The sequence below is a fragment of the Bidens hawaiensis genome, unplaced genomic scaffold, assembly GCF_021521415.1.
Source record: "Bidens hawaiensis isolate Kalapana, Puna unplaced genomic scaffold, B.hawaiensis_p1.1 tig00009621_1, whole genome shotgun sequence".
Lineage (NCBI taxonomy): Eukaryota > Viridiplantae > Streptophyta > Magnoliopsida > Asterales > Asteraceae > Bidens > Bidens hawaiensis.
In genome coordinates this window covers 8,407-80,495 of record NW_027491721.1, presented here as the reverse complement: position 1 = coordinate 80,495, position 72,089 = coordinate 8,407, and the positions used below count along the sequence as shown (strand labels likewise).

Genomic DNA, 72,089 nt, shown 5'->3' with positions numbered 1-72,089 from the left:
GAAACGAGTTTCTAAGATTTGTCCATTTTATATGAAAAATTAAGTAAAAGATTTATTTTTTAAAAGCACAGGAAGATTTTAATACCATTGGTTATATCAATTTAAATTGTTAAAACTGACAATTGTTAAAGTTAAGTTAGTAACAAAGTTGCAATTAATGGAAAGAAGAATTATAACTAACAAGTTTGATCAAAAGGTCTTTTAACTTAATGGTATCAAGGTGTCAAATTAATATGCTTATTTTCAACTCCCTTATTTGACAAAAAAAAATGTAGATTTAAAAAGCCATTGTAAAAAAAGTTAAACTTTAACTTTACAACTAAAGTAGTTTGTAATCACTTTTTAACCTCAAATAACTTTTATGCACTCTTTATTACTCTTTTTTAAGTCATGATCCCAGAATATGTTGCTCAAAGAAACAACACAAGACTTGTGTGATGAGGTCCATAACTTCATAGCAAAGGGATTCCAGTTGTTAATTAAGCTTTAAAAAAAATCTTGGAGATTAATATGAACTTCATCCAAGGCATGGTAGCTGCTTAGAGTCTATATGCTTGTTGTGTTCGCAGCCAGTCCCAAAGGTCTTTCTGCTGCATGAATTTATTCGTTTCGGCCCAAGCATCACATTGGATAAACCGTTCAACCTGTGGGACATATTAGCCGATTTTATATTTACCTGTTACTGTTATAGTTTCCTAATATGAGATATCAAATCTTAGTAGTTGTTGCAATACTTGCCTATCTTTTCCATATTTATATCGCATGTCTTTAACACAGATTGAGGATGAATTAATCAATCAATAACACCATGAAATCTTTCACATTTAGTACTCAATGGGTTTTAAACTCATCTCTCTTGCAATTGCAAAAATCATGATCCTAGAAAGACCAATTTTGCTAAATTCCTATAAAGCCTATACACGTGGCAATTATAACTTTCAATGTGCCCATAACTTTCAATGTATATCTTGTAATGATCCCTAAACAACATTGCATCCTGTTCCTGTCACATGTTATGTAAATTAATGATTGACGCATAAGTTGTACACTTGTAGTATGCATTTTCTCTTTGAAGCTTAAGAAACATCACCACTCGCGACCCGCTAGTGCACATATCCAACTAGCAGGAGTACACTATTTATTGTTTATTTGGGATAATGGAATATATAAAATTCTTGTTTAGATTATACATTTCAAGTAAATGAAAGTTCAAAAGAAATAATATATATTGATTCAAGTAAATGCAAATGAATGCACCCTCAATCTTCAATCAAGAATTTTCCATCATCAGCATTTCTCTAGTTTGGTGGCTAAAGATCATTTTTTATATATCGCCTCATTAATGTAACACTGAGCACAACTTCTACTCAATAATTCATCTCACTAAGGTCTTACTTATCACTAATACAAATGACTCTTTCATAGTTTTGGATCATGTAAATTAAATTTAGATGTAACTTATTGTATGTTGGCTTGCAAGTAGTTAACATGTTGATGTTAGAATAATAAAAGATCCTTTGAATTGCCTTCATGGTAGCAATTTTCAGTCACTTTATCACTATATCATATCATAGTGTGATAATCAGATTACGGGTGTTTGCTATTTAGTTTGAAACCGATTAAATTGAATCAAAACCAATTTTCAGTTTAGTTTTAAACCAATTTGGTTCAAACCAAATAACCTAAATAAACCGAATAACATATAAAGGTATTTAGTTTTGTAATTAGCAAATTCAGTTATAGTTTTAGTTTTAGTCTAATCTTATTTAACCCAACTCAATTCAATAAATTATAGAGTTAACTTTCAAAAAAATATTTAATACAAAATAAAAATTATTCGGTTTATTCCGTCATAACCAAAAACCAAACTGACTTCAAGTTAAATTTAAACCTTACTGAAGTCGGTTCAGTTCAAATTTCGAGTACAGTCGAACAACATCACAAACCGAATACTTCACACCGAGTAACCCAAAAACCGAACTGATAGACACTCTAAATCAGACAAGTTATATTTTACTTCCACCCTAATGTATGTTAAAAAATTGATCTGCAAATAACTAAAACTAAAATATGTTATTATATTTTGATATGTTAAATATTATTATTCTTACATATAAATAATAGTCCCACATTATGACCTGTCCATGTCTTCCAAAACCACACCTCACCTTCTTGTTGGAGATCATCTTTGTGGTTCTCCATCTTTGCTTCCTTTCTTCAACAACAATATATTCTTCAAACATAAACCCAAACCAAACAATTCGCACTCATTTTATTAATTAAACACTCTTCTTTTTCTTTTCCAAATATCCCATCTTTTTTTCAAAGAAAATGAACAACAATTCAGAACATGCAACCCCAATAAACAAAACTGCTTTTTGGTTGAATTCACTGTAAAAAGAAGGTAATGAATGATCTTATCTTTATATTATCGGGTTTCATTGTAATGCTTTACTTTTTTTATTTTTTGCAGGAAAAAGGAGTTATTTATTTTTTTATTTTGTGGTTTGGGTTTGAATTTTAATTCTTTATTTTTTTATATATAAATGGGAACCAAAATCAAAGGAGTTATTAAAGGGTTCAAATTCATCTCCCACATATTTGGTAATTTGTCTTCTTTATGTTTTTTTTCTTGTAATGTCAAAATATAAGGGTGTTGACTTGTTGTTCATCTACATTGTGAAATTTGATGTGTGTTTTATATTATATAGTTATCAAGGAAAGAGAGATGGAGATTGGGTACCCAACTGATGTTAAACATGTTGCTCATATTGGTTGGGATGGATCATCAGGCAATGCTCCATCTTGGGTAATTTTTTCATTTTACTTGTCTATTTTTATCATTATTATTTTTATTTTTTAAATTTTCATACCCATTTTTTTAAATATATTTTTGTAAAATATTTTAGATGACTGAATTCAAGACAACCCCAGATTTTGCTGCAACTTCTATTGGTAACTCTGGTTCTGCTCTGTCCACATGGTCTTCTCAAGGTATTTGACTGGAAACTTATTTTTTAAATTATTTTGGGTGCTGCTAAACATACGTTTAGCCTGACCCCTTATTTATTATGGTTTGATCTTATTGTTTGGTTGATACAACATTGCTAATAGCCTAATATGGATATAAATATAATAAGCTAGAAATTAGAAATAAATTTAGTGGATGTAATTATGGAATTATTCTGTTAAGAATAACATCAAATTATGTTATGTTGATTATAGCTATTAAGTTTCAGTATAATAATCTAGATCAATGATATTCTTATGAAAACTGAAGATACCATATTGGTACTTTGTGATTGATTTCAGTTTCAAAGAACAAACGTACCCGCTAATATCCCTACGATATCCCATCTTATAAATATTTTTTACAAAAAACCGAAAGTACTAATAATAGTAATCAATGTTGATGAAATTTTACGGGTTTGGAGAAGTTTCTTGAAGTGAAAATAGATTTTGTCCATGATAGTTTAAACTTCTTGTACCATTACAAACATGACTTGTACTACTAAAAAAGGTGACTTGTACCATTTGGGAAATTGGGGATGACCCAAGATTCTTAGCTTCATTGAGATTTGGCTTTATATGTCACAAGACCTTTTTGCTTTTAGAACACATGAACACACACATGATATATCCAAAAATGTTCTTGAAAGCAATAATATTTTTGTCTGATCCCAAAGTCATGTTCTTTTTTTTTAATGTCTATAATAGATTAATTGACAATTAAGAGACACCATTTCAACATAATCTAGTCTATAAAGACATTACAAACTGCTTTATGAGTTGTTTGCATTTTTAGATTGGAGTTATATCATGCAAAAAAGAATATACTTTCTTATTTTACACGAAAAGGTCCCTCGGCCTAATTTTATTATATTAAAGCCCTTAAACTTTCTAGAAATACATGTACCTCTGAAAAATTTCAACATAGTAAGTTGTCATCCCGTAAACAATTCAAAAATTGACATGTGAAGTTCAAAGTGTGTCAAGATGCTAATGTGGATTATTCTTATTTTTTTAATATAAGATACTATAACTTTTAATTTATTGTTGCCAAAAGTTGATGTTTTAGTGCCCCATGTCAGCATGACTTCTAAATGTATAAAAAACCTGCTATTAGCTTTCACGTATGTAATGACTGTGCTAGTGACTGACAATTATCATTAAATTCACAACATTGTGTACTTCAAAATACTTTAGGGACATTAGTATCTTAAATAGGGTTGAGGAATTTTCGTGTAAAATGAGCAAATATGTTGATTTATTTTCGTATATTAGTTGTTTATTTACAAGCATTGTATGGATCTAGAATAATACTTATATTAGTTATGTGTTTGTTTTGTCTGTAGATTTTGGAGAAGCAATGGGAAGACGGCCAACGGGTGACACACTTAATGATCTACCACCAGTAGACCTTCCTAGTATACCGAAAAAACAAAGACGTAGAAAGTCAAAGTCAACATGTTCCCCAAAGTCAACCTCGTCATCAAAGTCATCATCTCGAGCTACAAAGGTGAAAGCTAACACAGAGACTATGTAAAGTGACCCTACAAACATAAAACATTTGATGACCAACATTGTTGAAACATAACGAACATATATATGGCGTGAGAAGAAAGTTAAAAATGGCATGAAAGAAGTGAAGCATAAGGGTGTATCTTTCATGACCTTTATTAGGTGGGAGAACATTTGACGACCTACTTTTCTTGCAATTTATTTTCCTCTCTTTTTTTTTTTTACTTATTATTTTTGTATTTTATATATTGAAATTTTGTCTCCTATGGGAATGCACAACAAGGAATCAACATGTACAAAGTTAGATTCTTTGGTTGTGATGTTGGTAAAACTAATCTAGCTTTTGGAAATGATAACATGCTATTTGTTTGTATGTATAAAAACCACCATTTCTTTAGTGGACCAAGCATCCAACTTTGATTGTGACAACAAGATTGCTAAATCTACAAAAGACTTATTTTCTTTAGAAATCAAAGTATGGTTTTTTGAAAAAATAGCCTGGATTTTTTTGTCAACTTTGGCCTCGAGATATTGAGCTGCCCTTGTTATTCAACCATTGTTACTGCTATCCATGGTGACCACCGCGACCCAGTGATGGACTCACACTAAGCCCACACTGGGTTCACGGTAAACCCGTTAATTTTAAAAAATTACGTACAAGTGATATATAAGACTTTTTAATGAATCAATAACAATTATAAATGTGAAGCCAGAGTAACAAAGTAACAAGTTCAATGTTGGTGTAGTGGTGAAAGCTAACCATGAACTTCCCCTTTGTGAAAGGTCACATGTTCGATTTCGTTATTGCCATTTTTTAGTATTTTTTTAATCATTCATCGCTAGCGCTTTAAAATTTAAAAAAAAATATATAAAAACCCTCCCTCCTAGACGCGACTTGCAAACGGCAAAGTCCCAATTGCAATTCATAATTTCACGGCTTCACACTTCAGACCTTCCCAGTGCAGCTCTGGGCCTTCACCATCTCCGGGACGACCTGTCCTGTGGCACTTGCCGGCTGCCGCCCTCGTTCACTGCAGTTTCATACTTTTAGGGCTTCACATGGTCACACTCTCCCTCCTAATACATTTGGGCCAAAAGGTAAACCTGAATTACTTGATGATAGAAATGGTAATATTCCAGGCTATTTTTATGCTTGGTTGAATTTTTGTTGGTATCCGCTTGTTCTCTTAAACTAATGTCACCTGATATCAATAGTTTGATTATTCTAGTCAAAGTAGTCATATTTCTAATCCAAAATTGACATGATATATGTCGAAGGTCAAGAACTATGTTACTACCTCATCTTTTTTAAATCAACATATTATATATTCGTTTTTGCTGTATCTATACAAATAAATTTTGAGTATGGTGTTCTATGTGTTATTGATGATTGCATTTAGGGTTGATTCGAATTAGTCATTAATTTAGTCTAGTTAAAGTTGCAAGCAATTAGGCTTAGTTTAAAGAAGTCAACCAGATATTGCAAGACTATAATCACAATTTTCAGTTAAATAGAACTCTAATGTTTTGTTATGAGAAATCTGACCACTTAAAATATGTGAGCCCCAAGGATAAAAAAATATGGATCCGCTAGTGCCGAGACCCCGTAAGTTGAATAGAAAATCAAAGAGCAAAATAAAAAGTGACTAAATGGAAGAATTAATACAAATCGGTTACTTGTGCACTTGTGCTCTCTGATTACTAACTATCTTTTAAATCGAAACCGAGCATCCTAATTTGAAGAAGGTAGTTGTTGATCTCTGTATTGAATCGTCATGTAACTCAACCTTTTTTTATCAAACCCCTAAGCTGGATTTTTAAAATCGTGACCATTGTTGTGAAGTCATATATATTTATTTAGAATCCTAACACGTGGATATATGATGACTCCGCTTTGTATACAATTATTGACATAAGGTTACATAATTACAGCTAGAAAATTCAAGAGTTGTGAATTGAGGAGTTTGAGCAAGAGGAAGGAATCGAATACAAACCAAACATAGTCAAGCCTAGACCCACCCAAACTCTTTCAACACTTGTTCCTCCACCATGATGAAACCTCACTCTCAAGCCGTAAGAAACACACCAACCCCTTTAGATCAAGATTCAACCAACCTACCTAGACCCAAAAGCATGAAGATAAAGACAATGTTGGGTTTATGTGGAGCTTTGGTAAGCGACCCTAGAAACCGTTCAAATTCCATTATCATTATTCAGTAAAATTACACGCATTTTTGTATCATTATTCAACTATCATTATTTAAGCATGCTTGTGTGGACCTTAATGGGGTGTCCCCTCTTGTCAGTTTCCCAGTTTGTTGCTAGGCAGAGCATGCTAAAGGCATAAGCAGGTAAAATTGCTAAGCACGAGTAGGCGTGTGTTGAGAATCAACACACCTTCATTCATTTTATTTTGATACATTTGGATCCCTTGCCCTCGATGCTGCTACATTTCTAAAAAGAGTTCAGTACGTCGTGCACAGTAACTCAACGATGCCAAAGAACGATAACTTTGTTTTCAGTAAAAAGAGTTCAGTGGGTCGTGCACAATAACTCAACGACGCCAAAGAATGGTAACTTTGTTTTCAGTAGGATCGGTCTTGCCATTCAAAAAGGAGTGGCGACGCAGCTTGTTGCCCGCTTACCTGGCCCTCTATTGTAATTGGATCCTCTTATGAAATGAATATTTTAGATATGAATCCAAAAAAAATAAAAAAATATTAAACATGTAAATATGAACCATAAAACTACATAGCAATTTTGTTCTTATAAACATATATCAAATATCTTATGGTGAGAAATCTATCTATTCTATTAAAATAAAACCATTCTTTCACAAGTCATTCGACTAGAGTAGCCAACTAATACTATTACCATCATTAGAATTTCCAAGAAAGTTACAAACGTAACTTTAAATGAAGTTTTTAGATGATTATGAATTATAAAATTTTAATTATCATTATTTATATCTTATTAATCCATAAGGTATGTTATTACATATATTATTAAATTTAACTTTTTTGTTGTATTTTTTTTACCACCCGTGTATTAAACGGACTATATCTTAGTAAGGACAAATATAAAAACTACCTAACTAGCTAGACGAGTTACCGATGTCTTAAATCAAAATAGAAGAAGGATGAAAAGTAGAAATGTGAAGTTAAGTGTGATTTACGGATTAGATCAAATAGGAAAAAGTTAAATTCTTACCAAATCGTATAATACAAATCTAAAGAATATAACTATCAGTGTGATCTTCTACTCTATCAATATCACTAATTACCATACACGGATCTCTTAATTATTAGAAATAATATACAAGACAATAAATGAGATTTATAAGTTATATTTTTTCCTAATAATCATATTTCCTGTTATATCTCGCAGTCGAAGTGGAGGTTCACGCATGCTAAGATTGGAAGGTTCACACAGTCTAAGATTGGAACAGAAGTCTTCAAATATATGAATACCCCGTTGTACTTTTTCTTGATCAAAATCAAATTAAACTTTATGTGTGTGGTTCTATGACGTTGAATCAGATTCCTAGCAAGTAAATAAAACTACAATGTCACACTAGATTAGTGTAGTGTAGTGTAACACCTAAATCAAATATGGACTATGTCGGGGCGATACATTGATTGCTCAAAGCATCAAAGCACTAGTAGAAGTGACAATATAATTATTTTATATTATTAAAATCAAATAATCACATTACAAAATTAAGATAAAACATATAAAAACAATTTCGCATATTTATAAATTTAAGTATAAAGGTATCACTAAGTGATCTTCAATCTTAAACAATATTAACCTGCAACATGTATAAAATAAATTTGATCAATACGAATATTAGTGAGCAATCATAAGAGTTTATATAATATATATTGTAAAAATACTAATCATGTGTCATTCTGAGAATCTAACATTAATAAAATGATTGTCAGAATCTAACATTAATGAAATGCATAGTGTTATGATACCACTTGTTTTTACTGATGAGGATCAATGAACTCTATATTGATCTATGAAACCAAAAACACACGGAGTTTGTTTCGGTGTGTTTCGGTACTAATCGATGAACGGAAAAGAACGATTAAGAACACAAGATGTAAATAATAACTCGTTGTGGCTCATATTTCAATTTGACAGAGTTTCGTTACAATTTGAATCTTGTAAAAATGTGTTCTAGCTAACTAACAAACATGAACCTATTTATACTACAAGAGACATTCCTTACAGAAGCATCGCATTCGTTACATGCATGCTTTAATCTCAATCCACATTCGCTAATCTACCAACCCTCATTTGTTAACTCCTGCTTCCTTTCATTCGACATCTTTGACTTCTTATGCGTTAGTCATTGACTTCCACATTCGTTAGTCCTTGCATGCATGCTCATTTTTTAGACTTTGATATCTCATTCTTCATTTTTGCACATTCTTTAACTTTTGCAACTTATACAAAGAAAAAATGAATCGTCATGTCACACCCCCATCTCGGGCCTAGGCATGTGACCATCAGTTGGTACTGTTTATGTAAATCAACCAGAGTTACGGGTTTGTGCGGAAAATATTAGCGTGGATTAAAATAATAATAATTGCATATCAACAGACGGGACTATAAAATATCCGTTTAATATTTACAATATTGATGGTCGGGTGTAAATCATGTACTTATTTGTATTATTTTATTTGTTTTAGTTAGTTTAGTATGCGAACAATGGTACTTCATACGTGTTTATATGTTGCAGGTCGTTGAATGATAAATATGCTAAATTGGGACTTGTACGAGCATGGGATGAAGTCTTGGGATGATAGGAGAGTAAACGGAAGCTAATCAAAGTGGAGAATTGAGCCTTAACATGTTATACAAGCGTTGGATTGGAAACAAGACGAAAATATGGAATTTTAGGTCTCAGCATAAGTTACTCTGGTCCTGGCGTAACTTACTCCAGGACCTGACACAAAGGGCGTAAGCAAATTATAAAACAGTGGTGTTTGGCGAAGGAAAACAAGACCCGGCGTAAGTAGGGAGTAACTTACGCCGGGTGTTAATATTTGACGCGAACTTACGAGTTTTTTAGGGTATAAAAAGCAATAATAAACCCTAACTCGGGGAGAACTTCTCTTGGCCGTTTTGGAACATCTAGGGACGATTTTGGGTGCTAAGAAACATCAACAAACATCATTTGATCGATGCCTAACGGATTCCAATCATCAATTGAAGATCTAATGGCTACCATGAGAGGCTAATCCTCCTCGAATCATATCCGGGATGTAAAGTTTGTATTGCTTTCAGTTTTCTCATGTGACTAAGAACGTTTATGTATAATTGTTTATGGTTAATCTATGATTATTGATGTTTGGTATTTCTGTGTGTTCAATCGGTTTAGGTTTACGTTGATTTGAACGATTAGTTACCAGTTGCTAGAATAATTGATCATAGGGTTGTTTAATTAGGTTAAATACTTCAAAGCATATAATTACCCTTAACTGAGTCACACTGGCAGGGACTGTTTGATAACCAGTGCCGTGTGTAAAGCGATTATTGTTGCCTAAGGTTTTGTCTAGTTGATCAGTCTGTAGTTAACCGTTAATGATTAATCTGTTAGGTTGCATGAGATTACTGTTAGTTACATACTTGAAGTCCCAGGTGTGATTTGCTTTTGTTAACTGATTGAAACTTGTTCATTTGCTAATTGCTTAATTCTAAACTAAACTATTTGCTTGTGTGATCATCACTAAATCTTGCTACTTCATAATATCATAATCTTGTTTACACGATTCACATTGACCACATACTCTTGGTGGATACGATACCTTACTTATCCTAGCTACTTAGGTTAATTAGGTTTTTGCATGACTCAAACGACGGTCATCAAAATGGCGCCATTGCCGGGGAGTTAGTGCGCTTAGTGTCTTTCGTGTTAATTGATTTTTGTGTTTAATTTAGTTTGCATTTTTATTTTATTTATCTGTATTTTACGCGGGTTGTGTTAGTTGTGCAGATTACAGGTTTATGCGCACCCGCCATTCGGGCCGACAATCTCCGTTAATTTACGAGCCTGAAATTGAGAGGTTAGCTCTGCAGAACCGAGTACAAAACAGAAATTCAAAGATGGAAGAACAAAACCAGAACCAAAACCAAAACCAGAACCAAAACCAAAACGAAAACCAAAACCAGAACAATAACCAAAACCAAGATCCATTTCCACAAACCAACATGTTTCACCAGGCAACATACCTGATCCACCAAACTTCAATAACCAAAATAACCAAAGTAACTCAGTTCGTGCTTCCCGAACATGAAACCGGAACCTAAACCAGGCTGGACCATTAGCTCCAAAAAATAATCATAATCGCAGATATCAGAGAGATCTTGATGATGTTCAACCGAGTAATCCGACAGAAGATGAAGACGAAGGGGAAAATAATAATAATGGAAACGAAGGTTTGGAGGTTGATAATGAGGTAGACAGATGGGTTAGAGATAATCGGGAAGTTGAGCCCGGGAACGAGGATTTTGAGCAGGAAGATGTGGGTTATGATAATTGGGATGAAGAGGTAGAAGAGCCAATTAATCGAAGACGGGCTGAACCAATTAACAGAAACGGAATGGGTCGTGAAAGGGTAAATCGGGCGGAACGGCCCGAAAGAGTTCGTGGTATTCCGGTTAACCGGGGTGGTATGGGAAACCCGGGGGGGGGGGGGGGGGTCAAAGAGGAATTATATGGCCCCGGTTCATGGTGTTAACAGTCGGTTCAGACCGGCTATCTCAGACGGAGCATCCGCGTTGGTCTCTCAGGAACGAGTGCCGGGACGGCAAACTTTCAAGTCCCGGCCATCTTACATCAACATCGTTCCTCATTTCAATAGGATGGCTTCGGAAGACCCGTATTCACACTTGATCGATTTTTCGGCTATTTGCGGGTCTATTGGTGATGGTACGTTCGATCAGGATGAAGTCCGGTGGCGATTATTCCAGTTTTCCCTAAAAGACAAAGCAAAACTCTGGTTTAATTCGCTGCCGATGCACAGTATCAGAAATTGGGCCGAGATGCAGCAAGTTTTTCTAAACGAGTTCTATTCACAGTCGAAGACTACCAAGGCCCGTTCAAACATTCGCAATTTTTCACAGTTATCTGGTGAGTTATTTCATGAAGCCTTTACCAGGTATAAAGACATGATCAGGAAATGCCCACATCACCAGATCAAACTGTGGGAACTGGTAAAGTGCTTTGTTGATGGGTTGAAATCATGTACTTATTTGTATTATTTTATTTGTTTTAGTTAGTTTATTATGCGAACAATGGTACTTCATACGTGTTTATATGTTGCAGGTCGTTGAATGATAAATATGCTAAATTGGGACTTGAACGAGCATGGGATGAAGTCTTGGGATGATCGGAGAGTAAACAGAAGCTAATCAATGTGGAGAATTGAGCCTCAGCATGTTATACAAGCGTTGGATTGAAAACAAGACGGAAATATGGAATTTTAGGTCTCAGCGTAAGTTACTCTGGTCCTGGCGTAATTTACTCCAGGACCTGACATAAAGGGCGTAAGCAAATTATAAACAGTGGTGCTTGGCGCTGGAAAACAAGACCCGACGTAACTTACGCCGGGTAGGGAGTAACTTATGCTGGGTGTTAATATTTGGCGCGAACTTACGAGTTTTTTAGGGTATAAAAAGCAATAATAAACCCTAACTCGAGGAGAATTTCTCTTGGCTGTTTTGGAACATCTTGGGACGATTTTGGGTGCTAAGAAACATCAACAAATATCATTCGATCGATGCCTAATGGATTCCGATCATCAATTGAAGATCTAATGGCTACCATGAGAGGCTAATCCTCTTCGAATCATATCCGGGATGTAAAGTTTGTATTGCTTTCAGTTTTCTCATGTGACTAAGAACGTTTATATATAATTGTTTATGGTTAATCTATGATTATTGATGTTTGGTATTTCTGTGTGTTCATTCGGTTTAGGTTTACGTTGAACTGAACGATTAGTTACCAGTTGTTATAATAATTGATCATAGGGTTGTTTGATTAAGTTAAATACGACAAAGCATATAACTTCCCTTAACTGAGTCACACTGGCAGGGACTGTTTGATAACCAGTGCCGTGTGTAAAGCGATTATTGTTGCCTAAGGTTTTGTCTAGTTGATCAGTCAGTAGTTACCCGTTAATGATTAATCTGTTAGGTTGCATGAGATTACTGTAGTTACATACTTGAAGTCCCGGGTGTGATTTGCTTTTGTTAACTGATTGAAACTTGTTCATTTGCTAATTGCTTAATTATAAACTAAACTATTTGCTTGTGTGATCAGCACTAAATCTTGCTACTTCATAATATCATAATCTTGTTTACACGATTCACATTGACCACATACTCCTGGTGGATACGATACCTTACTTATCCTAGCTACTTAGGTTAATTAGGTTTTTTCATGACTCAAACGACGGTCATCAAATATGATTACTTGTTTTATACAAACACCCATTTAAGTTTATCATTTAACAAAAATAATCTGAGCCATCAGATCGCCTATCAAAGACTTCGATTCTTCAAACTTGTCTAACCTTCATTACCTGTAAAACAGTTTGAAAATACGTCAGCAACACATGCTGGTGAATAAGCTGACGCATAAAACATTTTATTTACTTAATTACCATTCGAGACGTAACTTAGGTCTCGGCCCATCGTAGCTTAGGAATAATCAAGTTAAAACATAAAATACAATTACAAACTTAAGCTCTACTCGAAACCGCTCATCAAACATCGCAGCGTTCGAGATTACTTAGCTACCATAATTATACACATGATTACCCTCTCTCGGACATAACTTAGGTCCAACCCATCGTGAAAGAGGCATATAACCAGGTGTGGCGCGGTGCGCCCACCGTCTAACCACATATGTAAGGATCCAAACAAACGTATACGACAGCCTGAGGGCCATCAATTACTTTTGTTTATAATGTTTAGAGATGCGTAATCTCATGTAATCAATTTACCTTGACTCGATGATGTGTGCTGCGTGTAGCTTGTAAAATGTAATGGCTTGGATATTTAGCTTTTGCACAAGATCGTGTTTTAAGTTTATAAAAATGATTTCTGCAAAGACTAAACACACACAAAATAGGCAAGTGTACCTATCGTATATGTAGAATAGTATTGGTAAGAACCAAGTACGATCCGTGGACACAAATGTTTCTAATGATAAATCGTTGTTTTACTTTAATCAGAGCTTTTAATCACTTTGGGGTTAATTTTTGAACTTTTTATAAAATATATAATATATAGGTGACTAAGACGAGAAATTCTAAACAAGTAGTTCAATTATATGAAGGTTACCATCTACGATTAAGAATCCACTCCATTTATCCTTGATGATTATAAAGTAGACATATGATAAACTTGCCGTAATAATATATGATAGAATAGCCCCACATTTCTAAGTGAGCATATCCTATGACATAAAAGAAAGTAGCATGCGTATTTTAAAGTCGACCCTTTCCTAATGTCATGCTACCACGAGAATGTAATTTGAGTTGGCAAGCAGTTTAGTAAAGTAGAAAGATTAGGATTGACTTCGATTTCTCAAATACCAATTCTAACAACTTTGGGTGGTTATAGTTTAGTCACACAACCTCCCATTGGTTGATTTAAGTAGGTTATAATTACACATTCAGTTAACATATGATTTCTTTAACTATCATGATAACCTAAGTAATCGTGTTAACAATGTTATTTCAGAATTACCAATACTAGAGAAATAGATCATAACTTATATCTCATCATTTCTAAGTACAATATAAGGATCCAAGTTTCGATAAATTATAAAAGTATTCTATCTTTCAAGAACATGAATCGATCATGAATGATTGTCAATATGATTGCCAGTCACCAATTTGAATTGTTGAATTAAGATGGTGAAACATTTCTCATCGAAAGATAATTGCAAAATAACCATGTACTTTACTAAACTAAATCACATGTTTTATATAATCATCAAGTAAAACAAAGCTTCTTCATATATTTTAGATGATAAATGGAGTTTAGCTTATAATGAGCATGTTTATGAACATTAGAATGGATGATGATAACAAACACATGATTAAACTAGAACAATCTAACCAAATGTAGATGAATCTTCCTTCTTAATGATGATGATGATGGTTGATGATGATGACCTCCAAGCCTTCAAACTCTTCACTAGATCTTCCATATGAGTGTTAGTGTGTGTTTATATAAGTGAAAACCGTATGAACTCTCTTCAAGGCACATCAAATGAGTGCAACATGAGCCTCTATTTATAGGTAGTCTGGAGTGAGAAGCATGGCGCCCCCGTGCTTTTAATGACATGTGCTAAATTCGTTTTGTCTTTTTGTTGAAGGTGACCACGGCCCCGTGCTTTTGTTTTCAGTATTTGTCTTTTCTTGTAGACTTTTGTCTTTTCTGGTGTTCAGAAGCATGTGGGCGTTTTCTTGCTTTTCTTTGTGTTTTCTTCCTTTTTTCTTCGTTTTTTCACTTGTTTCTCGTTTAGTGCTTGGTTTTACCTGAAATTGTATTTTATTATAACAAGTAGCCTTTTGTGCTATGTTATTTGATAGAACTTGCAGTTTTTAGAGATTATTTGATGCTAAAAAGATGTATAATTTTATTTACATCACTCGATAAACAAGTTATAAAAGTTTGGGGTGTATTCACCTTTAGAAAGGATTAGCTTCACTTCACTGATCGGTTCGTCTTTGCTATCACAGACCTATAGCACGAGTATAACCTTTTGTTAATACTAGATCTTTAATCTAGCTTAAGACCTTTGGTCCCTTTTGCTTAATCTTTACCTCGATTATATTTTTTTTCATGAACCTTTAGTTCAAAACATCTTTTCATTATTTTACTAGTTTTAAAACCTTCAGTTTAACTTGTTTTTCTTTTCTAAACACTATGTTTCTTGTTCTCGAAGAAACGTATACTTTATTTCTTTCTTTATTTATTATTTAAAATCTATTTAAATAATAATTCATACTTCAAAACAAAGAATAATATATTATAACTTTCTTTTTATTTCTTTGTTTTATATTTTCTTTACGTTATGCTTTTGCTTTTTTTCGAGGTATTGAGTATACCCTCGACTAGTGTTTATGCCTTTTAATTATATTAATATTTTATTCGGGCATTATCTCTACCTTGGTTGACTTATTATATCCTATACAGTCGAGCAGAACTTCGACGCCTTTACGTTTTCTTGAGAATCTTGATCAACACCTTCCTTCACGCAAAATGAGGTTCACCGGTCTTCAAGGCTCGTCGGCACGCACTTCGAGGCGGGATGTCGGGTCGTCTCAGGATGTTACGCACTTCAATGCAACATCTTCGGGTCGCCTCTTGGTGGCACACACTTTGAGGCAACGTCGGTTTAGGGTAAGGATTACGAGGAGGGTTGGGACACATTTTTCGAGGTAGTGAGAGAGTATTCAAGTGAGAGAAAGTGTATAAACTGATTTTTGTGATGAAGGAATGAGCTGGTGACCCATATTTATAGGCTGAGTTTGGGAGGCCGTCGCGATACACGATGGTCTAAGAGAAGGCCGTCGCGTATCGCGACTAGGCCTGATAGATCATCACGTAGCTTTGCCACGTGTGCCACGTGGCTGACGCAGTGCCACGTGGAGGGACACGTGTCTTGTTGTCAGACCACGTCATCGCGATACGCGATGATGTTGGGTCTAAGGGGATCGCGTATCGCGATCTGTCAAAAAGACAAAATTTTAATTTTGGTCCTTGGACTTTGAAAATTTGGTATTTTTGATCCGAAAATTTCATGACTTTACATCCTCCCCACCTTGGAATAAATCTCGTCCGCGAGATTCGTTTCTTAGAACAAATGGGGGTACTTTTTCTTCATCTCGGATTCGAATTCCCAAGTGTATTCGGGGCCTCTTCGTGAGTCCCACTTTACTTTGACCAATTTCAGAGTTCGTCTCTTAAGTTTCTTAGTTTTTTGAATCTTAGATTTGTAGAGGTCGTTCTATGAATTTAAGGTTTTCAATTATTTCAACATCTTTTAGAGGCATAGACAAAGATTCGCCAGCTAAACATTTTCCTAGATTAACGTGGAATACATCGTGTATCCCTTTCAGTTCATTGGGTTGTCGCAGACGGTAAGCGACAGTACCGATTCGCACGAGTACTTCGAATGGTCCTACGAAACATGGACAAACCTTTCCTTTCTTATTGAAGCGAACGACACCCTTCTAAGGTGAAACTTTCAATAAGACTTTATCGCCTACATTGAACTTTAACGTCTTACGACGGACATCGGCGTAACTCTTTTGTCTATCTCACGTTGTCTAAAGTCGTTCACGGATTTGTAATACATTGTCGGTGGTTTCTTGGACTATCTCGGGTCCAAACAATTGATTATCTCCGGTTTCAGACCAGCATACGGCCGTTCTACATTTTCGGCCGTATAACGCTTCGAACGGTGCAGCTTGAATACTCGTGTGAAAACTATTGTTATATGAAAATTCCATTAGGGGAAGATGGTCGTCCTAACTTCCACCTAAGTCAATCACACATGCGCGGGGCATATCTTCAAGCGTTTCAATTGTTATTTCGCTTTGCCCATCAGTTTGAGGATGATAGGCAGTGCTAAGGTTCAACTTGGTTCCTAACGCTTGTTGAAAACTTTTCCAAAAGTGAGACATGAATCGACTATCTCGATCAGAGATGATAGACAGAGGCACTCCATGCAACGCAATGATGTTGTTTACATAGATTCATGCTAATGTATCCATCGAATACGTATCGTTGATGGGTATAAAGTGAGCAGATTTGGTTAACCTATCGACAATAACCCAAATTATATTATGTTGACGAGTGGTTTTCAGGAGTTTCGTGATGAAGTCCATGGTTATCAATTCCCATTTCCAAACGGGGAGTTCGGGTTGTTGAAGCATCAGCCTTGACTTTCAAACACGTTAAACATTTTGCAACATGCAAAGCGATGCCCTTTTTCATTCCATTCCACCAGTAGTTCGACTTGAGATTTTGGTACATTTTGTCACTACCGGGGTGCATCATGTATTTGGACTTGCAAGTCTCCAACGATTGGTACCCAAATCCTGTTTCAAACTCTAAGTATACCATCGTCACCTTTGACTAGCAAGTCAATGGTGTCATTTTGTTTTTCGTCGGAGATCTTGTTTTCATTAATCGCTTGAAGTTGGACGGATTTGATTTGCTCGACTAGATCCACTTGGAGTTGTAGTCATAGAGCTCGAACTCTTTTAGGTTTCTCATGATCCTTTCGACTCAAGGCGTCGGCGACAATGTTGGCTTTACCTTAGTGATAGAAGATTTCACAGTCGTAGTCGTTTAATGTTTCCATCCAGCGTCTTTGACGCATGTTGAGCTCTTTTTGTTCGAAGATGTGTTTCAAACTTTTGTGATCAGCATACACGATGAATATGACTCCATAGAGATAGTGCCTCCATATCTTTAAGGCAATGATTATAATGCCTAACTCTAGATCGTGAGTTGTGTAATTTTTCTTGTGTACCTTGAGTTGTCGAGAAGCGTAAGCGATTACTTTTTTTCGTTGCATTAGTACGCAACCCAAACCGGAATGGGACGCGTCGCTAAAGACAACAAAATCCTCGGTACCTTCTGGCAAGGCCAGTATAGGTGCATTAGTGAGTTTTTGTTTAAGTATATGGAACGCTTCTTGTTGTTTAGCTCCCCATTTGTACTTGATATTCTTACATGTCAAAGAGGTTAGAGGAACGACAATTCGGGAGAAATTTTAAATGAATCTACGGTAGTAGCCGGCCAAAGCTAAGAAACTTTGGATTTCGGTTGGGGAATTTGGAATCTCCCACTTTGAGATAGCTTCAATCTTTGCAGGGTCCACTTGAATTCCATTCACGTCTATGATGTGACCAATAAATTGTACTTCGTGAAGCCAAAACTCACATTTCGAGAACTTGGCGTACAACTTCTCGTTTTTAATCAATTCAAGCAAGATTCAGAGATGCGTTTCATGATCTTTCTTTGACTTAAAGTAAATAAGTATGTCATCGATGAATACGATAACAAATTTATCCAAGTAAGTTACATATTCGATTCATCATGTCCATGAACGTTACTAGGGCATTAGTGAGACCAAACGGCATGACCGTGAACTCATAATGTCCATACCTTGTTCGGAACGCGGTTTTCGGGATATATTTGGATTGAACTTTTAGTTGGTGATAACCATAACGCAGATCTATTTTTGAGAAATAGCTTGCACCTTGCAATTGCTCAAATAAATCGTCGATTCGAGGTAATGGGTATCGGTTCTTAATGGTTACTTTGTTTAGGGCTCGGTGATCGATACATATTCGCATAGATCCAACTTTCTTCTTGACAAAGAGAATCGGCGCTCCCCACGGTGATGAACTTGGACGAATGAAACCTTTCTCGAGTAGTTCGTCTAATTGCTTCTTCAACTCGTTCATTTCGGTTGGAGCTAGTTGGTACGGAGCTTTGGCGATTGGAGCAGTTCCGGGCATGAGGTCTATTCTAAACTCAACTTCTCGACCGGGAGGAATTCCGGGCAGTTCGTCGGGAAAGACATTAGAGAATTCGGAGACAATAGGCACGTACTTTATCTCCGTTGGTTTGGATTCTTCGGTGTGTAGGCCATGAATGCTAAGCATCCTTGATTTAAAAATTTATTAGCCCTAATTAGGAAGATTACGCTAACTTGGCCAGCGTCCCTTTTAATTCGAATGGTTCATTTATCACGGGCTCGAAGTTCAACGCTTTTGCTATTGCAAATAATACGGGCATGATTGTTGGATAACCAATCCATACCAAGTACTATATCAAAACCAGCAAGAGCCATAGGGAACAATTGAATGGGTAAAACATAACCAGCGAATAAGATTTTTTCGTTTTCTAAAGCTTCAAAGATTTCAACATTAACGACTAGCGGTCTCGACGCTTAATGTTTTATTTAATTTCTTTAGAGGTTCGCATAATAGACTGCAAAAGCTATGATCGATAAAACTTAAATTAGCACCGGAATCGAACCAAACTTTAGCATACGTGTCTTTTACTAAGAACATACCGGTGATGGTTTCAAGCATGTCGGCCGCTTTCTTGGTGTCAAGAACAAAGACTCTTGCGTTTCCCTACTTTTCCTCATTCTTTTGGCCACTTCCACCCACACTTCCAACATCAGGTTTGTTTTTAGGGCACTCGAAACTGAGGTGACCTAATTCCTTGCAGTTATAGCAAGTCATAGTCTTTTTCCAGCAGTCGGTCGTTGCGTGGCCAGGTTTGTGACACAAGACACATACAGTGTTAGACAGAGCAAAGTGGCATCGGTGAATCGCGACGGCCTCTACTCGAATCTTTTTTGTTAATACTAGATATTTAATCTAGCTTAAGACCTTTAGTATCTTTTGTATAATCTTTACATCGATTATATTTTATTTATGAATCTTTAGTTCAAAACATCTTTTCTTTATTTTACAAGTTTTAAAACCTTTAGTTTAACTTGTTTTGCTTTTCTAAACACTATGTTTCTTCTTCTCGAAGAAACGTATACTTTATTTCTTTAGTTATTTATTATTTAAAATCTATTTAAATAATAATTCAAGTTTCAAAACAAAGAATTATATATTATAACTTTTCTTTCTATTTCTTTGTTTTATATTTTCTTTACCTTATACATTTGTCTATTTTCGAGGTATTGAGTATACACTCGACTAGTGTTTAAGCCTTTTAATTATATTAATATTTTATTCGGGCATTATCCTTACCTTGGTTGGCTTATTATACCCTATACACTCGAGCAGCACTTCGACGCCATTACGGTTTTTTTTGAGAATCTTAATCAACACCTTCCTTCACGCAAAACGAGCTTCACCGGTCTTCAAGGCTCGTCGGCACGCACTTCGAGGCGGGAAGTTGGGTCGTCCTGGGATGGCACGTACTTCAATGCAACATCGTCGGGTTGTCTCTTGGTGGCACGAACTTCGAGTCAACATCAGTTTAGGGTGCAAATTACGAGGAGGGTCGGGACACGTTTTTCGAGGTAGTGAGGGAGTATTCTAGTGAGAGAAAGTGTATAAACTGATTTGTGTGATGAAGGAATGGGCTAGTAACCCATATTTATAGGCTGAGTTCGAGAGGCCGTCGCGATACGTGACGGTCCAAGAAAAGGCTGTCGCGTATCGCGACTAGGCCTGATGAATCATCACGTAGCTTTGCCACGTGTGCCACGTGACTGACGCAGCGCCACATTGGGACACGTGGCAGGGCACGTGTCTTGTTGTCAGACAACGTCATCGCGATACGCGATGACGTTGGGTCTAAAGGGATCGCATATCGTAATCTATAACATCACGTAATTTTCGGGCCAAAAATGTCAAGTTTCCAAAGTCAAGGGACCAATTCTGCTAATTTTCAAACTCCAGGAGCATAAATGAAAAATCTGTCTTCTTGACCCATCGCGCTACGCGACAGGTCAAGAGAGACACCCATCGCGTACCGCGATGGGGTGTCTGACAAATTGTGACACGTGTGCCACGTAGTACACGGTGGCAACGGTTGCCGCCACGTGTCACCACGTGGCAACATGTCCGCCACGTGTCACACGTGGCAGGTCTACTGTCTGACTCAGCAGGTCTATATCGCGGTACACGATAGGCCTGCCAAGTGACCCTATCGCGTACCGCGATAGGGTTCGAAAATGGCTATAAATAGGAGGGCTACGGGATTCATTCCTCACACCTCAAAACTCACACATTCACTCTCTCTCTACCTCGAAAAACGTGCCATCAATACACCTCGATAAACGTACCCCGAAACCTCGATATTCGTGCCAAACCTCGATATCTGTGCCATTCCCCGACAACATCCCGAATAAGAAAGAGGTGCTGCCCTGACGTTCCGACAAGTTACGTCGAAGTGCGTGCCAAGAGTGTTGGTGCCTCGAAAAGCATACCAAGTGAGGAAATAGAGTTTGCAAGGAAGAAGTGTTGATTGAGCGACATCGAAGTGCTGCCCAGGTGTCTAGAATATTTCTAAGCCAAGCAAGGTAGGCATGATGCCCGACCAAAATAATAATAAAATATTATAAAGGCTTAGTACCCCGAGTCGATGTTATTCTCGATAAACAAAGAAATATATAACAAAGAAAATAAAGAAAAGAAGTATGAAATATATATATATATATATATATATATATATATATATATATATGAATATATAAGTATATGATTATTCTTTGTTATAAATATATTATTTAAGTATAATATATATGCTTAAATAATAAATAAAAGAAATACGTTTCTTAAAGAAGAAGAAACGTCGGGTTTTAATATAAACTAAAGGTTTATAAATTACTATTAAAACTAAAGGTTTTAAAGTAAAAGAGATAATAAACTAAAGGTTCATCAGTTGAATAAGACTAAAGGTCTTAAGCCGGATCGTGTATCCGACTAACAAAAGTTATACTCGTACTATAGGTGCGAGATAGCAAGAAGAGAGCTCACGGACGGTGTTGGAAACCGATCCCTATCAAAAGATGAATATGCCCCACTTTTACAAACTTGTTTTCAAACAAACAAACGTGTTATGTGAAAATTTTTACATGAGGCTACGTGTCTCTAAAAACATTATAAATAAGAGTATAAGCCAGCCCTCAGGCTATGGTATACGTTTGTCTGGATCCTTACATATGTGGAACGCGGTGGGCACATCGCACCATGCTTGGTCACGACCTCCAGCCACGATGGGCCGGACCTAAGTTACGTCCGAGTGAGACTGACCATGTGTGTATATATGGTACCTAAGTTATGTCGAAACGCTGCGGTGTTTTGCTAAGGTGACCTAGTGCAGAGACTTGAGTTTATGATGAATTGTTTTAACTTGATTATTCCTAAGCCAAGATGGGCCGAGACTTATGTGGTCTCGAGGGTTGATTAAGTAATGAAAATATTTTTAGCGTCAGCATATTCACCAGCATTCGTTGCTGACGTATTTTATTAACATTTTGCAGGTAACCAGGAATAGAGCTTGAAAGACGAAGAAGCTCAAGAATCCGATGGCTCGGATAATTTTGTGTAAATATAAAATATGGTGGTTTTGTAAAATATATAAACAAGTAAATAAGAAATGAGACTTTCGTCTCGTCTTTTGTGTTGTAAATATTTATAATATCGATCCTTTGTTTTTATAAAGTCTTCCGCTAAAACCCTCAACTCTGATTTATTTACAAATATGGTACCAACTATGGATCACACTCCTAGGCCTAAGATGAGGGTGTGACATAATCTGTCAAAAAGACAGAATATTCATTTTGGTCCTTGGACTTTTGGAAACTTTGTATTTTTTATCCAAAAATTTCATGATGTTACACGTCTGTTCAAATTCCAACACGTGCCACATTTCATGTACTAGCCGACCCCCCCTGACAATTGCTAGAGTTCATTAAGCTTTAGTCTTTGTCACTTTTAGTTGGTCTTCACACGTGTCTTCATACAAGTAATGCCAAGCAGACAATGCACTAACACATAGTCTGACTGAAATAACAGTAGACTAATCCCGTTCTAACTGGCACAAAACCAAAATACTAGGGCTTTCGTTTGTGTTTACGTTAGACTTTCCACCATCAACAATTAAAAGTAACAAACAAGTAGCATGTAGGAATTTAGCATATGGAGCGTGACAACATAACACACATCGGCAATAGCATGAATCATTATTGAATTGTAAAATATGAAATAAGTATATGATAAAAATCACTAGTCGCTAGTCAAGCGGTGGGGAAATGACTAGCGATTAACCGAGATTAAACTGATTGGATTTTAATGTATAATTTTCAGTTTTATATATGCACGCACACATTTTTATATCTAATTTTCAATTTTATACATACACAAACACATTTTTGCTGGAAATTGGTTGGAATCTCGCTGTAAATCGTTGATTTTTGGAATCTCGTCAAAAACGCTGATTTTGGTCGGAATCTCACAGGAAACCGCTGATTTTGGCCAGAAGCTCATAAGAAAAAGCCGATTATGTCCGATTAATCCTGATTTTGGCCGGATTTGACCATTGATCGATTAATTGGCTGACTAGCCTAAAATTAATCAGTGAAGTGGGGACTAGCGATTAATCGGTGCCTAGCCGAGATTCTTGCAACAATGATGATAAGTTGATAGAATACATTCCACACCCCCAAAATCATGAAAACGTAGAAATGGGTTATGGTATTCTCACCTTAAAAGCAAAAGCGAGTAAAAACGAACAAATGAATATTTAAACGAGCTAACGAACGCAAATCGGTCCAAAGAGAAACCCTAGGAAATATATCTAATTATAGAATTTGATTGAAAGATTGAGAATAATAAGTAGAGAGCACCATGGGTTCGGTTATTGAATCGGGTTTTAAATAAACAAACTAGTTTAAAAGTTAAACGAACGAAATAATTAATAATTTAATATATATATATATATATATATATATATATAGGGTAAGGTTATAATAAAAACACATTGTTTTGTAGGAATGGTAGGAATAAATATAGGCCATTAGATCAACCAATCTAATGGATGAGATTAGAAAGCTAGTTAAAAGCATGGTGTTTCTTAACTTTATCCTTAGTTATGTGTTCATTAGGGGCATTTTCGTCCATTTAGTATAATTAAAAATGAACCACCAATATTTTTAATTGTCAATCGTAGCTATCATTTTGGCTAAATTCTAGCATTTTTTGAAAAAAAGTTTATCACTTAATTAAAGGATTATAGTCCTTGTATTTATCATTATTAACTTCCTGATAAACTTTATCGGTGTAAATTGGATATAGTTTTCTTCAATAGTTTGTGAGGAGGAATCAAAGTTAGAGACGAAAAGGTTTGAAATTGATACAAATTTTTTATTTGTTAATTGTTTTAAATACTTATTGAAGGTTGTTAACTGAAAGTTGGTTTTTATTGTTTGCAATCAATATGTTTAGGATGGCTGAGGAGTTTGATAAGTCTACAAAACGTGAGATGGCAATACACGCAAAGGTGTGTTTTGGATTCAATGGTGTTTATTTTTTGTGCTTGATTTTTGTATTTAACAAAAGTCCGTAGTGTTTAATGAAAGTTGTTTAAATATAAGTGGAAAATTTTTCCAAAACCTTATATGGTTGACTTAGTTATGTGAATGTTGTGTGTGTTTAATAATGATCTTAGTATCTAACACACTAAGGAGGAGCCCCCGTATTGCGTTGAATACCGGTTTCAGTCAGTACGCGAACACTTTGGATTCCGCGATTGACTTGACTATGGAATCCGAGTGATCTGCAATACCTAAAAGAAGTAGACAAGGTAGACATGAGAATTCCCGGGTTAATAGTTATTCATCATTATGTAATTAACAGCTTAGTCATAATTTAGTTGCTATTGTTCAACAAACTAGGTGAAGGGGTTGAAAAGATGGTAGTTAGTGTCAGAGGAGAAGGTAAGGTTGTTTGTCGTACTTTGAAGACACCAATTAAAAGTGTTTCACCAAATACGAGATTGGCTAATGACGGTTGTTTGTTAATTTTCAATAAGACACCCACACCAACGAAAGAAACGGAAGAATTCTTTAAAGGTAAATTTATAGTTGTATGTAGATATTATTGTATCTGGAATGTTTTTTGAAATATTTTTTTTATGGTTATGTGTATTTGTTCAGCTCTAACGCCGAACAATGATTCAGAAGATGATTTTGTATCATCGCCAAATAAGAGATTGAAAACAACAAAGGCAGCTGTTCAACATGTATTTTTTAGGTATGATGGTACTAAAATACGACCGAGAATTAAAACCTTTAAGTTTTTTAATTTCATTAGACAGCTCAATGACAATAAAAAAAAAGCTTGTTAAAGAGATCGGGTTTGGCACAATACTTGAACTTATGATAGACCAGATACCAACAAGTCTCGGATACTGGTTGGTGAGGAAGTATAACCATAAAACTAGTATCCTAGACATTGGGGTAGCTAAGATACAAATAACACCACAACTGGTACATATGTTGCTCGGAATCCCGATGGGTGATACTAATGTGAATGAGATGAGTAGAGCCCGTATTTCGGATGAAGTAGTTAATGAATGGAACAGTCAGTTTAAGCAGACGGACCAAAAAAATGGTTCTCACTTTCAGACTTGGATGAGGTACGCATTAGCCCAGACATGTCTTCATCGCGATAGAATGCGGGAATCCATGAGCTTCGAAGTTGATAAATATCGGTCAACCATTCATGTTCGGTTAGATGAAAATCCTGCATTATACGGGCCCATTATTGTTCAAATTGATCAGGAGTAATCTAATCTGTCCAAATTATATCACACAACCTTTCTTTGCAATCGGTTTCGTTGCATAGCTTTGATCCAACCTGATATTAACAATAATGGAAAACTATGAATAAAAAAAGAGACTAAAAGTTATTTGGTTTATTGGTAAAAAAACTGTATATACCTTTCATGAAAGCTTATCCATTATGTGCCATATGCACAATCTGTGCCTAGTGTCTGGAAAAACGTCTTCAATCGCCCTCTTCATCGCAGGGTCCTGATCAGTGACAAGAACTTTAGGTGCGTACCCAAATGCATCTTTAAAACACTTCAACAATCAGGTGTATGTTTTCGTCGTTTCGTTGCCAAGTAGAGCAGCACCAAGGGTAACGTTACAGTTATGGTTGTCGATGCCGGTAAAGGGTACAAACACCATCTTGTATCTGAAAATGATATATAGTTGTATTATGCGACTAGTGAAGCTTTGAATTATTGGTAAGTAAAGAAATATGCATATATAATTTACTTGTTGTGTTGGTACGTGGCATCAAAGGATAAAACGACTCCAAATGTGTAGAAATTACTCTTAGCGTATTCATCCGCCCAAAATAAGCCCTTCAAAACACCATCCGGAGTAGTAGTATATTAACACGAAAAATTTGGCAGATACTGTTTTTTCCTCATTAGTCGTTGAAGCACCATTTCTGCATCATACTCACTAATATAGAGATTTTGGTCTCTCTTAAAGTTTTTGCAATCAACCTTTGTTGCGCCCACATGATTGAACCCACCAAAAATAGTCCTCATTATATTGAACGCTCTAACCGGACCAATATTAATGTTAGACAAATCACTCAAAAGTGTTTTCTTGGTAAACGACAGATTTCGAGCTGCACTAATAAAATGCATATCATCCTCAGCAACAAAAGGGTGGTTGTGTGCCTCTATAAAATTATATACTACATATTTACCCTCAACCGTTAACTCTAACATAATTCGTGCTTCACAACCAGTACGTTGTGAAGGTTTCCTCCTTTTTTGTTTGGGCTTTTGTTCTTCATCTAACGTATCAACTTCGTTAACCGCCTTTTGACCTTCTTTTGAGCACACGAAATACTTACCCTGAATGGTACCCCGAGACTTCAACTGAGTTTCTTTCCTTATTGGAAAACCACAAGCTAAAGCATATCTTTTGTAGAATGATTTTGCAGACTCGAGGTTGTCAAAAATCATACCTTCAACAGGTTTGATTGATGCACCCCATTCTGGATAATAAGACTTCTTTCCAGATATTGGAGAAATGTGTTCAATGCCAACTGGTTGGTATGCATTACCATCTATAAAACACATGTACTTGTTTAACATACACAACTTAATGAGATTAGAGAACCTTAATATATAAAAATAAAGAGCCGTAGTTTAACTATGATGGAATTCCCTATCGAACTATTGGAATATTACATAATTATATCACGTAAAAAATATCAAAGCACAAATGCAATTTCCATTGAAATACATTAAAAAAAACACGAAATCATGTTAACAGTTGTTTCCATTTACTCTTTTGATTTTGTTAATTTGTAAAACTAACTAACAATGACATGTTAAATGGAAATACTTTTACAATACCACTTGAACAAATTCAAGTATTTAATGGAAACCCTCTTTTTTTCCCGTAAATTAATACTTTAATTGGGATTACAAAATCAACTAGTATTCCATCGAAACATCTTTTAGTTATATAATCATATAATCAACAACAATCGTAAAAATTAAATAACATACTTACCGTTTTCACCATCCATCATTGAATTCATCTTCTTTAGGTTTTTGAAAGCTTAATCACGTAAACAAAATTGGGAGAGGAGGGTTGACAATTATGTAAGGCCCCGTTACCGGTGCCTCACTTCAACGTTGGATTTACTCATAAACACAGTTCTAAATATCAGAGTTAATTAATAACTTTCGCGGAATAATAATAATAATAGTCAACCATTCCTTACAGATATTCGTAACTTGTCTTTTTAGAACATAATTAAAACATGGTATCAAAACATCATGACAAATCTTTCGATGCCAGCCTCTTTAGTCTTGCCATGTGTCCTACTCAAACCAGTTGTCTCAATCTGTTAACATGCGTGCATACTAAAAGTCAGCTACGCTGAGTGAGTTCTAGTTAATCAAACGACATACAATACATCCACATACTTACATATGTACCCAAAGGTACATGCCTTCATAGTTACTTACATCCTTACATGCATAGTTCCATTCATACATATACGTTTTAAAGAGCAGTCCGCCCTATAACCTTCGCCGATATTATTAGGGTCGGTTCCCTGCATTCTCCGACATTATTAGGGTCGGTCCCCTTCATTCGCCGCCATTATTAGGGTCGGTTCCATACATTCGCCGACATTATTAGGGTCGGTCCCCTGCATTCGCCGACATTATTAGGGTCGGTTCCCTACAGTCGCCGACATTATTAGGGTCGGTTCCCTACATCTAATACATTGTACTATACCTACCTTACATGCTTTCCTTGACAATACGTGCAATCTCCGAAGAGCGTTCACGTACCATTGACATATCATACATACATTATTCATACATCATATATATTCATACATACATCATTCATACCTCATACATATCAGTCATATCTTTAACTGCCACTTGACGGTACATGCAATATCCGAAGATCGTTCACGCAACGTCAAGCAATCATCGTACATAAATCATACAAGGCATACACTTATCATTTAAGGTAAGTGTATTAACTATCACATCGAGTATGCACACAACCCTGAAAACATAATAAGAAAGTGGGGCTAGAAACTCACCTGAAGTCGGTTACGGTCACCGTTAATAGTTATTCCTTTCTTCAGTTAGGCACGGCTAACTGTATAATAATTATATGCATCAATTAACTATCACTACTCATCTCGCGTTCCTAGTCTAGTTATAACCCTCAACGAACGGGGGTCCGGGGGCAGCGCCCCTAGCAGCGGGGTCTAGGGGCGGCAGCCCCTAGCAGGGTCCAAGGGGTAGAGCCCCTGGCTGGGGTCGAGCTAGACAGTTTATTTCCATTAACTGATTTATCACATTTTCCATTAGAATTTCGAATCATTAATTAATTGGCTAACTTGAAAATCCAAGGGCTTCTTTGTAATTAAATCAATCTTTTTCTAAGTCCAGGGACTATTCTTGTCATTATGTTAAACTTCTAATTCGTTATATTATTCTTAACGAATCGTGTTGTCATACGAACTGGTTCTTGTAATGAATTGAACCCTCTAACGAACTAGACTCTTAACGAATCAGTCCATAGCGAACCAGTCCAGGTAACAAATTGATCCATCTAATTCATTATCTCCTTTAGCGAACTAACTATCACGAATCAGAAGCTAGTTCGTTATCTCATGCTTAGCGAATCACCTATAGTTCGTTAACTTCCCGTTAGCGAACTAGGGTTAGGTCAGAGAATGCCAGGAACATTCTCTGACATTCCCCTTTCCTCGTACACATTTTCGGCGCCGCCTTTCCGACGCCGCCGCCGGAAAACCGTGAATTCGCCGGAAAAACGAGTTTTAACTCGTTTTCACCGTTTTTTGTCCCGTTCGATCCAGATCTGGGCTAGGGTGACCCCTAAGCTCATCTTAGGTTCGGTTAATACCCGATTCCACCCGGATCTCGTGACTTAAACGGTTTAACGGTGTCGGCTCGTCGTTTCGTGACTATATTTAGCGGGTTTAGGCTCATACAATATCATACTATCATTACCTCGGGTCGGTGCTCGGTTTCCTTCTTGGTTTCGGTTTAGAGAAAGGAAGAACTAGAGAGAAAGCTTAAGTGTGTGTTTTGGATGATGTATGGAATATGTGAAATGAAAGATTAAGTGTTCATTATGGTTTTTATATTTATGGGTCATGGGCTTAAGCCCATGGTCTTTCCTTCAACCCAAGTCCATAACTCATATTCATTTAACCAATACAAGCCCAACTCATATTCATTTGTCTAAACCGATAACGACTCACTACAAAATTGACGAAATTTATTTTATTATTATAGCCAAAAGCAGGATGTTACAAATTACGTGCTTATCTATATATTATAGAACGAGTCTTCTAATAAACCCATAAAAATAGGAAGAACACCGGTTTTATTATTTTTAATTATAAATTAATAGATTTTTAAAGTTACCTAACTACCCTTTATTGTTATTATAAAACAATGCCATGTGTCACTACTCTATTGGTTCTTACCATTCCTACAAAACAACTTATTTTTATTTAAACTCTTTTATATATATATATATATATATATATATATATATATATATATATTAATCTTCATTTTCCCCTTCAACTTCTGGGTAATCTGTATTTGTTTTCAGTTCCTTATCACGCTTAAATGAAAACCCCTCAATCAAATCTATTAATTTAGTGTTTCAATGTTCAATTTTACCAATCAACAATCTAGGGTCTATGTTTAAGATTTGGGGCTTATTTTTTCGTTTAAATCTTCATAAAATTGTTTAAAAATAAGCTGAAGTAAATATTTATCATTTTCACATTATGAGTTTATTGGAAGCGAATCCGACCTAATTTCGGGTTCGAGTCTGATTAAAACCAAACCACTCGCTTAACTTACTTTTCTTTTCTATATTGTTCGGTTCATTTATTTTGACCGAACCAAATTATATACAGTTATTTGTAATTTTTTATAATAAAAACAAACTATGCATATATATTTGGTTCGGTCAAAGTAAATGAACCGAACAATATAGAAAAGAAAAGTAAGTTAAGCGAGTAAAAAGTTATAAGGAGGTAAAATAAGGAATCCCAAACACCCCTTAAGTTGTTTGTGAGGAAGTTAGGAACTCATAAGATTGAGGTTCGAAATTGACTTTGGTATTTACAAAACAGTTATAAGAGCATTCGCATCCAATCCTCTATCTTTAAATACATATTTACACTAAAATTTACTACATTTTCTCTCTAATTTCAATTAAATAATACTTTTTTACACCTTTATCATTACTATTTCTCTTTCACCAACTCATAACCACTTTCAAAATATATTAAAAAATTATAGAGTGTGAACGGTAACTTTTCAAATATACTATAAAATTATTGTATTTCTCTCTTATCCACTCACAACACCCTACATTATAAAAACTTTCCTCACATTTCTTGATGGATTGAATGTGAGGGCATTCTCAGCCTATTTCATATATTTTTGTGAGGGAGTTTTTAAATTATATGGTATGGTTATTAGTGGTTGTGAGTAGAAGAAATATAATATTGTATGAGAAAGTTAAATTTGGTGTTTCATTATTCACATCGTATAATTTTTAATATTGTTTGAAAGTGGTTGTGAGTGACGGAGAGAGAAAAAAATATGATAAAATATTATTTAATTGAACACAAGAGAGAGAGAGAGAGAGAGAATATACAGTGATTTTTAATGTAATTTATATGATATATATGGATATATGATAGAGAATAGGTTAGGAATGCTCTAAGTCTTCATATACTATGAAGTAAGAATAATAAATTATACATATTTATTTTTTTTTTAAAAAAAATTATGATAACAATATTATCAATTTCAATAACAATAATAATTAAAACCAGTAACGGGAGTTTTACCCGGTTGTTAGACCTTGAGCGTCAAATTATTGGTAACGATTGAAATCCGGTCACAGGAAGACTCCGGAAAAAATGATGTTAAAAAAAAAAATAATTTTATATACAATTTATGTAATTAAGTTCTAATTGTACACTATTAATGATCTAACAATAAGTATAAATAAGAGATATGTGCTGCACTATTTTGTGGCACCTTATTGGTCTTCATGTATTTTTTCTATGTTTAATTTTAATTACCGTAACAAATATAAGGAAAACCGACTAAATGTCAAATTTGTTTGTTTGTTTATTGTTTAAGTTATGGTACTATAACGAACGTAGCGGAAACTGAACGAATCCCAATTATTTTTTTAGTTCCGGTACCATAACGATTGTGAAGAAAATTGACCGAAATTGCATAGACTCACCGCCTCAAAACCTATGATCAATAACAATTGGATTTTACCAATGTTCGAGTTTTACCAACCAACGACATCCCATTGGTCCACCTCAAATTTTTTATAATTTTATTTTTGGCTTTTTAACTGATACCATGTACATAACACACGTGACCAAAACCGACTGAATTCGCGTCGACTTACCACCTAAACACCCGGGCCTGACAAAGCTTGGGTTTACCACCCTCATATTTTACCGACATACCAACTAAGGTGTCGGGTAAAACACTAGTTAATTTAATTGTAAAAACATATACAAGAAAAAGAATGCAAAATAAATAATTTCAATGTTACGGGCATTTATGTTTGTGTGATTATCTTAAATGCACTCTCTACTTTTCTATATATTCACATCGGATTTGTTTTATTATATTTGTCTAATCTTTTCATTTTTATTATAAGATTTATTTTAACTAGTAAAATGTTACAATCTAGAAGGATTGACTCTTAACCTTCTATTCAATACTTAATAATCTTATTAGCTCTTCAAAGTGAGAATGATATGATGTATCTGGAATAATTAATACTTTTATATATCGTTATTAAATTCATTGTTCTTTGGTAACCTTTTTGTCTTAAAAAAGGTGTTTGCTTTTATTGTTTTATGAACTTTTTGTTTTTATTTACTGTATATATTTATTTATTTATTCAGTTATAAATATATTTCTTAAAGCACTTTATATATTATAATTTATGTTTTAGTTTTCAATAAAAAGTTAATTTTTAATATTTTATTTGTTTCAAATAAATGTTTTGTATTGTCTTTTTGTTATTAACTCAGTCTTTAAAAAAATAATTTAGTATTATAAAAATAACTATTTGATAAGTTATATATCTTTTGTTAATGAAAGTTCTCAATGTAAGCTCACATGTAAATTAACACTGTAAATTAACATTGTTTCACATATCTTTAGTTAATTCATAAATTTTGTTCACTAAATGAATTAAGTGTAAAAAGAATGAAGGGAAAAAAAAGAAAAAAGAATATATATTATTTAGCTTTAGATCATCCATATTTCTCAAATTTATAGTTCTTACATACCCAATTATGTACATAAAAAATCATTTAACAAAAATGTTAAGATGCTATTTTTTTAATTAATTTTTAAAAGTTGTTTATCTCACCCAATCGTGCAATCAAGTGTAGTCAATATAACATATCACATGACACATGTGCAAATTATATACATAAACAATCACAAACTTGAATATACGTATATTACGACTACAAATAATACATGTTCTTATGAGAGAGTACGCTTTAACTAGTTTTCATATTCACAAAATATAACAATATGGGATGTAAGTAAAAGGAAAAACTATGAAGGCTATTAAACACCAATGGTAAAACCATAGATAGTGCCCCAGAACAACATCGTTAGAAAAATCCTACTCGCAACAAAGACAAAAACGCAACCATGAACAAAATAAACACCAAACAAGAAAGAATGTTCTTATGAAAGTTATAAGCAATGACTCAATCTTTTAATCTCATATATAGAAGCTCTATTCGCCATTTGCTAATCGCTAAACCGTCAAATCAAAGAATATAATACCATGCATTTTCGGGGTGGGCTTATTGCCCACGATTTTGTCAGGGTATCGTCCCTTTTCTAAAAAAAATTTAAATAAAAATATATAGATAGATCAAGCTAAACATGAAAGGAGTAGCTTGAAAAACCAACTTTTCTGCCGTATATGTAATTACAGATAAACGTTTAATTTTAAAAATTTTTTAGTTTTATTTTAATCTTTCATCAATACACACAGAGATCAAATAAGTTCAAGGTTCTTTAGACAGTTATGGAACCAAAGATAGAATCTCGGTCGAAGGGACGTTGAATATAACCTATTTTTTTTCTTAATGTGTATAGTAAAAAAAACCTAGCTAATGCTTTCCTCCAAAAAAGTATTTAAGTTTTCCTCCTAATGAAACCTCCGTGTTCCAGTTTTACAATAGAATTTTTAAATGAAAATCGTATGATCGACCAAACCTTAACTATGGTCGATTTTGACATTTTGCTGTTTTTTTTTTAAATGTCGTGTAAATATTCATGCTTTCATCTAATAAACCAGGTCGTTGTCCTTAACTAAATTAACATTTACTTTTCAAAACGATAATTTGGAGAGGAGAGGCTAGCTTCACGTCTTTTAAAGAAAATCACCCTTTTTACATAGCAAACTTTTCAACTTACTACTGTGGACCCTCTTGACTCTCTAAAAAGTGATTACATTTTTCCTTTTAATAAAAATGTAGGAGTTTAAATGAAACTGTGTGTTTTCGTTAAAAAAATCAGTTTTACGTCCCTTAAAAATCACGTTTTCTTCTCAATTAACGACAATTTGTAGAGATCCGCTTCATGTTTACATAGCGAACTTTATGTTTGATGGTGGACCCTCTCGAGCCTCTCGACCCTATCGGTTATGTCATTGCTTCAAGTATACAAGTGTAACTTTATTTTCATGTTAAATAAAATAAAAAAAATCAGATTGCAATAAAAGCTTGAATCCTACATTAATGCAATTGCATATCTTCAATACTCTGCATTAACTCCTTTGGCTGTCATATCTTCATTTCTCCAACCTCTTCCTTTCATTCACCCTCCTCTCTCTCTTACTCTCCTATGAGTTGTTCACTAATAAATTAGGCGATCATCACTCTTTTTGCTCTTTTGAAAACAGTTTTTCGTTGGCATTCGTCTGTGAATACCAAATCTTTATCTCTAAGTTTCTACAAAGTAAGAACAAAAATCTAGTAAGTTTCTGTACCATCTTCTTAACTTTCTCATGTAACAGGTTGGATTCAATACACAAACTAATGTGTTAAACTAAAAAATTTAAGGTGGTTTGGTTTCATTTATTTTGAAATACATTTTCTAAAAAATTGGGGATTAAATATGGTGTACCCATTATACCTGGATCCTGTGTTTGCACAGGATCCGAGGAAGGGACGGATCGCTTCATGATCTGTTGTACACAGCCTCGCATAGGCTACTTGAAAATGTTCAAAATACAACATTTGTGTTGTTAGAAATTGTCAATTCGACAAAAGTAATCAGTCACTAAAAAGTTGACTTTTCTTTAAAGAATAAAGGGTCTTTAATTAAAATTGAATATTTTATATTAATAAGTCTATGATCTTCTCTCTCTTCTTTATTTCTGATTAATTAATTTTTGTGTTTTTTAATTTTCATATGAAATAAGATTCACAACAACATTTATTTCATCATAACTTAATTGAATACACATATAATATAGGTTATTTAATTTTTTGTTTCAAGAAATTAATATAATTAATTTCAAGTTAATACCTTTGTATCAGAAGGAGCCTATAAAGGGAGACATGTTTCAACCAAATAATATCTTTGAAAATCTTCATCATCATCATCATCAGCAGCATCTTGTTGACATGAGCAACAGAACACCAGAAAGCAATCTTGATATGCTTAGAGATGACGATCATGATCATAGCAACATCGAAGCTCTAGCTTCGGGCGACGATCAAGATCCTAATATGCATGCCAACAAAAAGAAACGTTACCATCGCCATACTCAACATCAAATCCAAGAATTGGAAGCGTAAGATTTTAATCATTTGCCCTAATCTTTTTTTGTATTGTTTCGTTTTTGTTGGTTCGACTGAGATCAAGCTAGTAAAGCTACAAAAGGGTCTAAATGTACAATCGATTGTAACTTTTCTTCTAAAGTGGGAAGATTTTTTTATATGTGACTTTAAATGAAGTCTTTAAAAGTTTCTCTTAACTGCCGAAAATGGAAGTTAGGGGCGGGTGCGACAGCTTCTGCTTGTCGTCCCCGAGTCTATAAAGTGTCTACAGATTAGTTTTTTTAGGAAAAACTAGAGACGATCTTTATATTTTTCTTGATCGTTATTGTTTATTTTCATGTAGGTTTTTTAAAGAGTGTCCTCATCCAGATGATAAACAAAGAAAGGAACTTGGAAGAAGACTATCTTTAGAACCATTAGTCAAATTCTGGTTCCAGAACAAACGAACCCAAATTAACATTTTTGGTATGAATATTCGGCCGACTTTATCTAAGGATGTGATATATATACACACACACACACACACATGGTAGTAATGTTATACGATCCTAAGCAATTAATGCGGAAAATATCGGATATCGGTCAAGGACCGATATTCGAGATATCGGTTGATATTGTTAATTTTAATATCATGTAAAATTCATACATATAACAATTTAACACTAATAATTCAGTATACTCTCCTCAGTTAACATATTAACCTTTTGCAACTTGCAAAACACTAACAATTAGCAAGTAGAAACTGATTAATTAAGACTTAAAACACTAATAGAACACTAAAAGTTGATATTAAGAGTTAGAACACTAACACTAAACACTAAAAATTGATAATTAAGACTTTAAATATCGATATCGAGAATATCGATGATATATCAGTCCAATATCGGTCAAAATTACCTGTGTCAATATTTTGATTAATATTTTACCAAGGGGCCGATAACTGATATCTCACCTGAGTCATTGTTACTAGTTGGTTGCAAAATAGAGCCAAGAGTTTCATTAATTAAGGTATCAAGTGGTTAGCACATGTGAGTGATAGGAGTCGCACATTATAAATTTTCATTTTATTTCACATGCATACACCGGCAATCAAACATCAATTGGCTACTCAATACTCACATTAATTTGTTTATGTATAACAACACTATTGTTGGCATAATGCCGGCTGGAATGTAAAAGGTGGAGAAAAGAATGAATCAAATTTAAGATATTATGTTAAAGTTTAAAGATTTAAAGTAAATAGTTAGGTTTATCTATATGGTTTCAGTTAAGTTAGAGTTAGAGTAGGATTGTGTTAAATGCTAGACTAAGTTTTATGTTGGCTTTTATTGTGTGATCAAAGTTTTTAAAAAGTTAATGTGTCGGAATTAAAATTAGTTAATAGCATGCTTTAGTGTCTTATGTATTATGTAAGCAAGTCAAGGATAACTATATTTAGGATTGATAAATTTGATGCTTAAACACCAAGATATAAACTTATTTAGTTGTTGATTAACTTCCTTTGGTAGTTATCTCTAAACGGTGCCGTCCTCAATTGTTGCATCGGTTCATGTTGTACATATAGAGGGTCTATCAAATTGTAAACAAGTTGTACACTCAGTTGTTCATGATACAAAAATTCATTTATTGTTAATCCCTTGTTCTTCTTTGTTCATGTTATTTTGTTCTTGATTAGATGTTTGTTTCAGTTATCTCATGGGTCCTATAGGTTATTGTAAGACATTTATGTGTGTCAAGTTTATTTGAATTTATTATATACAAAAGGAGTTGATTATGAGGGTTGTTAAACAAATATCAGCTAATGGTCAATTGGTTTGTGTAGAGATGCACCTAATTCATTTTGAACAATGCTTGCACTTCCATTTATATTTTGATAGAATCAATGATGTACTAAACAATCAATAATTTCTAAAATGTGCCTTTTTCAATTGTTTTTCCCAAACTAGACACAGCACGAGCGCTTTGATAACACACAGCTAAGAAAAGAAAATGACAAGCTTCGAGCAGATAACGTGCATTTAAAGGAACTTCTCGCCAATGCCACATGTCCAAACTGTGGAGAAGCAGCTGCTACCGGGGAAATGTCGTTTGACGAACAGCAATTGAGGATTGAAAATGCTCGTCTTCGAGAAGAAGTATGTTAGGCTTAACCAGAACAAATATATATATATATATATATATATATATATATATATATATATATATATATATATATATATATATATATATATATTCTACACATATTAATTGGGGGTTGTGTAGTTTCTATAATTTGTTTTAAAGTTAATTATTTAACCTTTCAAATTTTATTTTTTTCCATATAGATTGACAGGATATCTGGAATCGCTGCAAAATACGTTGGCAAGCCAACATTCAGTTACCCTGATGTTTCGTCTCAAGGACCCTCTCGTTCCCTTGACGTACCAGAGTCTAGTTTCAACCCACAACAAGGAGTACTAGGAGAAATGCTAGGAGCAAATGACATTCTCCGACCCATGGCTGTACCTAATGAGAAGCGAGTTATTGGGGAGCTTGCTATTGTTGCCATGGAGGAGCTTATCAGAATTGCTCAGGTTGGTGAGCCCCTTTGGGTCCCAATCTCTGATGACCCATCTCAAGTGACGCTAAATGAAGACGAGTATCCGCGGTCATTTCCCAGATGTATAGGACCGAAACCAATGGGAATGAAATCCGAAGGTTCAAGGGAAACCACGGTTATCTTCATGAATCATGCAGCTATTGTAGAAATTCTAACGGACGTGGTATATATTTTTACTGAAATTGCAATCTTTTTATGTCTAGATTCTTATAATTTGACAACTCAATAATCTAACAATGATTTTTTCAGAATCAATGGTCGAACGTGTTTAGTGGCATCGTTTCAAGAGCAACGACTCTAGAAATACTTGCGACTGGAGCAGCTGGCAGTTATAACGGAGTTATGCAAATGGTAAGGAACTTGTGAAGTTATATTGTAACTATTAAAACACCGAATCTAACTCTTATCTATATTAATCTAAACACTACGGTCGAGTTTTGCAGATGACAGCTGAGTATCAAGTTCCTTCTCCACTCGTTCCAACACGAGTAAACTACTTTGTTAGGTATTGCAAAAGACTAGATGATGGAACGTGGATCGTGGTTGATGTATCTTTGGAAAATCTGAGCTCTTCATCGGTGGTAAGGTGTAGAAGAAGGCCTTCGGGCTGTTTGATTCATGAGCTTCCCAGTGGATACTCAAAGGTACAACTTATTCAAGCGTTGCATCAGAACTTAATTAACTAAACGATTTAGCGATGCAATAAACGCAAATGCAAAAGTAAGCGAATTTCAGGAATTCACGTTTAATCTCCGTTTCTAGGTCACTTGGGTTGAAAATGTTGAAGTTGACGATGAGGCCGTTCTTGATATCTATAAGGTGCTAGTTAACTCTGGTCTAGCATTTGGTGCAAAAAGATGGGTAGCAACTCTAGAAAGACAATGTCAACGACTTTCAAGCGCAATGGCGAGCAATAATCCAGAAGCAAACGTAGGAGGCAAGTATATCTCAATTGTTAGCATTCTACTATTTCCTTATTAAAAGAAATACTTTTTTCTATTATTCTGAATTTGATAAAATGAATGTGTCTTCATTCATTTTTGTAGTAGTTACAATGACTCAAGAAGGGAGAAAGCAAATGCTAAAGTTAGCTCAGAGAATGGTTTTGAGCTTCTGTAGCGGCGTTGGTGCTTCGACTGCCCACACATGGACCACTTTATCTGACGGTGGTTCGGATGATGTTGTTAGGATAATGCACCGAAAAAATACAGACGATCCAGGTAGACCAGCCGGTGTAGTGTTAAGTGCTGCAACTTCATTTTGGTTACCAATTCCACCAAAACAGGTTTTTAATTTTCTTCGTGATGAGAACTCTAGGAGCGAGGTAACGAAACTTTTAATAAAACTCTATACAAAGTCATATACTTAAGTATAATCTGAAGGTGGCTCATCGATTTCAGTGGGAATGTTCTTTCAAACTGTGAGCTGGTTCAAGAAATGCTACACATTGCCAATGGCCATGATTCGCGAAATTCTGTTTCCCTTCTGGGTGTTAATGTAAGTTCTAAAATCATGCAAAACACAACTAATGATCCACATGTAACTATTGAATTTTGTTTTTGGATCAAACCGAAGGTTTAGATAGACTGGAGATGATCTCAAGAGCTAAGTTCAATAGGCAAACTTAATCATATGCTCAAAATAAGAGAAAGTATTGGGGCCCGCCTCCATGAAAGTGTTTACGTGTACATTTGGATTTTTGGATTCATGTACCAAAAACCGATGTGCACTACTGTTGTGAGCATATCCAATGAAAATGCAATCAACAGTTTTGGGACCAATCCTAAGAGCCTTGGGAGGTGGTACGGTGACTTTAGCTAGGCACCCCCACACTTTCATGTATTTGTAAGAAGGTTCTCTTCCCTTCCATAACTTATAAGGAGTCTCGTCCTTATTCTTGAGAGGTATCTTATTTAAAAGATAATTTGCCTTTAAAATGGCATCCCCCCACATGTCATGGCTCAACCCACAACTAGCCAACATGGCATTCATCATCTCTTTCAACATAAAGTTCTTTCGTTCCGCCATGCCATTTGATTGTGGAGAATAAGGAGGGGTTAATTCATGTATTATGCCACTTTGTGCGCATAAATCCGCAAATGGTGAAACGTATTCACCTCCTCGATCGCTTCTCACACGTTTAATTTCCTTGTTAAGTTGTAACTCAACTTCATTTTTAAACAAGATAAATTTTTCTATTGCTTCATCTTTACTTTTAAGTAAATATACCTAGCAATATTTTGAGCAATCATCAATAAACGTGATGAAATATTTGTTTCCCCCTCTTGTTGGACACATTTTTAAATCGCACACATCGGTGTGAATTAAATCAAGTGTTTCGGTTATTCTTTCAACCGATTTGAAGGATGATCTTGTAAGTTTGGATTCAACACATGTTTTGCATTTCGAGTTTGTATCAATGTGGAATGTTGGTATGCTTTTTAATTTAATTAAACGACGAAGTGAATTGAAATTTACATGTCCTAATCTACCATGCCAAACATTTGAATTTAAAGACTCAATAATATAAGCAGAAGTAGATGCCTTATTCATTTCATTTTCAATAACGGTTACATCAAGTTTAAACATACCATTGAGGGCATAGCCCTTACCAACATACATTCCACGCTTAGTCAAGACAAACTTGTCCGACTCAAACACTAAACGAAAACCAAACTTATTAAGCAACCAACCCGAAACCAAATTCTTACGAATTTCGGGCACATACAAAGTGTTGCTCAAAGTAAGCTCTTTTCCCGAAGTCATCTTCAAGATCACATTCCCTTCACCCTTGATGTCGGTCGTTGCTTGATTCCCCATAAACAACTTAGCATCACTAGCAGCCTCCTTAAAGGTGCTAAAGAGGGTCCTGTCACCACACACATGACGGGTCGCACCCGTATCAATGAACCATCCTTGCGGTTTGTCCCCCACAAGATTGATTTCTTCAATCAATGCCGAGAGCTCGGTGATCATTGCCACCAACGGTTCACCATTTTCATCCACCATATGCGCACGCTCATGCTTAGGCTTCTTGCATTGGTTCGCACGATGGCCATTCTCATTACAATTGTAACAAACACCTTGGAAGTTTGAAGATTGAGGTTTCTTTTTCACAACCTCCTTCTTCGGTCAAAGGTTCACCTTTCCCTTTCCCTTGTTCATTTTACCCTTACCCTTATGCCCCCCTTAGAAGATTGTCCAAGTTCAACCATGTTGGCCTTAGCCATTGGCTCCACACGAGCTGATTTTTGAGCCATTTTATTGTCTTTCTCAATTCGAAGACGAACAATTAATTCATCAATAGTCATCTCCTTTCGTTTGTGCTTAAGATAATTCTTAAACTCAACCCAACTAGGAGGCAACTTTTCAATTATGGCTGCAACTTGGAACGTTTCACTAAGTGTCATACCCTCGGCATGAATTTCATGAAGTATAACTTGTAGTTCTTGGACTTGGGTGATCACAGTCTTGGAGTCAACCATTTTAAAGTCCAAAAAACGGGCCACAACAAATTTCTTTGTTCCCGCATCTTCGGTTTTATACTTCTTGTCTAAAGACTCCCATAGTTCTTTGGCAGTCTTTATCCCGCAATAGACGTTATACAATGGATCCGCCAAACCATTGAGCACGTAATTGCGACATAGAAATTCAGAATGTTTCTAAGCGTCCAAAGCACTCACACTTTGGGCATCATCTTGGGCAGTGGGTATGGGGGCTGTTTTCTCCAAGAACTGTGCTAAGTTCAAGGTTGTCAAGTAGAAAAACATTTTCTGCTGCCACCTCTTAAAGTGGACACCCGTGAACTTTTCGGGGTTTTCAGCATGGTTAGCCATTGTGGTCGCTCCCACATTGGAAGTGTGGGGGTTGGTCAAATGGACAGCAGGGGTAGCATTAGAAGTGTTTGGGGTTGGTCATGTCATTCTTGCAACACAGAAAACAGACCAAGTTAGTAACTCAGAAAAAAAATTTCAGAAAATTCTGAAATTTGCGAGATAAATTTATCTCGTGCCAGATAACAAAAACAGCCCAAAAAGAAGCCTTTTCTGATTTCAGAATGCTAAACCAAGAACGAATCTGTCTAAGTCCAACTTTGAAGATCCACTTCTTGATTCTGAGACAAAACAGAAAGAAAAACTGTTTTTTAAAACATATATTATTTTGAAACAAAACTGGTTTGGATCAAAATAGAATAGTTTCTGAAAAATTAAACAAAGTTTTCACGTTAAGCTATCTCGTACTAGATAGCCAAAAACAGCCCAAAAATGAGCTTTTTCTGATTTCAAAATGCTAAACCAAGAACGAATCTGTCTAAGTCCAACTTTGAAGATCCAATTCTTGATTCTGAGACCAAAACAGAAAAGAAAAAACTGTTTTTAAAACATATACTATTTTGAAACAAAACTGGTTTGGATCAAAACATAATAGTTTCTGAAAAATTAAACAAAGTTTTCACGAAACGGTTTTAAAAGTATTGTTTTTTAAGATTGTAGGAACCGAATTCGTGAATTGAGTAAATAAACAGAACATTAACAAACAGTTTTATTACTCATACAATACAATACAAGAAACTGAAATACAATACAGAATCAAAGAAATAAACCAAATACAATACGAAAAAGAAAAAAAAACAAAACGGTTTGGCTGAGGATCGTGTTGAACACGGGGCCCTTAAAACAATATTTCGAGTCTCCCAAGAGAACTCGTTGTTTCCCAGGGTACAACAGCCGGAGCAGTAGTACTGCCGAAGTTAACCATAAACCTGAAAAAGGTTCGAATAAAAGAAACCAGAAATGTAGAAGAAGAAGAAGTTAGAAAAACCTTGCAACAATGCTTGTGTTGTGTGTAAGGTTTGGTGTGTGTTGCAACTTAGTTTACCTCTCTATTTATAGAGGAAAAACAAGGCACAAGTTTTCAATCCCACCAATGTGGGATACACCACTATAGTATTTTCTTTCAAATACACACAATCACACATCGATATCTCATTCATCAATGTCTATTAGTGTGCATTTGTTGTGTCATAACAACCTACTAATGCACATGTAACAAATTTTCCAACAATATGTTATACTATCTACTAATTCGCGTGCTTTATAGTGCCATGGCGGGAAGAGGGAAAGATCTAGGCGGGCGATGTTTCTTGCTATATTCTCAAACGGATAGAAGAAGTCAAGAACGCACCTTGACGATTTATGGACGTATGGAGATGGTGTGCCATTCATTTCATGGATTATGGGTTCGGGTATTGACTCTGCCTATCTTGGAGATTATAGAGTAAACTTACACCTTGTCAAGTGAATTCCAGTTAATACTTCCAAATATTTCATTTTACTTAGGATTTATTTTATGGTTTTCCGGTCTTATTTTGAACATGAAGTCAATTGCTAGCATGCTTGCAGTAACTGGTTACAACTTTATTTTATTGCTGGTATGGTTTTTTTTGTCTGACATTTATCGATCCGTTACAATGGCTTGGTTTTACCTTAGGAAATTAATTTTTGGTAATAATTAGCTGCTACCCGTATGCTTTATTGCCTACAAACATTTATAACCTGTCTCGTGCCATGGAAATGGATTCATGTATGGAGAGTTAGTGAAAATAAGAGTCAAGACGTGTTTTCTTGATCGAGATCTTCATCTCCTAGAGAAGTCTTGTTTCCGTTACGCTTTCCATGTTTGTTTCATGAGTCCATTCATTTATTATTTCCCTATTATCTTCAAACCTGGGACTGATCTCACATTTGTTTCCTTCGAATTAAATTCGAAAAGCTTGCATCCTTAATTGTTCAAAACTTAGTACCTTTTCTGGAACATAGAACACACTTTGAAACATTAATGCCTTTCAGTTTATACTAACAATCACTTACCCTACCCCACGAATAAACGCAATTTCTGATTTCTCTACTCGTGTGTCGATCCCAAAAGATTTCTTAATCATATTAATGTGTGGCCAAGATGATTATGATAATGAGTATTAGCATAACATTTATCGGACCATGACCCACGGTCTGTTCCAGACACAATCTATTCGTCAGCATGATCTATAACAGCTGATTGATCTTGAATTCGTATGTTAATCGCTTGTTGGATCAACATTGTTGCCTCGTCTTGTTCTTGAGTTTTCTTCTCTTGTTCTTGAGTTTTCTTCTTTTAATTACATGACCTGGCTCCCTACAATAGTAGCATAACCGCTTGTCATATCCACCGCTCTTATGATTCCGGTTTCTGCAATTTGTACTCTCCAATCTCCATCGTCTCTGTGATTAATTTGTGAAAATCGTATGGCTCTGAAACCAGATTATTGGGGGTATCAGGAACACAAATGTGAAAAACTTAAATGGATCAATCAATAGTAATATGATTAATCCTGGTAATTAACACTGATATCATAATAGTGTTTATATACAAAAATATAGCTTCCGAACCGTAATAATGTTTATACCAGATTAACAGGTTTTATCCTAAGTTACCCAACATAACAACGTAAACTAAAATACATAAGTTTCATTAAGTACAAACATACTGATAATAATAATAATAATAATAATACTATCAACCCTAATAATGTTTCTATGAACACATAATAGTAATGGCTTGTTAGGATCCTAAGTAGCTTTTCCCTTGGTTACAGCTTTCTTCTAAGCCAACCGCAAATCAAACACAAAAATTAATCTTGTAGAATAATATTAATATCGTTGAAAACCTGCAACACAAGTAAAAGACTACTGAAAAAGGATTAAGACATGGATTATTCAACTTTACTATAATGATAATAATATTTTGATCACACCCAGACGCTACTATATATCTCTACTCAATACAAGACTCAAAACCCGAAAATGAAAATAACAGCACGTTGAAATAAAAAAAAGAACCGATAAGAATATAGTAAGTAATAGTTTTATCCCATCATTTGTAGTAACGTCAATTAGTGTTTAATTTATCATTGTTTTGATACTAGTGGCATATTATAGTGAAATACTATGCACTTCTCAAAACTCTACAATCTCTGTCTCTTTAATAAGATGAAAACGTTACACAAAGAAATACAACGAAATATTAGAAACATGAACATCATGTTCCCTTCACACTGAAAATGTCTTTATAGTGAAGGTGTCTTTTTTTCCACTCATCCAACCCAAAAAAACCATCTTGTAATCCCACATATTCCATGATAGAATATTGGAAATTCATTCCTTTTCCTTTTCATTAAACTTATCCCTTATACAGGGAATAATACAAAATCTCCTATTCAAGTACAAATATACTATCTTTTATGATTACAAATATTTCCTAATTATACATAATCGAGACCATAGGATACAAGGCGGACTGGATCGTAAATCATCGGAAAGAATATTTGGAAGGCCCTTGGTGAAGATGTCGGCGATTTGTTACCCGGTTTGTACATGAAGAATCCGAATTTTACCCCTTTGAACATGCTCTCAAACAAAACGAATATCCAATTCGATATTTTTCAAATGTTGATGTTGTACAGAATTTCCTGAGCGATATATGACACTTACATTATTACAGTATACTAGGGTAGCATGAGAGAGTGGCTTGCGAAGTTCAAGTAGGGGATTTCATAACCAGATTTCAGCCACGACGTTTGCCACTGCACAGTACTCGGTCCCCGTGTTAGATCGGGAGACAGTGGATTGGCGTATAAATGAGCACGTGATAAGTATGTCTACTCCAAGGTATTCAAAATAACTAAATCAGGATTGTCGATTCTGTAGGACAAATATTCTATAGGATTGTCGATTGTGTATGACTAATATTCTATATTATTGTAGGTCCTGAACCACCGGAACGGACATACAAACGGATTTTGCACTGGATAAACATTCGAGACGGGTGTGGTAAATCAAACGACCGAGCATAAATAATATAAAGATAAAATAAGGATCTCATTGTCGGTTAAAGATTGATAATATTGATTAAGAACCGACCCAACCCAAGGTGAGCTCCCATTGGGTGGGTGATTTATACCATAAGAAACGCAAATACAATAATATATAAAACCTCTATTTATAGCCTAATACTATCCCTTCTAGAAGCCTTATCCAATTGAAGTTAAACAATCGTGCCGAAGCTCTTGTTTCGTGTCCGGTTTTCTCATCAGCTTTAATTATTAGCTTGACCATAAATTATATAACGAGTTTCTTAATTTGATAACACAAGTCACAATTTTGTCCTTACAACCAACCCCTTGACTTATGGTATCTTTGTCGAATCCGTGTCTCGCCCCTTTCGCAAATCAACTCAATAAACCTGAGCTTCTTCAATCACCCCCTCAAGGTATGATCCACATAATTCATTAATTCATGAAGGATTTCTCGCTTCTTTATCCATCTCGGATCTTCAAGCAATATAGGTTAAGATGAGCTCGACGAAATACCAGGGACGATGATCAAATGACAAAGTTTATTATTTCCATTTTACGCGCCGTGAATATAATATGAAAATAATATGCTTTGAATACGGTCCAACAATAACGAAAAAACCCAACCGAATTGACTTTCATCAGTTTGGTCAAACCCCGAACAATAATTATTTCTTGGCCCAAAAATCGTTCCATATAATCAGCTCAAATAAATGAGCCAGCACAAGCATTCTATTTGTCCCAAAAAAAAACCCAACATCCCAAGTTGAGTGATTAACTTCTGGCCCAAACACACATACTAGGCCGAAACAATCCAAGCCCATTTCTTTTCAAACCCATATTAGGGCACACAAAAATTAACATTTTTGATGACAAAGGACAACAACCGCCACTAGCAACCATCATGACATCAGTGATTATCTTGAATAAAGAAACTACATTTCTCGTTTATTACCGAATTCACGGTGATACGTGACTAAACTTGGTTTTCTCATTATTCTGTTGAATGAAAGAGTGAAGTATAGGGCGATACCGAAAATACTTCAATCGTTCATTTCAAACCCCTCATCTTTATTTTTTGATTGTTTTGTTGGAGATCCATGGTGGTTCATGGACAACCCAACACCCAAATCTTGTTTTTTATTTTGAATTTCGATTGTTTTGTTGAATAAACTTGCTGGTTTATGAAAAATCCAATAATTTATTTTCAATTATTTTTGAAATCCAATATTTATAGTCTTTTTTATAAAATTAATTTAATTTTATCAAATATAGGTTAAAACGTGCTCCCATCACCACAACATGCAAGGCTGACTGATCTCACTTAAGCGATTATATTTTTTTTCATTTTATCTTTCATATGATATAATGAGTATATAAAAACTGACCAGTTTATCGTTCGCCGCAATACTAAAATGTATACATTTGTATTTTTACTTAATACAAAGCTAATTAATCTGATGGTCCATGTGTTTTATCTAAACTACAAATGCAAGGGCTATACTTTTTTACTTTAACGATTCCGCTACAACGCGCGGGGTGCTAATTACCAGTATTAACTATAAAACAACAACAACAATAATAATAAATAAAAGTATAAAGACAGAAATATATATAACTTTATTAAATTTTTATTTAAGTTATTGTAACACTTTGAAGTTTCAAATTATTGGCCAAGCTTTTTACTAACGAAGTTAGCTTTTGTTAATTTTTGCTGACATGGATCGCTTATGTGGCAAAGACGTTGATGTGGATAATGACATGGATGCTGATGTGAAATAGTGGGACCCACAACCTTTATTCATTTCTAACACACAAGAACATTTGTACCCCCTCTTCTTCTTTCCTTGTTCATCTTCAACCTCACAAGTGCATGCAGTTACCCGTGCACAGAAGGAGTAAGAACGAGCTTAAAAGAAGATGAAATCGAGTTTACGGTTGTGAAACGGGTTCGAAGAAGATTTATTTATAAAATGATAAAAGAAAATCCGCTCTCCACTAACCCAACTAGCCCGGGCCAAGCAGGGGATGAAGAGAATCCCTACACGCCTTGCGACACATTGTGTTTTTCGGCAGAAAATATAGCCCTCGACTACTTTTTCGAGGGCTTGGAGTGGAAGAGAAGATGTCCCCCGCGTGAAGCGGGGGAACCTATTGGTCGTTTAAGGGTTGTTTCCATCATATTTAAGCAATTTTATAGCCCTAATCATAATAACTGGCAACCAGCCATCAAACCTACTACCTTAGGATGATACCAGAGGAGGAGAAGCAAGTGTTGATCGAAATTGACAACTGGAGTTCGTTTTCCATCATTAAGAGAGTACCGGGTTTGTGTTAGGGTTTTGTGTTGAATTTTCTATTTTTGATCTTCATGTTTTCGACTAATTTGAATGTTATTTTACCGTTGAACATGATTGTTGGCTAAAACACTAGTTATCTAGGCGTTGATGATGTTTTTGCTGATTGTTTGGTGCTTTAACCGGTTTTCGGGATTTTTTTAGGGGAGTTTGAGTAATTAAAAGTTTTAATCAGTTTGTTAGGATGTTATATTGCGTATTTACTGCTAATGTGTTGCTTGATGGAATGTTTCACATGTTATTTGGTTGAATGTCTTTCGATTATAGGTTCATGTTAGGCTGTTTATTGTGTGTTACGACTATTTTATGGTTTCCTGAGCTCGTTCACCATAGAAACTGATGTTTAGCATTAAGTTGAAAGTTTATATTCATTCCTACTAGGAAATCTGACGGGTGATAATCTGTCAAGTTTGTCTGTGTTGTTATGGTTTTAGGTTAAACAATTTAACGTGAGGTTTGCCTATAATTGCCTTAATTTCACTGTCTACTCATTTCGTTTAGATTGTTTCTAGACCACCTGTGTACTTAGGTGCATCAAGATAGTAAAACCGACAGGTTATATGTCTTTTAAGGTAATTAGTGAAAGTTAGTAACCCGAAAAGTGAACCAATAAGCCGGTGAGTTTACACGACCTATAGGCTTTCCTCTTAGGTGACACCTAGAGAGTGATTATGGATCCATTAGGTTTCCTAAAGTATTGTATCATTAGATCCCGGTTCCCGTAGCAATTTCCCTTAACCAATAAAAACCCGAGTCGTCACAATTCATATTCCTTTCCTAGGTAACCATTCTCATATCTGCAGTCGTCTAAGTCTTTTAAGTGTAGTTTTGTTTTCTCTAGTTTAATTTATTTTAATTAATTAGTTTAAATAAAAGTTAGTTTTAAATTAAATATATTAAAAATCCAAAAACAATCTTTCCTTAATTATAAATTTAATTAGCTTTTTAATTCTGGTTTCATCAATTCAATAAGTGTCTCTAGGGTTCGATACTCCCAGACTTCCCATAGCTAAACTACACTCGATAGGTGCACTTGCCTATTGTTAGTGGTTTGGTTTATGGTTATCTAGGTTTTTATTACTAGGTGTGTTTAGTCCATTTTTTATTGAAAATCCATAGACTACTTTGTACACATCAACCACCACTACGACCATCATATAAAAATAACTTGCTAGAAACCTGCAACTTACGTGGAAATATCCCTGGTCTTCGCTTAGTCATTTTTTTGCACATATCCAAACCCGATCAGATCTAAAGTCGATTTCAGTTCTAAACCAAAAGATTTGCACACACATCTACTGTTAATTTGAGGTCTGATAAGGTCTGATCCAAAGAGAGAAAAAAGACACGCAAAGATGAAGGTTGCCCGAAAAACATGGTTGTTTTAGGCACTTTCGTGGTAGAGGGTAGCAATGGTGGTGTTGGCTATGGTGTAGTGGTGGTAATGTGGTGCTCTATTTGGGTGGGGTAGTTGTCGTGAGGTTGAAGATGAACCGGTGAGGAAAAATATGGAGGAGTAGGGATGAGTTTGTGTGCTAGAAATGAATAAAGGTTGTGTGCCCCCATGGTTTTTCCACGTCAGCATCCATGTCATCATCCACGTCAACGTTTTTTGACACATAAGTAATTTAAGTTAGCAAAAACTAACGGAATCTAACTCTTTAGTGAAAAGCTCGTTGTCGACCAATAGGTTAAAACTTTAGACAATTGTGGTATATTTTTAAAGTTCAGCTTAATGCTAACCAACAAGACAAAGTTTGAATTATTAAAATCTGATATCCCATAAATAAAAATGGAGTGCAGAAGGAATAATGAGAATTTAGTTTAAATGCTAGTTTTCTAAAAATAGGAAGCCATAGGAAGGATATCAAACAAATTTCGATTGAACTTGAACTAGCGGCATTGGGATGTCTAGTCAAACTCTACGATGTTAGATTTAGGTTTTCGCTTTTGGATTTCTAGCTTGTAGATTTTACAATTTCTGTTCAGATCATTGCGTCTTTTTATATATTATTGTGTTTTTTGTTTATTTTCGTCATTTTATCGTTTTTCCTCGACATTGTTTTATATTACTCAATATTATATCATATTTTGTGATTTACTGTGTCTTTGTGCCCTTCCTAGATTTAGGATACTGTGTAGAATAACTTAACTCGTAATTCTATTATTATTTAAAATAGTAATAGTAAAAACAAAAATAAAAGGAATAAATAGGCATTTATTTGGTGATACTAATTTAAATGCATTGTCTGTGAGTCTCTGATAATCTTAATTCTTAAATGCAGTCTCTCTTTTTCTATATATGAATTTAAATCTTGCTTTTATTATATTAATTATCTAAAGCATTTATGATAATGTTACGATGGAGTGGTAGGTGAGAAACTTGGTGTTTTATGTGACTCAATTCTTGCATGCGTCATTTAGTTTGAATGATGTTTGGAGACTAAACGAGTAGGCGACTCTCACCAGTTCTATCGTTGAAATGAACAAGTTTTATCTCATCATATTTTCGTGCCTTCGGGCTAGTTTTCACGCGGCGTTGTCCATAAGTGAGAGTTTTTCCCATATTAAAAGACGAGTATATCTTGATATGATGAATTTAACTACCAACTTATCTGAAGGATTCTTTAGCCGTTCAAAAAAATATTATTATACTTAATATTTAAATATTGTTAATTTCAAAGTTTCTGTTACAGTTAATGTCACCTTTTTTGTTATTAATAAAAAGTTGTTCCTAAAACCAAAAAAAAAAAAAAGGCTTGACAAAATTAATGATATGTTATTAATTTTTTTTGATGGTTTACTAATATTTATAACAAAACAGGTGAATATCAATATAAATAAAAGAAATAGATTTTTAAATAATAAATTATTCTAAAAGTTGCTAACCATTAAATTAAAAAATGAAACTTGTTTTTTAAAATTACAGAAATACGAATTATGTTTAATTTTTAAAGTTAACATTGACCCAAATTCACTGACTAGATGTGATTCTGGCTGAGATGTACCACATTTGATAGATTTTTAGTAACTAGACGGAGTTTAATAAACTCGCATCGTCGACAGACCTTGTAGTAAAAACTCGGCTTTATAAACTTACTTTTACAACATTGAACCCAAGTGTTTATTGCTTTTATAATTGAGTACTTCATGATATTTTTGATTATATTTATAAAAAAGTGACTTAATCATTATAAATTCACACGTGAAACAAATGCTAGCTCATATAGTAATTCACATTAATATTCGATAACATTTTATTATTAAACATGTAGCTGGTTTGATCATGTGAATCCACTTTGGAAAATCTAAACTTGTCCAAACGGCTTGTAACCAATGTCCGCTTAAAAGAAAAAAAAGATTGTTTGTTTTTACGAGAGAACTTTTTCTTTTATTAAATAGTTGGAGTATTATTAAGATATCTTAATTAGTCATAAAACTAAAATGTTATGGCCATAGATGAAAATTTACGTCATATTGAAAGACGAGTATATCTTAATGTGATGAATTTAAATACTATCTTATCTAAAGGAGTTTAGCCGTTTTTATACTTAATATTTACATACTATTAGTTTCAAAGTTTCTGCTATAGTTAATGTTCACTTTTTTGGTTTCAGTTATTAATAAAAAGTTATTCAAAAAAAACAAAAAAACGCTTGACAAAATTAATAAAAAGTTATTAATTTTTTGATGTTATATATATATATATATATATAGGGGATGGATTTTGCGAGAAGTGATATTACTGCGAGAAGTGTGAGAAGTGAAGGTATAACTCCATTAATCCCTAATTTCACTCCCTTTCATATGATGTTACATACATATATTTAGGTTGATTGTATTTAAGTCTTAATTACACATTCAAACCTACCTACAAACATATAAATGTACCGAGCCATATTTAAACCTATGTACCTACACACATACAAACATACGTACACATATACAAACATACGTACCTACACACATACATATGCACCTACACAACGCACCTACACATAAGAAATGGAGTGAAATTAGGGATTAATGGATTTACAACTTCACTTCTCGCTGTAAAAAAAACTTCTGAAATGATCCAATACATATATATATATATATATATATATATATATATATATATATATATATATATATATATATATATATATATATATATAGGGTAAGGATTCGAAGAGAACCCTTTGCAAATTGAGAACTTTGAGAACCATTTTTTACCACTAAAAACACCTTTAAAAAAATATTTAAAAAATTCATAAAACAAAAAATAATAAAAATTTAAAAAAGGTAAAAAAAACCAAAATTCTTATATTTCATTCGGGTTTCATAAAAAAAATAATAAAAAATTTAAAAAATTAAAAAAACGTCGTACTATACACATATGTATAATTTTATATAATCTTTTGTTACGTAATATACACATATATACAATATCATTTATCTTAAATTATACACATGTGTAAAAAAACATGTAAATGTACATATATATGTATATATTATACATATGTGTATATAATTAAGCTAAACCGAGTTTTTTTTAATGAAACTGGGATGATAAAATAAAAATTTTGGTTTTTTTTACTTTTTTTATTTATGTGTTTTTTTTATTTTATGATTTTTTTTATTTTTAGGTTTTTTGTGGTCCAAAATGGTTCTCATAGTTCTCAATTTCAATATGTCAAATATTTTATGTTTAATAATATTTATAACAAAACATGTGAATATCAATATAAATAAAAGAAATACATTTTTAAATAATAAATTATTCTAAAAAATTGCTAATAATTAAATTAAAAAAAATGAAATTTGTTCTTTAATATTATAGAAATACGAATTATGTTTTATTTTTTAAATTCAAAATTGGTCCAAGTACACTGACAAGATGTGATTCTGGCTGAGGTAGACCACATCTGATAGATTTTTACTAACTAGACGGGGTTTAATAAACTCGTATCGACGACATGCCTTGTATTAAGTACTCGGTCTTATAAACCAATTTTTACAACATTGAACGAAGTGTTTAATGCTTTTATAATTGAGTACTTGATGATCTTTTTTGATTATATTTATAATAAAGTGAATCGTTATAAATTCACACGTGAAACAAATGCAAGCTCATATAGTAATTCACATTAATATTCGATAACATTTTATTTTTAAACATGTAGCTAGCTGGTTTGACCATGTGAATCCACTTTGAAAAATCTAAACTTGTCCAAACGGCTTGTAACCAATGCCCGCTTAAAAGAAAAAAAAAACATTGTTTGTTTTTATGAGATAATTTTTTTTAATAAATAGTTGGAGTATTATTAAGATATCTTAATTAGTCTTAAAACTATAATGTTTTGCTATGACACTATCAGATTTGTAAAGGTAGGTATAACAATGAAGAACATATAGCGTTAACGCTGTGTTCCCGAGCTTACTTAACGAAAGAAAGGAAAAGAAAGAAAAACATTTCCATTCATTTCCTTTGTTTTCATTTTCCTTTGCTTTCTTTTATTTTCATTTCCTTTCCCACCAACCAATTCCTTCAAAATTGGAAAGAAAGATTTTACACTACAAAAGTCTCCACTTTCCTTTCATTTCCTTTCCTTTCTCCCCTTAAATGAAACTCGGGAACACAAATTTATTCTTTCCTTCCTTAAATGAAACTCGGGAACACACTACTTCCTTTCTTTCCATCCCTTTCCTTTCCTTTCCTTCTTTAAGTTGAACTCAGGAACATGGTTTGGAGGCCCACACACTCGGGATAACTCTGACATATAGACCACCATTTTGTCTAAAAAAAGAACGACAACCCTTTAATTAGTTTAAAAATCTTATATAATTACAATATTTATATTAAAATCAACTAAGAAAATTTAATATTAGTTCTCTTTTTCTTCACTTTTTCGAGATTCTCCAAAGAACTCTATATATGCATACACACTGAAACACGCTCAATATCACTTGAAAACCACTCTAGGTTTTTGCTATCTTGAAAGCAATTTTAGTTGTCATTCATCCACGGTAACTAGATCTTTTTTTTTTCAAAGCAAGATATAATCCGTAAGTGTATTTACTATATGCTTCACTGTCTATCTAACAAGCTGGTTTTGATATACTTGGTGATTTTTTTCATTTTTATAAACTTGTAATAGGTGAATCTGTAATCGGGTGTAACGTGGTGTCTATTCTTGTCTCTTGCTAGTCGAGATGCGTTTTTTTTTCAATAAATTTAGTCATTAAAAAAAATCTATTTCAACACACAATATATCCAGACGTGAAAATAAAAAAAATAAAAAAATTATAGTGCATGTCAACAAGTTGGGTTGTTAGAAATTGTAAATTCAACGGAGAGAGATTTAAAAAGATTACCCGGTCACTAAAAGGTGACTTTAGTCATTAATTAGTATTCAATATTTTGTTTTTGTCTTTTGTCTTTTTTTTTTTTTCGAAAGGCAGATTTCATATTTTTACTTACTTTTTCTTTTTTTTTAATCTTCTGAGCAAAAGAGAGTCGCAACACAATTTATTTCATCATAACATAATTAAATGCACATATTATAAAAAAAATTTAAGTTTCAAGAATTGTATAATATTCATTTACATGTTAAACCTTTCTTTCATAAGGTAGAATCTTCATCATCATCATCAGACATGAGCAACAAAATGCCCGAAAACAATCTTGATATGCTTAGAGATGATGAACAAGATCCTAATGTGCACCCCAACAAAAAGAAAGGTTACCATCGCCTTGCTCCACATCATATCGAAGTATTGGAAAAGTAAGTTGTCATTTGCCCCTTATATTTTTTTAATTGTATTTTGTATGTTTTGTTGGTGTGACATAATAGATGACAGGATGAGACTTATATCCAGCTGATATGTTTGCTGTAACAAAGCCAAAAGAGCTACATAAGGGGCTAAGTTTATAATTGATTGTAATTTATCACCTAAAATGGAGGATTTTTTTTTGTTTTTTTATTAATCTGTGATTTTAAAATTATCTCCAAAAGTGGAGGATTTTTTTATAAGGGCCACCATCTAAAGCGTCACAAGGAGAGCTAAACCTTTTAACTTGACACATACAGGCAATGCCAAAACATTTGGTGGTCAATTTGGTTCAATGTAAATATATGCCATAAACTTGAGCAAGATCATGCGTGTGTTCAGATTTAAAAAATAAAAAAAAAATAAAACGGACTCTGAAATGATTTGGCAGTCAGTCATTGCATTGTCACACCAAAATTCCATATAAGTTGCTTTACCTGCTGCGACAATGCAATGAATGATCGCCAAATTATTTGGTGAGTTGGTTGTATCTTTTTTAAAATCCGCACATGCTCGTGATCTTGCCCTCTTGGAAGAATACAAATTGATAACCATATGGGTACCACTGTGTATTAAGCCAAACTATCACCAATGGTTTGACGATTTGTGTCAAGTTTACAACGTTTTTTCTCCTTGTGATGCTTTGTGTTGCGGGGTACCTCCTAATAAAAAAGATTTATAATTTGAGACCAGCTTCAGATTTTTCTTGGTCATTATTGTTTATATTCCGTGTATAGGTCTTTTGTAGAGTGCGCTCATCCAGATGAAAAGAAAAGACGGGACCTTGCTCGAAGACTCAAGCTAGGACCATCGCAAGTTAAGTATTGGTTTCAAAACAAACGGACTTATTTGAAGGTAACTTACATAAAAACTAACATTTGTAGTATGATCAATATTCAGGACGAGTATATCAGTATATGTATCGGCAGTTGATTTTATGTGGTAATAATGTTATATTATCTTGTTCACCTTATTCTCTGTAATTAGGCGGTTACGAATGAGAGTCAAGCGTTTCATTAAGGTATCAAGTAATGTGTTATCACATTTGAGCGTAGAAAGTTTCGCAAATTAACGTACTTTCTGTGTTATTTCACATGTATAAATATGCCCCCATATTATTTCTTTATGGCTTGTCTATGTCAACAATATATCCATGTGTTTATTTTGAGAGGTCTCCTTTAAGATATTGATCTGTGCATAGTTGGATAACTTGAATTGGCTGCTTTATATCCATATGAATTTATAGCTGCTTAAACTTTTTTTTCCTAGTTTGTGTGTGATAAGTAAGTACAATAAATTACTAATGATCAATTGGTTTGAGTAGATATGTACCTGGTTCATTTTGAATAATGATTGCACTTCCATATACTCTATAAAGGAATCAAAGTTATACTAAATAATCTATCTCAAAAGTGCCTTTTTGTCATTTTTTTTCTTCTAAATTAGGCTCAGCACAAACGCCTCGATAACTCACAACAGAGAAACGAAAATCAAAAACTATTAGCAGACAATTTGCAATTAAAGGAAGCTCTCGCCAATGCCGCATGTCCAAGATGTGGAGGGCCAGCGGCTACTGGGGAAATGTCCTTTGAGGAACAACAATTGAGGATTGAAAATGCTTTTCTAAGAGAAGAAGTATGTTAGGTTTTACCATAATTTAAAAATTATTTTCCTCACATATTAAATGCTGTTTGTGTAGTTTCTATAATAAGTTAGTTACTCTCTTAATATATATATTTATATATTTTTCTGATAGATTGAGAAGGTATCCGGAATTATTGCGAAGCACGTTGGCAAGCCAACACACACACACCCTGGTAATGACTTACCAGGGCCTAGCTTTAACCCACGAGAAGAAGTACTAGGAGAAATGCTAGGAGAAAATGACATTCTCCGGTCCATGGCTGTACCTACTGACAAGCGAGTTATTGTGGAGCTTGCTACTGTTGCCATGGAGGAACTGATCAGAATTGCTCAGGCTGGTGTGCCCCTCTGGGTCCCAATCTCATATGACTCATCTCAAGTGACGCTAAATGAAGCCGAGTATCTGCGGACATTTCCCAGATGTATAGGTCCGAAACCAATGGGACTGAAATCCGAAGGTTCAAGGGAAACCACGGTTATCTTCATGAATCAGGCAGCTGTTGTGGAAACTCTAATGGACGTGGTATATATTTTTACTGAAATTGCAATCTTTTTATGTCTAGATTCTTATGAATTGACAACTCAATAATCTAACAATGCTTTTTTAGAATCAATGGTCAACTGTGTTCGCCGGCATAGTTTCAACAGCAATGACTCTAGAAGTACTTTCAACTGGTGTAGCTGGAAATTACAATGGAGTTATGCAAGTGGTAAGGGGGGCCTGCATTTAGTGTCTTGTGAAGTCATACCTTAACTAATTCCATGTATATTAATCTACACACTATGGTCAATATTTGGATATTAATTGCAGATGACGGCTGAGTATCAAGTTCCTTCCCCACTCGTTCCAACCCGAGAAAACTACTTTGTTAGGTATTGCAAAAGACTTGATGATGGAACGTGGGCCGTGGTTGATGTATCCTTGGATAATTTGAGCTCTTCATCAATAGTAAGATGTAGAAGAAGGCCTTCCGGATGTTTGATTCAAGAGCTTCCCAATGGATACTCAAAGGTACAACTTCTTTAACCTTTACATCAAAACTTAATTAACTTTGAAGATGGAATAAATGCAAATACGAAGGTAAGTGAATTTTGCGAATTCATGTCTATTTTCCATTTCTAGGTCACTTGGGTTGAGAATGTGGAAGTCATTAATGTGGCCGTTCCTGATATCTATCAACGGCTAGTAAGCTCTGGACTAGCGTTTGGTGCAAAAAGATGGGTAGCAACTTTAGAAAGACAATGTGAACGACTTGCAGGCGCAATGGCTAGTAATAATCCATCGGGAGATGTACGAGGCAAGTATATCCTTAATTGATTTTATTATTCTTTCCTAGTACGAAGAAACATCTGATAAATTGCATCACTTTGTTCATTCATGTGATAGTTATAAATCCAGAAGGGAGAAAGAATATGCTGACGTTAGCTCAGAGAATGGTTTTGAGCTTCTGTAGCGGGGTTGGTGCTTCGACTGCTCATGAATGGACTACTTTATCTGGAAGGGGTTGGGGTCTAGATGATGTTCGGGTAATGACCCGAATAAATGCGGATGATACAGGTAGACCTGTTGGTATTTTGCTATGTGCAGCAACTTCATTTTGGTTACCAAATCCACCAAAACAGGTTTTTAGTTTTCTTCGCGATGAGAACTCTAGGAGCAAGGTAACGAAGTCGATAATGAAAATCCTTAAAAAATCATAAACTTAAATATAATCTGAATTTAGCGCTTCATCCTTTTGTTTTGCATCCAGTGGGACGCTCATAATTCAACCTGTGAACTGGTTCGAGAAATGGTACACATTGCTAATGGCCATGATCCAGGGAATTGTGTTTCCCTTCTGCGTGTTAATGTAAGTTCCAAAATCATGCAAACACACAACTCATGATCCTCATGTAACTTTCAACTTCTTTTATCTTGTAGAGTGCAAATCCAAGCCAGAGCGACATGCTTATACTACAAGAGAGTTCTACTGATTCTACAGGATCATATGTTGTATACGCGCCAGTAGATATTGAAACGATGAATGCTGTATTAAATGGCGGTGATCCAGATTATGTTCCATTGCTACCATCTGGTTTTGCCATACTTCCTGATGGACTTGGACAGTATGAAGGTGGAGTACTTAAGGCTGGAACTGGTGGATCCTTAATCACAATCGGACTCCAGATTTTATTCGATTCAGTTTCTACTGCCAAAATATCACTAGAATCAGTGGCAGCAGTTAAGAACCTAGTTACGTGCACAGCGGAAAGGATCAGTTGTGCTCTAAATCCGTGCAATCTATGAGCAATATTAGAGGCACTACAAATGGTTAGACACTCATCAATCTCTCTTGTTTACATTTTATCTAAAATCGAGCATGCATTCCAAATTGTCCCTATTGATAAATGCAATATATAACTGTGCTTTGGATATAGCCTAACGTCAAGATTACGTTGATTAAAGTTTCTATAGCTATATAAATATAACAGACACAATCAGGTCAACCGAAAAACCTGTAGACACTCTATATTTCCATTTATGTCGTGTGACATAAGCTACTAAATACGGAGTATATATTAATGTCAAAACAATATTCTAGCTTATATATAACACTTACTTGCAGTAAAGAGTGTTGAGCATAATTAGGACAAGATCAAGATAATAATTATTTATAACGAGCGTGTATTATATCATGTAATTGTTGTTTTACAAATGATAGTGTATCTGGATATATATACAAGTTGGAAGAGGTATGATCAACAGATTTACCTCTTGATCACACTGGAACGTTACAATGGTTATGTGACACACCTATAATTAACTTAATAACAAATATAACCTAAGTTTAAACATAATCTAAGTATTCTAGCTTAATAATTTTTACGTTCCTGCGTAAGCTAGATTTCTGTCATGAGAATATCTTTCTTTAGACAATAGAAGTTACCAACTTGCAGTAATTTAGTGTAAGACCCCGACTCCCGGTGGTCCCACAGTTGGTACTCATTCACAATATTTACAAAACTACTTAAACTTAAACAGATCGTTCCATTAAAATAATAATTCAGAGTATAGGTTCAGCGGAAAATTATTAAAACAAATTCCCAAAATCAAATTGAAATGTATTTAATAAAACATTAAAAGAGAATGTTTAATTTTATTGAAACTCCCGACTAAGTATGCCTTCTCGAGCACGTCCAAGCGGTAAGCATCATCCTCTTAACCTGAAACTCACACTAACATGTACAAAAAGTCAGCTTAAGCTGAGTGAGTTCAAGTTTAAATAAATAACATCTTTAATAATAATAGATTTTCATTCCTCAGAAGCTACAGTATGCGACGGTGACTACCGTAAGCTACGGTAGTTCCTGCAGAAAAACCATATCGGCATTAATAATAGGTAATCATTCTTATATATAAACATCTCTATACATAGTTTCCTATATATAAAAATATATATGTATATATATATAACATTCAATAATAACATTCTTATATATAAACATCTCTATACATGCTTTCCTATATATAAAAATATATATGTATATATATATATAACATTCAATAATAACATTCTTATATATAAACATCTCTATACATGTTTTCCTATATATAAAAATATATATGTATATATATATATATATATATAACATTCAATAATAACATTCAGGGCCGAGAAAACGTACAACCCCAACACGTAACATTCCATCAACGCGTGCAAACACGAAGTAGACATACGCAACATCCAGTAGTCGAGACGACTACAACATTCGCCAATTATTGGCCATTCAATAATATATATACATACACATCCATACATCATTCAATATTATCAGTTCAAGGCCTATCCTATATAAATAAGCCTACGCAAGATAATTTAAACGGTTCTTCAAGCAAAATCATTTAAGTGTACATGCTAGCCCAAAAACTTAAAAGGAATTAAAAAAAAGGGGGCATCATGAACTCACCTGAGACAAGACACGAATTCACCACGTGCTAGATGATTCCTAGGTAATCCCAAAACTCAAACACCTGTCGGTTTACATTCAATCAATACTAATGACATCGAGATGACTCGTTTATCTTACGAGATGTTCTAACATAGTTCGAGTTACCTAAACCCTCGACCTCATCAAACTAAATCACAACAGCCCCCGAGGCCTCACATTCACCAAAACGACCCTTAGGTACTCCCGGGAATAAAGAATTCCCAATTTGCTCCCGGAAGTACTAGGTGACACTAATACGCATGTTTAAGAGTCGTTTAGGTATCTAACATCCAACTCAGCCCCGTGTGGACCCAAATTTGATAAGTTCACATCCAACAAGTCCACACGACGCTACACGAGTCAAATGGGTCGGTAACTCGTAAGTACAAAGCACCAACTATTCAATAAACGCGAATTCACGTTGTACCGACCCGTTTGAGTAACCGACAACCAATTCAGCCCAAATAATTATAAAAATCATTTTCCAACAGCCCGTACATTAAACCAAATCTATACAAACTGAATTGGTCATCGCTTATTCATCCCTCGCGTTAAACGCAACCAAACACCATTCTAGACAACCGAAAACTAGTTTTCAATCTACAACTAGTTGACCAATCTAACGAACACCAATGAACATGATTTTAAAGTATGTTATATTAGACATACCTAGGAAGATTTTGGTGCAAAAACCTCAACCAAAACAGTCCCGGAATTGATAAATTGGACAGCCACCCGGTACGCTTAAAACAAGCGATTTAACGATCAATGAGCGAGTTATAATGATCGATTAAGGTGTAAATTACTAGAGAGCACATGAGACTAATCCTTGGATTGAATATTTATACTCTAATTATGGCTGCAAAGAAAGGAAGAAAATGATGGAATGGTTGAATGGAATGGTTAAATAATAAAGATTCATTGATGTATCAAATGAATCCTTTAATAATAATCATTTTTAATAAAATGTCTTGTAAATTGACAATCTAATTGAATCCTTTGAATTGTTTAGATTATATAGGAATTGTTAGGATTGTAATCTCACATTTTATTTAATCTATATTGTCACTTAAGAGGAAAGTTAAATGATTTAACGAACCGGGATAACGAGAAGTTTTCCGAGGAATGTCGGATCAATTCCGAGAGATGTACATCCTCTACAAACTTTAAGTCTTTGAACTGAAAATTAACGGGTGTTACATTTAGTAAAGATATCAACAACTTGTTCTTATGTGATATGAAAGCTTACTTCTTTGTCTTCGTTCTTGAGAAGATCTCAAATATAGTAACATTTGATGTGGATGTGTTTACTCTTTTTATGAAATGCTGGATTTTTTTTAAGGCTATGGCTGACTTGTTATCGCCGTAGATTTTAATAGGTGTGTTTTTGGAATTAATCTGCTAAACATTGATTTTAGCTTTAGATTCTTCTATGGCAATGACAAAATATACAAATTTTCTTGCTAAACTTCTAATTATTTTTTTCAACAACCTGTTTATCTTCAATGATTTCACATTTAAACTCATTTGATTTAGACAGATAATAACTCAAATGCAGAATTTTTCATTTTTTTAAATGTTTTTTTATGTTTATATTATCATATTTACATATATAAGAGTTGTAATTTTACTATTTTACTTTTGTCATTTCCTTTGTATATTTTCTCAAGTATGTTCAGCCTCTTAGATGTCTTTTCTGCTGAAATTCTTTCAAAAATGATATCCTCTGCGGCTTGATAGATAAAACACAGGGCCTTACTGTTTGTTTTTCTATTTCTTAACTTTTTTGTTTGTTGAGACGTAAGCGCAATCAACCCTATAGACTCATCAAATTCACTCTCATTGATTTCCGAGAGTACATGTGATCTAGAGATGTACCTCTTGATCACATCGGTTCCCATATAACCATCCGTATAAACGCTTGTGTGACATACCTATTACTAACTTAATAACAAATATCATCTAAGTTTAGCATATCCTAAGTATTCTTAGCATAATAAAGTTTACAAAAGAAAAGTTAATCAATAAAAAGGTGTCCAAGTTTAATTTATTATTGTACACTAAAATTTTAAACATTCCTATTAATCTCCCTAGCTATATCGCTATATATTATTGTCAACTGTAACTTACATATTTTCTGATACCTACTCATTCGTTTACGTATAATGCAGTGCCATGTCAGGAAGTGGGAAAGATCTAGGCTGGCAGCGTTTCTCTTTATCTTCTCAAATGGATGGAAGAAGTCTGCAAGAACATACATTAATAATCCTTGGACAACGGAGATGGTGTGTCACTCTGATGCAGGATACCATTTTTCATCATTTCATGGATTATAGGTTCGGCTATTGACTCGGCCAAACATGAAGTTTACAGAGTAAACATACACCATGTCTAGTATATCCTAGTTAATACTTCCAAATACTTCGTTTTTTTGCTTGGGATTTATTATGGTCCATGGATTTTGAATATTAAGTCTATTGGCAGCATGCTTATAGCACTGGTTATAATTTGACTGTTTGTCTGATCGTTTTTTTGGTTATGATGTTTGTCTATTCCCTTTGGTTTGGTTTTATCATAGGCAATGAATCTTAGGTTTTAATTTATTTCTCATACAACCAGGCATGGCCTTTAAGGTGTGCGAGCCGCACCCTCGGCTGGGGCACTTTTTTCGTGGGCCAAATTTTTTTTTTGTATATATATTTTTATATGTATTTAAAAATATAATTATTATGTATTATAAATGATTTTTGATCCCTCTTAAAATTATCGGGTCCAAACAAATTTTTATTCTAAAACTACTGGACCCATACCAAAATGCAAAATCAATAATAAAAAAATTAATAATCAGTTAAAAAAATAAAAAGAAAACGTCGATCAAAATAAGGCCTCTTGCGACGCTTCGTCGTTCTTGTTCCCCTTTCAAGTTCCAACCCTCCTTTAGTTCTCTGTGAACAGAACACGGGCCACCGCCATACCAACTCAGTGACTCACCAGGGTATGATTTTAAGTTTTAACTATTTGATTATTTTATTTTATGGTTGTTCTGCTATTTGGTCAAACGATTGGATATTTGAATAATGTAGGTCCCTAAACTGGACAAACGAACGGATTTTGTTATTGATAAACGATCGAGACGGGTGCGGTGAAATCAAACAATCGAACGAATACAAATAAAGATAATATAAACGAACGATCTCTTTATCAAATAAAAGATTTATAATATTAAATGAACCGATCCCACCCAAGGTGAGCTCCCCTTGGGTGGGTTAAAACACCTTACAAACACACATAAACATGAATACAAGTCCCTATTTGTAGCCTAACATACATATTCTAGAAGTTTTCCTCCCCGTTGAAGCTAAACGTGTGCACTGAAGCTCTCGTCTCGTATCCGGAATTCACGCCAACTTTAATTATTAGCTTGACCATAAATATTACGAGTTTCACCATATTGATATCGCAAGTCACAAATTATTGGCCTTACCGATAATATAAATTGCGAATATGTGATCAAACAATTTGTTGTCAAGAATGTTATGAGAGTTTCACGTATCATCGGTAATTAATTGTTAGCTATTATTGTATTTAATTTTAGTACTATATTTTTGCTATTTTCATTGTTATAACGTAAATGTCTTTTTAGAAAATAGCTTATATATTCATTACTTGTTTTTATTTCATCTCGGCCGAGGTATTAAAATTATCGGAGACGGCCCTGCATACAACAACTGCCTTTTTGCTTTATATCACCAAACATGCTTAAAATTAGTTTTCAAACGTAGAGAAATATAAATGCCCACTAGTAGCTAAAGGCTTACTTCAAGAGTATGGACGAGACTATGTTGATACTTTTAGCCCGGTTTCCAAATTGGTCACGATGTGTACCGTACTCTCTACTGCTTCATCAAAAAATTGGACCCTCTTGCAACTTAAAGTGAAATCTTACTCTGCATGGATGTGCACTCGAATCCCATCCTTTAGGGTTGTTGTTATTTGTTATATACTCTTTTAAGTACTGATTACATAGAAAAAGAAGGCAAACGACCAACAAGCTGCGCCGCTACCCTTTTTTAAAGTTAATAATACATTTTCACATTGGAATCTCCATGAAGAGAGGTATATATGGTTCACCCACCGGTCCTGACTTACCTATCTATAAACTTCATAAGTCACTTTGCGGGTTGAAACAGGTGCCTTCTGCTTGGTATATCGAACTTACAACATTTCTCATTGGTCTCGGCTTTAAAGGTATTTGCAGACCTGTAATTATTCATCTTTAATAACAAAGGACTGACCTATTATTTCTTAGTCTATGTCAATGGCATTGTTTTAATAGGAAATTAATCCAAATTTTTACATGTGATTGACACTTTGACTGAATGTTATTTTCATATTACAACACCACCAGTCCACCACATCCAAAATCTCCTTACAAAGTTCAAAATGTATGGTGCAAAATATGTTGCCACACCCCTTAATGCATGGGACCAAATATCACCCAACGATACCTCAATGGGTGTTGATGTGACACCTGAGACCTTACAGGTAGTTAACTAGTTTGTTCATTAAAGTATCTAGCTTTCACTTTCCTGGATGCATGTATCCTTTGCGGTTAACAAGTTATCGGGTTTGTTTACGGGTCACGGTTCAATAATAGGCTGCATATTAAATTGATCATGCCCATGTTTAGAAGCTGCACGTTTAAAAGAATAGTAGGCGTTTGACCGAGTATATTGGAAGTGCATGTTGGGTTAAAGAATTGTTCATATATTTACTGGTTCCTTAGGAAGAAATAGTTTATATATTGTTTTCTTTTGTTTCCCACGTTGCATTGTGAAGGCTATAAAAAGCCCGTTTGTTTTATTACGTAAAATTGGATTTTAATAATCCCAACTTAATCCAAGTAGTTGTTACTGGTCCCAACTTTCACACTATTTATTTTCATTAAACCTCCGTTAAAAAAAACTTAACGACGTTATGTTTTTTTTTCAAATTTCAAACTGATATTTTAGGGCTTTTGATCGGAATGAGAATACGAGTCGATTGATGTAAAATTTAACTCAAAACGACGCTTCAAACAGCTTGTTTTTTGTTAATTAAAAGTTTAAACACCGAAATTGAAGCTTCCTTTAGTCGTTTGGACCACCGTTCGGAAGTAAGTTTTACATCAATCGACTCGTATTCTCATTCCGATCAAAAGCCCTAAAATATCAGTTTGAAATTTGGAAAAAAAAATAACGCCGTTAAGTTTTTTTTAACGGATGTCTAATGAAAATAAATAGTGTGAAAGTTGGGACCAGTAACAACTACTTTCAAAGTTTGGATTATTATCAGCCAACTGCATTAAGTTGGGATTATTAAAATTCAATTTTCCTTTTATTAAATAGAGTACACTTTTCTTTTGTTCACATACGCTTTCTTTCTTTTACTAGATTACTTTACTTAAATATGAATTATTGTGTGTAGTATGGGGAGCCTGAACTAACATTCACGATATATGCATTTGTTAGGATTAACGTGCACACGAAACCAAACACAACCACGAAAGAAATAAATGAGCACAAGGATTTAACGTGGTTCCGTCTAAACGGATCTACTTCAACGGATGACTCTAGATAATGGAGCACTCTCGTATGCACTTTTGATCGTGCTTCTGTAATATGAACATTAAACTTCTCCTAGTTGCCACCACCTTCTCAACAATTAACATGAAGGCCCGTTGAAGCTCCAACACATCAGTCATGGCTATACCTCCCCTGAATCATTCTGTCCCTACCGGCTCCCACTGTAACAAACTACCTGATCCTGAGATATCTCGAGAACAAACACTCTCCATATTCAGCAAGTAATCCACTATAGAGACTTTTACAGTTGGAATATTGGTTTTTCTTAATCCACTATCGACCTAGAAATGTAACTGAAACACGACCTGTGCTCCCACTACCACGATGTCCCCTAACTAATTTAGCATTCCTAGTCCGTTCATCTCGAATCTTTACTTTGACTATGGGTTCATTACTAGCAAAGCGTACCTTCTTTAGTGAACCGGATTTTATCTTTCACCAAAACTTGATCCACTTCTTTCGGTGATATGTCGACCATATATACGAACCCAATTTCTTGCCTCGGGCAATCACGATATTCCCTTTGACTATCTTCCATTTCCCATTCCTGAATTTAACATCATAACCCTGATCATCCAGTTGTCCGACTGAAATCAAACGTTTCTTTAAACTTAGAATAAGCCTCACGTCTTTCAAAGTCTAAGAAGTATCGACTGAAGTTGTCAAATCAACATATCCCATACCCGTTACCTCTAGAATATCAACGTTCACTAGTCGAACCTCTCTAAAATTCCCAAACATTAGATTCTTCATCGTTTCACTATAGTGAGTGGCATGAAACGATGTGCCAGAATCCATCACCCAAGCATCAGCGTTACTCTCAACACTGCAAACCAAAGCCTCATCGCTAGTATCTATGTCATCTTCTGTAACGTTCACTTATTTCTTACAACTCAGACACTGATTCCTGAAGTGCCTATTCTCTTTACAATTCCATTATTCAACATCTTTACGAGTCTTAGAGTAACTCCTCTTCCTACTCCCACTACCTCGTTGTTTTCCACTACCTCTATCTTTTGTGACTAGCATATTGCCTGATGATTCACCTGAACTTCCGTGTCTTGAATCTTCTCCAAGAATCAGGTCCCGAATCCCATCAAAATTATTTTTTGTAGATGAACTACAAACTGCAGTCACTGTTTGCGACCAACTGTTGGGCAAAGAGGGCAATAACAAAAGGTCTTGAACTTCAACATCAAATGTAATTCCGACTGACACTTAGTGGGACATGGTTGAATTAAGATTATTAATATGCGTTGTAACTGAACCACTATCTTTCATTCTAGTTGTCACTAGCTCTCGGATAAGATAGACCTTATTTGTTGCCGAAGGCTTCTCATACATGTTGGATAATGCCTCCATCATACCACACGTTGTGGTTTCTTTCATGATGTTAAACGCAACATCTTCTGACAACGACAAAGTAATACAAGCCCCGGCCTTCTTGTCTAACGTCTTCCAATATTCATGTTTCATCCTCAAGCACTACATCTAAGTCTTTTTGACAAAGTAGCGCTTCTATCTGTATCTTTCACCAACCAAATTTTTGTCCATTAAACTTCTGTATCAAAACTTTTTTGTCTTCTGCCATAACAATGACTAAACGAAAAAACCTAGATAAAACCATATATAAACACGACAATGGAACGAGCCTGATTTTAACGATTGTTCTATTGAACTTTGGCAAACATGGTTGGCACTGGTTCTCCGTTTCGTTAAATGGTTTCTTCTGATTTGACGGCTGTTCTTCAAAAAAAAATAATATCTTGATTGGCTCGTCCTTCACAAAATTATGGTATTGACTCAAATATTATTTAATATTTTTAAACCCACTCAAGTGCTAAAAGGAAATTCGCTCTTGCCATAAATTCTTCTTTATGATTGTTTTTTTTATATATATAATACAAGCCGAACTACATTTGGATAATGGGTAAGCGAGCAACAAGCTGCGCCGTTATCCCCTTTTGAATCGCAAAGCCTATTCTACTAAATATAAATCCTTGGTTCCTCGGGCTCTGCGAGTCACTGTGGACCACCTTCAGCATCCGCTCCAAAAAGCGAACCGCCTCGAGAGCTAGGGATCCAAAAGTGTCGAAGACAAATGGAATGAACACGTGCAGAAGGTGAACTCAAGAAATAATAAAATAATAATAATAATAATACCAATTCGCAACTTATGTGTGAACTCAAGAAAGCGAAAGGAATAATTAAAATTCTTTCTTCTAGTCAAACGAAACAACAAACAACTTTTCAATCTCGAAAAAAAAACCTTAGGTGGCACTTTCTTGTCAAACTCTATAAGGTGGTGCTCAAACTTCTTTTGTACGGAACCCAAACACACCAATCCTTGACAACGATAGACCGCAACAGCTAGCTATTGTGGCGGCGATAATCGGACGACTACAACAACTGAACCCTAGAGACTACTAGCGATGACGTGGTGGTGTATGAAACCGGTTATGTTCTTGTGTGATCCTGATCGAGAGCCAAAGCTCTTATACCACTTGTTAGGATTAACGCGCACACGACACCGAACACAACCACGAATAAATGAACACGATAATTTAACATGATTCGGTCTAAACTGACCTACATCTACATGTGACAACTAGGTATTCTTTATTGAGTGAAAAATAATTACAAGTACATAACTTTGTTTAAATAGAGACTAAAATAGGTTTGTAAATTATTGAACAAGAAATCTCAACAGGGGGTTTGGGCTTGGCTCGGCCACCGACACCCGTCTCTTCTTTTGACTTCAAATAATAAACTGACCAAACAAGGCCTAAGAATCCCAACTGCATTCACCCACTCAACTTCATGCTGGCAAGCCTTAAAGCAAGTTCTTATGTATTTGAAAATAACTATTCATCATGATCTATTTCGCCAGCAAGCCTTAAAGCAAGTTCTTATGTATTTGAAAATAACTATTCATCATGATCTATTTCGCCAGCTAGCACCACCTCAGCATTTTCAAATTCAGATTGGAGTGGAATACAAAATTGGGGGAGGGGGGGATCCACAAAGGCTTACATCCGTTACCTTGGCCCAAACATAATATCATGATATTCCTCGTGCCAAAAATTGATGTCGCAATCATCCACAGAAGCCAAATATTAGGCTTCAGCCAATGCCACTACTGAATTATCGTGGATACAAAATATGTTTCAATTCTAATGTCCTACGCTCTTCTGTGCAATGTGTAGCCACTTACATGTGTGCGAAACTGGTTTACCACTCTCGCATGAAACATGTGGCACTAAGTTACCACTTCGATGGAACAAAAAAGTGGTAGAGACAGTTCTATCAAATCTGAAATGAGGATAGTTTTATGGTCGCTGGATGGCTCTCTTTGGGTACTTCATGTATACTCATTTGATCAGCTGGATGACATTCTTAGAATTCAGAACGTCAATAAGAAAGTCAAAGCAATTCAATTTTTTTTGTAGTTAATTAATTTTCCATTCCTGTAAATGACTATATATAGCCTCGTCTCGTTGTGAAAAGAATTGAAGTCACTTACATAAATTCCCTATACCATTATAATTAGGTCGCACTTCGCGAAGGGACGTTTTCTTTCACGTAATAGGAAAAATTAGAAACCTTACTTAAGATTCATACGCAAACATGAAGGAGTGATCAATTACTCACACTTTCGTTAAATTTTTTATGGTTCTTCATTTACCAATTATCCATGTCATAAGCATCACTCGTCTTTCCAAATATACATTTCAAGGGATGACTAATAACCACCCATAGTGTGTCATATATGGCAATAGCTTTTTCCTTGTCACAAAACGTGTTCAATAAATGATACATGCAAATTTGTGGGTGAATTTAATCATATAAAGCTCAACCATTCTCGTACTAATATAAAAAATCTAGCTTAAAAGTACCTACCTTGTGGATTCGAGCATGGTCATAAATTGAGCATAATTGCACCAACAATAATCAATTTAAGAACTTTATATAATTATATGTATACATTAAAAAAAACTAATGTTAAAGGCATTAAAAGTACACTTTAGGTTAATTTTGATCCGCTTGAGGTAAAACATATACAGACCTTAGGTCATAGCAATACTTGAATGAAGGCTGGGACAGGATCAAGCTTGGTTTCTTCTATTTGTGAAGCAAACTGCAAATAAGATATAATTTGATGGGTCAACGAATAAAAAAAACTTAGGTAACATGGTAATTAATTAATTTGTTGCTAGGTATGGAGGCTAAGCGCAAATATGCATGATTGTGACATATCAAAACGCCGACCATGCTTTTGATGGCTTTTTGTGCAGAATAGGAAAGTGCAATGTAGAATTGAAAACTATGATTATTCATTACCATCAAAGTTTAGTGGCTTTTTGTAGGGGTCATCAGATGTATTCATTCAGAACAAGCAATATATACTTTGTAGCAACATTAGGAAAAACAGCCCGTATACTTCTAAAACCAAATATAAGTTTTAAAAATGTAACTTTTTAAACCCGTTACTCAAATTCCTAAAATAATAATTTATGGAAATCAATAGGGCAAAATCATTTTAACAAGAATTGGATTATCACAAGCACATTACATTTATTATTGATTGCTGGTTACGTCGATGCCTATTTCGAGTCTATGAATTGTCCCAGCGACATGACGTTTCAAAAATGATATAACCTAATTATATATTATATGGCTAGAGAAGAGTGTAATTAGTTGTAACTGCATTTTCCATAAATCCTAACTATACAAAGTACATGAAATTAAATCCTGTCCGTACCAGGTCACATAATCGACAGTTTTCATGGAGGTTACCATCGGTTACAGTCTCTCCTCACTCTACGTTCTGTTTCTGCACTTCTCCCTCCTTCATCGGAGCTGTTAACAAAAATGCTTCATATATTGCACTGCCTCACATCCCGTCAATCTCCACTGCTCAATTGATTCAATCGCCTGAAAGCATTTACCAGAAGATTATTAAAAATCACCGGCGGTGTTGATACAGGAATCCATGGCGGTGATGGATCAATTAAGAGGTTCAGAGTGCCGATGACAAGGTGAATTGAAGATTGTAAGAACGGCGTAAGGGTTATTTTGGTGAGAAATGAGGTTTTGATCTTCTTTGGTAGACATGTTAAAATCATAAGTTTAACAACCGTTTATTTACCCTGTTTTGGAGATTGATATATTTGCATCATGTTTCACAGGTGCTATTGGGTGATGTTGTACTAAATCATCAATGTGCTCACAAACAAGTGAACTACCAGCTCCATATTGGTTATTTTCAGTTATTTTGTTTAGACATAACATCTCATTGAATAATTTTCATGATTTATATTGATTCCAGAGTGAAAATGGGGTATGGAACATATTTGGTGGGAATCTTTCATGGGGGAGGCAATTATTTGTGATGATCCGAATTTTCAGGGTTGTGGAAACTTCACAGGTGACATATTTTATACGGCACCGAACATTGATCATATTCGGGATTTTGTAAGAAATGATGTATAAGAGTGGCTGAACTGGCTTAAGAGCAATATGTTGAGAATAATGTCACACTCCAGCCATGCAATGATGATGTGAAAAATATGCAAAGAAAAACGTGATGCACGTGGCTAAGATGGAGTCAATTCTGTTGAGCTTTTTCTTGAGTATTTTATGCATGTTATTTGAATTGTTTTCAGTTGAATA

At 34.6% G+C, this 72,089-nt stretch overlaps 3 protein-coding genes and 1 pseudogene across 3 annotated transcripts; 3 read left to right on the top strand and 1 right to left on the bottom strand.

Annotated features, from left to right (window-relative positions):
* The first annotated feature begins 2,169 nt into the window (after positions 1-2,169).
* Positions 2,170-4,683, top strand: LOC143533160 (CRIB domain-containing protein RIC10-like). The gene is made up of 5 exons (XM_077028015.1): positions 2,170-2,404; positions 2,474-2,604; positions 2,712-2,809; positions 2,910-2,994; positions 4,356-4,683. Exons 2-5 carry the CDS (start codon positions 2,547-2,549, stop codon positions 4,544-4,546), a joined length of 432 nt encoding a protein of 143 aa, XP_076884130.1. The 5' UTR covers positions 2,170-2,404; positions 2,474-2,546; the 3' UTR covers positions 4,547-4,683.
* A 21,517-nt stretch (positions 4,684-26,200) lies between these two features.
* On the bottom strand, positions 26,201-27,668 carry LOC143533146 (protein FAR1-RELATED SEQUENCE 5-like). The gene is made up of 4 exons (XM_077028006.1): positions 27,653-27,668; positions 26,563-27,200; positions 26,390-26,478; positions 26,201-26,306 (listed from the first exon to the last, which is right to left on the bottom strand). The coding sequence occupies exons 1-4, from the start codon at positions 27,666-27,668 to the stop codon at positions 26,201-26,203; spliced, it is 849 nt and encodes a 282-aa protein (XP_076884121.1).
* A 9,624-nt stretch (positions 27,669-37,292) lies between these two features.
* Positions 37,293-39,099, top strand: LOC143533145 (homeobox-leucine zipper protein MERISTEM L1-like). Its single transcript, XM_077028005.1, has 6 exons — positions 37,293-37,331; positions 37,466-37,654; positions 37,844-38,281; positions 38,368-38,469; positions 38,562-38,762; positions 38,881-39,099. Exons 1-6 carry the CDS (start codon positions 37,293-37,295, stop codon positions 39,097-39,099), a joined length of 1,188 nt encoding a protein of 395 aa, XP_076884120.1.
* A 73-nt stretch (positions 39,100-39,172) lies between these two features.
* Positions 39,173-59,110, top strand: LOC143533144 (homeobox-leucine zipper protein PROTODERMAL FACTOR 2-like; annotated as a pseudogene).
* Positions 59,111-72,089: the final 12,979 nt, after the last annotated feature.

Excerpts from the sequence above, each read along its gene's own strand:
- LOC143533145 (XM_077028005.1), top strand. The coding sequence starts at position 37,293 with ATGAGGGTTGTTAAACAAATATCAGCTAATGGTCAATTG. Across the intron at positions 37,655-37,843 it reads ATGCTCGTCTTCGAGAAGAA|ATTGACAGGATATCTGGAAT; the intron begins GTATGTTAGGCT and ends TTTTCCATATAG. Across the intron at positions 38,763-38,880 it reads TTCCCAGTGGATACTCAAAG|GTCACTTGGGTTGAAAATGT; the intron begins GTACAACTTATT and ends CTCCGTTTCTAG.
- LOC143533146 (XM_077028006.1), bottom strand. Across the intron at positions 26,479-26,562 it reads GTGAGTATGATGCAGAAATG|GGCTTATTTTGGGCGGATGA; the intron begins GTGCTTCAACGA and ends GGTGTTTTGAAG. Across the intron at positions 26,307-26,389 it reads GCCACGTACCAACACAACAA|ATACAAGATGGTGTTTGTAC; the intron begins GTAAATTATATA and ends TATCATTTTCAG.
- LOC143533160 (XM_077028015.1), top strand. The coding sequence starts at position 2,547 with ATGGGAACCAAAATCAAAGGAGTTATTAAAGGGTTCAAATTCATCTCC. Across the intron at positions 2,605-2,711 it reads ATTCATCTCCCACATATTTG|TTATCAAGGAAAGAGAGATG; the intron begins GTAATTTGTCTT and ends TATATTATATAG. Across the intron at positions 2,995-4,355 it reads GTCCACATGGTCTTCTCAAG|ATTTTGGAGAAGCAATGGGA; the intron begins GTATTTGACTGG and ends TTTTGTCTGTAG.